The 72,089-nt window shown below is 32.9% G+C and overlaps 3 protein-coding genes across 3 annotated transcripts; all 3 read right to left on the reverse strand.

Moving 5' to 3' along the window:
- Window positions 1-17,198: 17,198 nt before the first annotated feature.
- LOC114325418 (uncharacterized) lies at window positions 17,199-25,364 on the reverse strand. Its single transcript, XM_028273487.2, has 2 exons — window positions 25,257-25,364; window positions 17,199-21,625 (listed from the first exon to the last, which is right to left on the reverse strand). The coding sequence occupies exons 1-2, from the start codon at window positions 25,321-25,323 to the stop codon at window positions 21,192-21,194; spliced, it is 501 nt and encodes a 166-aa protein (XP_028129288.1). The 5' UTR covers window positions 25,324-25,364; the 3' UTR covers window positions 17,199-21,191.
- An 8,524-nt stretch (window positions 25,365-33,888) lies between these two features.
- Window positions 33,889-35,452, reverse strand: LOC114325419 (uncharacterized). The gene is made up of 2 exons (XM_028273489.2): window positions 35,349-35,452; window positions 33,889-34,428 (listed from the first exon to the last, which is right to left on the reverse strand). Exons 1-2 carry the CDS (start codon window positions 35,413-35,415, stop codon window positions 33,998-34,000), a joined length of 498 nt encoding a protein of 165 aa, XP_028129290.1. The 5' UTR covers window positions 35,416-35,452; the 3' UTR covers window positions 33,889-33,997.
- Window positions 35,453-42,467: 7,015 nt separating this feature from the next.
- On the reverse strand, window positions 42,468-44,187 carry LOC114325420 (uncharacterized). Its single transcript, XM_028273490.1, has 2 exons — window positions 44,047-44,187; window positions 42,468-42,970 (listed from the first exon to the last, which is right to left on the reverse strand). Exons 1-2 carry the CDS (start codon window positions 44,111-44,113, stop codon window positions 42,564-42,566), a joined length of 474 nt encoding a protein of 157 aa, XP_028129291.1. The 5' UTR covers window positions 44,114-44,187; the 3' UTR covers window positions 42,468-42,563.
- Between the last annotated feature and the right edge of the window lie 27,902 nt (window positions 44,188-72,089).

Raw genomic sequence — 72,089 nt, forward strand, 5'->3', positions numbered from 1 at the left:
AGCCGAACTGAACCGACTACGCACAAGTCCTGTAGTCAGTACAGTTCGGCTATTCCCATTCCGTTCCGCGGAACCTTAAGTTCATTTTACTGCTACTGCTAGCGTCAATTTCTCGCCCGTGGAGCCGTAGCCTAAGAATCATCGAGCCGGCTGTAGAACTCCTGTACCCTTGGATTGGTAGGCCAGCGTTGTTTGCTTGGGGTCTGATTAATATAATTCTCTAGAGCAGAGGTTCTCAATCTGTGGTACATGTACCACTGGTGGTACATATCATTATTGGCGGTGGTACACAAAACACAGAAAAAAATAAAATAGTAGTACTTAGTAAGTATTGATAACACAATTTAAAAATATAGGTGGTACCAAAAATAATAAAAATAACTGTAGGTGGTACATCACTCAAAAAGGTTGAGAACCGCTGCTCTAGAGCAGAGGTCGGCAACGCGGCGTCCGCGGGCGCCACTGCGCCCTTCAATAAATTTTAGTGCGCCCTTAAACTATTATAATTCAGACAAGAAATTCAAAACGTATTTGTTTTATACGTTTATATTTATATATTTAAAAAGGGTTCAAGGCAGGTTTTGTTTATATTCGATTCAGAGTTGGACTACCATCTCCATATAGAAACCATTTCAGCATCCTTATGCATCATCAGTGAAGATTATGCAGTCACAACTCTGAAGGGAATATAAACATTCTGCCTCTTTTAAGGCAAAACATCGCGATGCAATGAACCCACCTTTTGAGACGCAAATCAGCGACATCTCTCGTATTACGAGGAAAACAACGAAAAGCCCTAGATACAAAGTTTACTACTTTTTAAACAATTATAATAATTGAAATAAAAATATAATAAACAATATTTTAAATCTAAGACTTTATATATTTGTTAGATCAAAAAATAGTTGGCGCCCGCCATGAATTTTTAATTTAGTATTTCACTCTTTACATTAAAAACGTTGCCGACCTCTGCTCTAGAGGATCATTGACAGGTTGCTAAAGTAATATTGTTAGCCTTCAAAAAGATGATTTTTGGCAACTTCCATACTATTTTCTAATCACGCAAATCATAAAATAAAAATATTTCTACCGGAAATCTCATTTTACTTATCTTATTAGCAATTTCCTACACTATAACTAAATAGGCCAGGGTAATAAGACAAAAATATACCCTGTTCATGACACTTCAGCAGCCAGGGTACTGAAGCGTTTTTTCGACAAGTAATACCTATAGGAACAAATTGTAACTATTTCCTGCGTAGGATCTGGCGGCCATTTTTATTTATTAACAATTAACTGTCAAAAAATGACATTTTCCCTTTTTTTTTCAAATCAATGGAAAACAGTGAAACTTATGAGTTTTTTAGTACAAATATCTGTTAGATTATGGAAAAAGCTTTAAAATGACATAGGTATTACAAAGTTTGATATACTCATTTATTGTTAATATAATTGCGAAGAAAGGTCGGAATTGCAAAAAAAAATTATTTTCGCAATAATTGTTGTAAAAATTAGTGTACAGGTTTGAAATTTTTGTCAAATGAGGGTTCTTTGGTGCTTAATATGTGATAAAAATTTCAAAGCGATTCATTCCATTGTTTAAATTTTATTCGAATTGTTTATCTCAGAGAGCATTTTTTTTTGCCATAACATAAGTCAGAAAAAAATGACGTTAGAACCATTCCACAGGTGTCAAATGGAAGAGCATGTGTTATATTTTCAACTTGATTTAAAAAAAGCGAATAAAAAATGCATTTATTAGTAATAAATAATTATGCAAAAGTATCGTAAATCTTTCCTTATAAACATTTTGGATAACTTTTTCCAAAAAAATTAACTTGTTTTAAGTGCACAACTACCAAGTAATGTTATTTATATCATAATTGATAAAAAATTGTAATAAATATATAATTTCTTATATAACAAAATAAAAAGTTTATAAGGAAAGATTTATGATACTTTTGCATAATTATTTATTACTAATAAATACATTTTTTATTCACTTTTTTAAACCAAGTTGAAAACATAGCTCATGCTCTTTCATTTGACACCTGTGGAATGGTTCTAACGTCATTTTTTTCTGACTTATGTTATTGCAAAAAAAATGCTCTCTGGGATAAACAATTTAAATAAAATTTAAACAATTGAATGAATCGCTTTGAAATTTTTATCACATATTAAGCACCAAAAAACCCTTATATGACAAAAATTTTAAAGCTGTACACTAATTTTTACAATAGATATTGCGAAATTATTTTTTTTTGCAATTCCGACCTTTTTTCGCAATTATATTAACAATAAATGAGTATATCAAACTTTGTAATACGTCATTTTAAAGCTTTTTTCATAATCTCCAAAGATATTTGTACTAAGAAAACCATAAGTTTCACTGTTTTCCATTGATTTGAAAAAAAAAAGGGAAAAATGCCATTTTTTGACACTTAATTGTTTATAAATAAAAATGGCCGCCAGATCCTACGCAGGAAATAGTTACAATTTGCTCTTATAGGTATAACCTGTCGAAAAAACGCTTCAGTACCCTGGCTGCTCGAGTGTCATGGGAAAAACCTTATTACCCTGGACTAAAACTAGAGTTTTGCAACCCACTGGTCGCTGGTCCTTCGAGTTTTATATTTTTGTATTTACCAAATAATGTAGAAAGGTAATCATCTGTATATTTGCAAATATTTATTTTCAAAAATTGAACCAGCTATCTCATCCTTTCTCCTACACTAATCATTTCTGCTGGTGTACGTAATAGTATGAATAATATACCAGAAGTTCATGTGATTGGCCCACCGACATTAAAAAGTTATTTTGAGTTAGAGGGAAACATCATCTTTAGAAAATCCACTTCGTTCGACCGCACCGGCATAATTTACCGTCCGAAACAGTTGTAGTCTGTTTTCAGTCCGGATCCTATTCGTATACGAAGAGAAACCGGATGAATAATTGAGTAGATTGTGTTGCAAGCGATGAGGAAAACACAATAAGGATTGTAGAAAAATGAAATATTTAGATGATCCTGCACAGCAATTGCGCCTAAGGCGGTGCTAAATCAAATATTCAACACCTACTTGCAGTGTACGGTCTCTGTTCCAGGGACTTATAAAAATGAATGGATTCCACACGCATACGCGCTGCTTACGTCTTACTGTTTTCCGAATAGTGTTCCTCTGCGTCACATTCAAGAAAATGTAAACATGAAATTGTATCCGGGAATCCTTTTAAATGCAAAGCGTTTCTTTTTTACGATTTCTTGTCGAATTTTGTCTTGTATTAGGTAATATTCTTTTATTGTGGGACTTTTCCCACGCCGAGCCGGTCTCCCATGGGAAAACTTGAGTTTAGAGGCCGAAAAACATAAATTTGTTGTAGTTATAAATTCAATTCACCTGGAAAACAAATATATTCTTCCTACTTTTAAAGAATCCGTAAACAGGATAAGATTTCTCAGGTATTGTATCCGTCGATATACTGCGAAAACCAGATAAATGACAAATTTTAAAATATTGAGTTAAGTATACCAAAATTCTCAGCTTTTTACGCTCTACATACAGGTAAAACCCAATAAATGATACGACTTACCATTCAGTAGATAATTTGTGTAATAAACAAATAAGTTTTTTACCTAACCAACTTTTCATTTTCAAATAAAACAATATATCGCTACTTACTTTCATAAAATCAAAGTTCTGTTGCATGTAAAACCAACTAAGCGCACATATATATTTGCCGGACAACAATATATTTCTACTGCTGTATATCTACCATATTCAGTAAAATGGTGATAAGTGTCTTTAATACAGTTACAGTGTGATTTATTTTGATTTACAGGTAAAACCAGGTAAGTGATCGCGCCTCGATCTTAAATTTAGGTTTAATCAGCTAGGTCTCTTAACTATTTCAAACTAATGATAGAATATTATTTCTGATATATGCATCTTTCACTAGCATATCGAATATCAAACACAACTGGTACGCTTAATTCAAAATAAAGTACTAAACTTTAAAAACGTTTTTTCTCGATTTCGGTATTTCGACATTTATCTGATTTTCGTAGTATACCGCCGATATACTTGTTTTAGTGAGTTCAGCAAATTGGCTTCATCGTAACTTCTGCATAGTTAAAGTAATATGAGACTTGTGATGAAAACAATTGAGCTACATAGAAATGACTTCCTGTTATTTTCTTTATCCAGCAGAATTATTTATGTATTGTCTATTATATTATTATTATTATACATATCATTGTTAAAAGGTAATTTTTTAATAAATATTTATGCAAATGCTTAGATGGAGTAGAAATAGAACAAGTCAGTAAATATCAATAGCTCTGTTCATTCACAGTCATTTGTTTCGAGCTTCTGTCATGTATCACGTAATATTAATATATCTACGTCATACGTTATTGGTATATACCAATACCAATGATACAAACCAAAGACGTATGACGTAGATATATTAATATTATGTAACACATGACAGAAGCTCGAAACAAATGACAATCGATGAAAAGCCCTATACCTAGGTGTAATATTTGAAGAAAACGGAAAACAAGAAATAGATGTAAACTATAGGATACAAAAAGAAATAGACTATATTATGCGATAAACAATGGATTTGTAAATAGACGAGAAATATCAAGAAAAACGAAAATGAGTGTATACAAACCTGTGTATAGACCTGTACTCACATATGGATGCGAATCGTGGATATAGTCAAAAAGGGATAAAAGTAAACTGCAGCCAATAGAAATGAAATATCTAAGAAGAGTAATGGGATTGACAAGAAGGGAGAGAGTTAACAATATAAAAATGAGAGAATAATTAGAAATAGAACCATTAAAATCTTATATAGAAGAAAGACAGGTGGGTTGGTGGGGACACCTTCAAAGAATGAGTGATAATATACATGTTAAAAGAATCTGGATAAGTACGACTAAGTAGAAATATAGAAAGGAAAAAACGTGGTAGACCAAGAAGACAGTGGAATGCAGTAATAATAGATATTTTGGAAAAGAGGGGAACAACATCGAACGATGCCAAAAAATTAACAGGGAACAGAAAGATACGGAAGAAATTTGCGAATAACATAAAAGAATGAAAGGAACAGAAACATATCCCTACACCTAAGGGTAGAAGGGATAAAGATTATACATCGATGGTATAGTGCACAGAAGTGGTAAGTACAACTTTTTTAGAAAATTAAGTGCACATAGTACATTATTTTGACTCAAAGTTTATTGTGCACAAATGTGGTAAGCAAATAATGAAACGTGTAAGAAATACAAGTTGACATAATGTGGTAACTGCTAAATATAAGAAAAATTAAATAAGCCAAATGTTGTATGTGCCCTTACCACAAATGGTTTCTCTTCACTGTTCTAATATTATGATACTTCTGATGATGAATAAATATTTGTATTTATTCTTTTTGTGAATTACACAATTTTTCGTTGATATTTGTTATTTAATTTCATTTAGAAGCTTGTAGTATATACCTGTCAAATGGGTTATGTACAATATAAGAAACTCCACATGTGGTAAGTACATACCTATAACTTTCAAATGGCTGTACTGTAAAATGTTAGTTTTTGCACTTACCACTTCTGTGCACTATACCATCGATATACAGTAACCGCCACCATATTAGACACATAGGAACATTGAGCTATTACTGTCCTGTGCTGAGAGCACGCCAAATAGAATTCTATTTTGCTGACGTCACGAAATCGAATTTCACAATGGGAGAATCGACGGTTGCTAGGCAACGTGACGTCACTTAAATAGAGTTCTATTTTGCGTGCTCCCTTTACTGAACCCTTCACATTTTGCAATGTTTATTTTTATGTCTAGTGACTTTTAGAACGTCAGAAAATGTATAGAAACTGAATATTAACATATAGTCCATGTGGTGAGACCGCTCCCGTCTGGAAAAATTTCTGATTCGGTTTCTTTGTGGATTCCTATTCTAAAATGTCCCCTTTAAACAAATCTGAAGGGTGCCGGGCGGAATTTTTGGGCAGAGATTGTTTAAACAATTTTTTTAAACAAATACAAAAGATCACGTTTTTTTGTTCCGGAACATATATTTTTGAGTTTTGTGGGTCATTCTAAACAAGAAAGGGTTTTTGTAAATTTTCTCAGAAATTGATAGTTTTCGAGTTATAGGCGATTTAAAATCTGAAAAATGCGAAAATACGCATTTTCGAGGCTTAAAAACTCATATTCAGATTAGTATTTTTGAGGTTGCCAGATACTTAATTTGAAGACTATATATTCAGCTTCAAGATTCTGAAGAGTGATCGCGTCTAACTTTAACTTATACCGTTGTTTTTTAATTGTTAAATATGCGTGTTTATCCGATTTTTTTGCCGGTGCGGCGCGCTCCGTTTCAAAAATCTCCTATTTTGCTCCAAAAAATATTTTTTCCAGATTCTTTGGGACATTCTAAATAAAATAAGTTTCTTGACATTTTTCTCAAAAGTTAATAGTTTTAAAGTTATAAGCGATTTAAAATCCGAAAATGCGTTTTTTTGTCATTTTTCGGATTTTAAATCGCTTATAACTTAAAAACTATTAACTTTTGAGAAAAATGGAAAGAAACTTATTTTATTTAGAATATTACAAGGAATCTAGAAAACATATTTTTCGGAGGAAAATAGGAGATTTTTGAAATGGAGCGCGCCGCACCGGCAAAAAAGTCGGATAAACATGCATATTTAACAATTAAAAAACAACGGTATAAATTAAAGTTAGACGCGATCACTCTTCAGAATCTTGAAGCAGAATGTTCATTCTTCAATCTGAGTATCTGGCAACCTCAAAAATACTAATCTAAATATGAGTTTTTAAGCCTCGAAAATGAGTATATTCGCATTTTTCAGATTTTAAATCGCCTATAACTCCAAAACTATCAATTTCTGAGAAAAATTACAAGATACCTTTCTTGTTTCCATAGACGCAAAAAATCTAAAAATATCTGTTCCAGAGCAAAAAAACATGATCTGTTGTATTTGTTTAAAAAAATTGTTTAATCAATTTCTGCCCAAAAATTCCACCCGGCACCCTTCTGATTTGTTTAAAGGGGACATTTTTGAATAGGAATCCACAAAGAAACCGAATCAGAAATTTTTTTCAGACGGGAGCGGTCTCACCACATGGACTAATAGAAAGTTGACAATTAATAGATCAGCTGTATTTGACGCTTAGAGTTGTTATTTTGATAAAACTGTAAATGTTTTAAAGTATTGTAATATTCTTGGTGTTTGAATAAACTTATTTTAAAGCAGAGTTACAGTGCTATTAATTAATGTATTTTTTGTATGGAAAAACAATTATGTTGAATAGTTTCTTGGCAATAACATGACAGAGATGAAAGTCACATCTGAGAACAGACCGGATTAGCCCATAAGCGTGGCAATTAGGTACCTACCCATGTATCTAGTAGCGTGGCTCTTACTGCATACTTTTTATACGTATAACTTAATACACTTAATAAGCACTTTACTGTTTAACATGTAAAACTCGCTTGCTTTGTTTGTATTATTAAGCTAAATTTTAAATCTCCGTGCACATTTTGTAACCCGGATCTACGAAAAGCTTATCACGTAATTCGGTCGCCCGCTTTTTATTTTTCTTTTCTCGATTTACATCTTATTTTTTTCGTCGTCAATGAGCTCCCACTTTATCCTTTTACTGAGAGAAGTGTCTCCGAATACGCTCTAGGGTTTATGTATTTTGCACTTCGTTTAATACTACTCAACACATAGTGTTTTTTACTGTAGGGTGCAAGATATACAAGGAAATTCAAGCTTGCTTTCTAGACTGTAGGAATTAGTGGACATGCTCTTTGAAGCTCTTTGTTTTAGCTAGTTTGAATATAAAAAACTTTAATTTTTAAATGTAATGTTTTTAATGCTCTTCTTCTTCTTTTTCTTCTTCTTCTTCTTCTTCTTGTAATAGGCCTGTGTCCTGTTTCTTCTGTTACAGTCTCTGCTGCGATCCGGAGCTTCAGCTCTCGTACCATAGTTTTTTGGGTCTTCCTATGGGTCGCTTGGTGTTGGGCTTCTGTGTCTTCGCCCGTGTCCATCCGATCTACGTGGTCTCTCTATAATATGTGTCTATAATTTCTTGGTCTTTAGCGTTCTATGATGTAGTGTTCCAGCATGCCAATCGTAGAATATTTCTCTTCAGGTTTTTTTTCCACATTCGTTTTTTCCGTTTTCTTGCTAGGTCGTCATCGTTATTCCATCCAGTATCCGAGGCTACTGTTCCAGTTCTTTGAGCATTGTTTTTTTACGAAGGGTAGGTTGCTAGCCTTGCTCTTCAACCCTCCTCCTCTTCCCGGGCTTGAAACCGGCAGTGATGGTAACTTCTGAGCTACTCGATTCACCCAGCATTACCACCACAGGCGGAGTTTTTTAATGCTTTTGTAGGTAAATGTAAAATGCTTCTTTTTCGTTTGGCTGGGTTGTATAATTCATATAGGGCATTTGGTTTTCGTCCTGTCTTTTCTTCTCCGTCCATTTGTGCTTTAATCTTCTTGATTTTTTTGCTCTGATTTGTGTTTGGAACTTTTTATTTTACGTGTACATCTTGCTCGCTTTCGCTGTAACATGGAGCCATCAGCATGTAATTCCATAAACCGAAATTCAGCCGCCTGTTACCAGAGACTCGAATGCCTTCATGGATCAACATCACATCAACCATTTACTTTGGCCATCGCGATTGCCTGATCTGTCTCTAATAGGTCTGGATCCCGCGTATGAAAAAAAAGTTGATTAATAGCAAGCTGAAAATTTGTTAATAGCTTAAGGGTGTCTAGTCGGATAAACTTTGATATATCGGAACACTGGAACAGGGGCAGTTTTAATTGTGGAACAGGTTAAAAATTTGGAACGGACACACCACGAAAACGGCACATTTATTTTGTCCGACAGAACAGACTTAAACTCTCCGAACAGAGATTAAACTCTCATGCAAAAATCAGACTGCTATTTATCACCTGTCATAATTCCTGTCATTTGACATATTCTACATGTTCCACTCATTAAAACGCCCATTTGGTGATAAATAGCAGTCTGATTTTTGCATGAGAGTTTTAATATCTGTTCGAAGAGTTTAAGTCTGTTCTGTCGGACAAAATACATGTGCCGTTTTCGTGGTCTGACCGTTCCAAATTTTTAACCTGTTCCTCAATTAAAACTTCCCCTGTTCCAGTGTTCCCATATATCAAAGTTTGTCCGACTAGACACCCTTAAGCTATTAACAAATTTTCAGCTTGCTATTAATCAACTTTTTGAAGTTATACTTCTTTACCGGCGATAGAGGGTGATTTTTTTATATGTTAAAACCTATCAGCCCGGCGCATGCGCATTATAACTTTGTTCTGATTGGATGTTCAAATGACATGTCAAAAATTATCCGATATGGTAGCTGTGGTTTGGAGGTAAAGGTAAAGGTAATCAAATGTATAACATATTAGTTTTATTGTTGTGAGGACAGAAACAAAAAACTTTATAATATTGTAGTGACTTTTAAATAGTTTTTAAAAGCAACAGGTACGTAATAATTGTTATGTATCATGGGTATAAACCTACCTATTTGATCTGCCAAAATACATAGTATGTAATACTTTTATTTATATAATTTGATTACCATCAAAATTTCTATCAATATTCACCTAATATATTGTTTTTTTACTCTATGTTTTGTTGTATTTTTTCAATTCTAAATCATTTCAATTCAAAATTAAAATAATTTGATCAATTTTCAAAATATCAAAATATCACAAGTTTAATCCGTTTAGTTAGTCGATCTTCGTAAATAATGACACTTAGTGTCCGTGGCTAAGCGGAGAAGGCGAATGAATTCCAATACCAACCGCTCTTATCAGCGCTGGTTCGAGTCCCAATAGAAACTTTCTTTTTTGTTTTTTTAACACATTTTATGATTGTAAGTATATTTATTATATAATTGTATTTTCAGAAAATACGTATTTAGTTAAAAAAATTTTCGATAATTAATGTTCAGACATCATTTGTGGCTTGTTTAATGTGTTTGTGTGTGTTTTATTCTTTTATTATTTTAATTTTTGGCACTGTTCTAATAAAAATGTTTGAGAAGTAGTAAGTATAAATTAGTTTAATATTTAAACAAAATATAAATAAAAAGTATATTAATTTCGTTTAAATCATATAATAGAAGTATAACTTCTTACGTGCGTACAAAGTACACACACTTTCTTTTTTTTTCATACGCGGGATCCAGACCTATAACTGAACATGTCTGGGATATGACAGGACGCAAGCTCTTGAATTTGCAACACACTGCACGTATTTTAGCAACTTTTCTCACAACGTTGCATTAACCTCGAATGAGATACCTAATAGGATATCGACCACCTCATCTGAACGATGCCCAGGTGAGTCAGTAAGTGTATAAGAAATCGTGGATTCTCAATACATAATTGAACCAAATTCTGCAGGAAGTTAACGAATCACGGTGAAAATTTAATCATTTTACTAGCAAAGAACGATCAAAACTCCACAGAACAAAAAAGCAGAATGCCCCGGAGGAATACCAAATGAATTGATAAAAAACGGATCTGAAAAGCTTTTTTTTTTCTCTGATTCTGGCCTTTAGCCACGTAATTGTATAACTTATTACTAAGTCAGGGGAGTAATGTGTAGTGTGTGTGTTGAGTAAGTGTCTTGTTACTTTGCAAAGTCGACGTCATTGTCTTTGCAAAGAGACGCTAATTGTTTCCGAACGTCTGCGGTCCCTCCGGTGAGTACGGATCCCACAAGGACAGAAACTATTTTCCATTCATTAATTTATAATAAATGAAAAATTTCTGCCCCTGGTAGGAATCTGAAAAGCTATTCCGCATGATACACAAAATGTTTGAGAGAGCACTGAATGGAGGAGACTTACCGGTAGAATGGACTGAAGCATATATGACATCAATATAAAAGAAAGGCAATAGAAAAAACTGCGAAAACTATCGAGGAATCAGCATAATATCATATATAGGCAGACTGTATGGAAAGGAACCCGGTATTGTGGAATAAGAACATCAGCATAAAAACAAAAAGAAGAATATAATATATAGTACCATGACAATAATTATACTAACTTATGAGTGTCAAAATTAAACAATAAATAAGAAAACCAAAAATAAAATAAGAGCGACATAGATGTAATTCTCAAGGATAAGCTGCAGAGTAATAATAAGAGCTAGAATAACATAGAAATTAAGAAAATAACTGGAATGAACTCAGATATAATAGAATACATCGAACAGAAGAGATTAACCTGGTATGGACATGTCAGAAGAGCAGACCAAAATCGTTGGATAAATAGAATATCAGAGTGGAGCCCAAAGGAAGAATAAAGAGAGGCAGACCCCGAAGATCTTTCAGAGATGAAATGAACGAAGCAATGAAAAGAAGAAATCTGCAGGAAGGGGGCTGGCAAAACAGAAAGAACTGGGGAGAACGATTGAGTGAAGGAATAGACTGTGGAAATACCTACAATATTACAAATATAATACATAATACACAACTGTGGAAATCCTTATAGTATATAATATATAGGGTGACAATTTGAAAAGTTGCCACCCCCTATAATTTGGTCCCTATAGAAAATCTAAAAATATACAAAAACACGTCAAATCTATTTGTAAGGGGGGTATTTTGTAGACCAGTTTTCAACTAAATTACATTAACCCTCTAGCGAGGGCGGACACAACCCCCACAATCTTTAATGTAAAGAGCGGGTGAGTGATACCTCATTTTAAAGACCGCCCGACTACCTTTTCAGAAATACAACATACATTATATTTCTTTTCAGTACTTTTGGAAAAATCTAGCGAAACCGTACAGATTTTAAGTATTGAGTTCAGAACTCCAAACCTTTTTTGGGAGTGTTGAACTCCAAATTGAATTTTTTGGGGTATTGGAGTATTTAGAGTATTTTTGGAGAAATCAAGTAAAACCGTAAATATATTAAGTATCGAGTTCAGAACTCCAAAATTTTTTTAGAGTATTGAGTCCAAGATTTTTTTAAAAGTCCTAAAAAGAAACATAAGGTATGTGGTATTTTTGAAAAGGTAATTAAATGACCTTTAAAATGAGGCATCACTCAACCCCCCTTACTATTAAAGATTTTGGGTGTTGTGTCCGCCCCCGCTAGAGGGTTGATGTAATTTAGTTGAAAACTGTTGTACAAAATGTCCCCCTCACAAGTAAATTTGACGTGTTTTTGCATATTTTTATGTTTTCTATAGGGACCAAATTATAGGGGGTGGCAACTTTTCAAATTGACACACTGTATACTATTTGTAAGGGACACTGAATACATGTATGTATACCAAATATTATTAAAATTGGATAAAGATATAGGTGTTTACCAGTTTTTTTCACTTGCTATATTTCGTGTAAAAATTTCTTGAACTATTATTTGGCTCCCTTTGCTATAAACTTTTTTCCAAGACCTCATCTAATTTCAGATAGTGTCTTGTACAACTCGGTAAATCCATACTTTCTCATACATTTTTCTCTCTTACAAAGTTTTTAGGGTCTAGAAAGAGCTTTTCTTGAATATAGGGTCATTTTCCGATTTCAGGTGATTCAAATAAAACGTCTTCCCTTCTAAAGGGCATTCCAACTTCGAAATTTATCATACGACTCGTACGTGTCCTTCTACCTACCTACTATAACCTTTTTCTTGCGAGCATTACAATAAAAACGTTCTTGAGACCCTTAAGGGACATCATAATGTTTCAAGACAGTCTCATAAGTGCAATACATTTTGTTATTGGTGTGTAAATCAAGATTTTCCAGATTATGGAGAATGTAGCCAGTCGATGGGCTAGTAGCCAATGACAGGACGGACGGTATTTTCAGTTGATAATCATAAAAGTTAGTTTGTTCAGGTGATTTGTGGCAAAGAATATCCCGATATTCTAGTTTGTGGTCACTGAAAATTGAATTTGAATTACAAACACGAATTTTATGAAATATACAGAATTAGTCGTAAAAAACTTAACATTGAAGTGAAAACTTATAATTGGTAGATGTATATTTAATTAAAAATTAAATAAAAAGATCCAAATTAACTTCAATGGCTGCTTTTATTCAGAACGAACGTTTTCGGCCTATCAGATCATCTTCAGTGAAATTTGAAGGACTTGTTTATATAACCTCATCACCAAGCAGTGGGTGGGTTGAAATTGAATATTACATACTTAAAAATATTAAAACACACACATTAAATTACCAGTAGGTAGATCAGTCACCGACCGTAGTTACGGTATACGGCAAAATAAACAGTACTGGCATCCGTATGCCTCAAATTTGTATCTGTCAGGCGCCCAAACGCACTGTGTGGTTTCGTACGTGGCGTCGTTATAACGTATGTAAATGTCGTGATAATGTTAGGTGCTTCAGAATGGTTCTCAGTTTTGCAGGAAAGATTATTTTATGGTGGAGTACTGTTTTCGGTCATATGGAAAAGTCACGAAAACGGTCCAAGCTTAAAATCAACAATGGTTTCAGCAGGACGGGACAACCTGTCAAACTACCAGGGAGTCTCTTCGAATACTGCGCGATCATTTTGGGAGTTGTCATTCACCAGAACTAACGACACCAGATGAGTACATAATATGGAGAATGCTGAGGAAGTCAGACAGATCCACCGTCTACCATTTCGGAATTACCGACTATTAGAATTAAAGATTTTTCCTTCCAAAGGCAGTGGTTGATCTAGAAATTTGCCTTGGGAGGGTAAATTTTCCTTAGGAGGGAACTTCCAATGAAAAACCGACTAAAAGACATAAAAAGATAATCTCAGATTACATAAAAGACATACATAATAACTTATAGGCATTAAGGGGTTACATAGGTCTTGCGGGTAAAAAAGTGACTTTTTAAAAAAATTATATCTCTAAAACTAAAAATTATATTTATTTATAATTGGAACATGTAAATGTATAGTACTTGCTCTATTCAACTCTGTTCGATGTATGCTGTTGAGTATGGATAGCTGGCTTAAATTCATAGGTTTAGAAAAAATAATGCATGCATACATGTGCGAAGATCCAGCGGACGAACTTTATTTATTTTCTGCATTTTATTGAAGAAATATAGATTTTTGAATACATACACGACATACAGTAACTTTCATTTTTTTTGTTTCAGGTATGTTCCGTTTTAACATAAGTAATCCTAAGCGGTAAGTGGTAAATAGCAAAGCTTTGATCTATATCTACATATTTGTAGATTTTTGACCCCCCTCCCCCCATGTAACGCACCGTAACGATTTTCTGTACCCCCCTCCCCCTACATAAACGTTACGTAACACCCAAGTGACCAGTTGTTGCGAAAAGTACTAGAAACTTGGTAAAATAACTTTCTTCTTCTTCTTCATGTGCCGTGCTCGATTATCGAACGTTGGCTATCAAATTGGCTATAGTAATTTTGTTAACGGCAGCTCGGAAAAGGGATGCAGAGGATCTGTTATACCATTCTCTCAGGTTTTTAAGCCATGACGTTCTTCTTCGACCTGGCCCTCTTCTTCCGTCTACTTTGCCTTGTATTATTAAATGGATTATATTATATCTCTCTGGGTGTCGCATAACATGGCCAAAATATTCAAGTTTTCGATTTTTAACTGTTCTGACGACTTCTGTGACTTCAAAATAACTTTGTTATTGTGTTAATCGCATTTGGGGCAATAAACTAACAATAAATAATAAACTGACAATAGCAATCTTTTATTACTAATTTTACATTTTACATTTTCCCTACTTGGCCCCATCCTTACATAAATTTTTGGCTTCATCCTTTATTGTTCTTCTCATGCATTCTTATTCTTCTATTTTACCTTTTTTTTTAATAAAATCTTAAAACAAAATAACATATTATTTATTATTTCAACATTTTATTTAAAATAAAATCGTATTCTGAAGAAAAATTAACATTAAAGTCAGAGGTAGCTAGAAACACAGTAGTAGGTATGTAAAAAACAATTCAATAATAATTACAGTTACTGCTCCTCTGTCCATATGTTTGTTAGCCACACATACTCTTTCATCACATACATCCGGAGAGCAGACGAAGTGGGTTCTGGAAGTCTGGAATTAATAAGCCACTTGCATTAACTTCGTCTTTTTCGAGCCGACCGGCATCTTAGATGATGTATCATTGCAGCCCAGCGCACAATGCACAGAAGCTTATTTGCCCTTTTGGCAGCAAGTCGCTGTGGTCGTATTCACCTACTTTCACAACGTTCTTGTGTAGTCTTGCCATGCACGTAATGACTGTGCATAAGCACATTGTTGTGAGATGTGAAATAGATCCCAAAGTTGTACATATTCTTTTCTTTAGCTTGCTTTGTACTGATGGACAAAAGAAATCGTAAGGCATCTGCTTAAACTCTTCTAGTGGAGGCGAGAGATCAGTGGATAACCACACAAGAAGTAGTGAAAACTTGCATGATCCTTTGTCCAATTGGCTAAGTACTATGAGCCTGCTTAGGGTTTGAAAGATTGGGCAGGGTGGCGGCAGAAAACTCGGAAAACAGGTTTTAATGCACTCCTCCAGCAGGATTCGTCCGCGCATTTAATTACTTGCAAGAAATATTGGGATCTACGGACATGAGTGCTGTACCGTACCAGATTAGGTTCTGCTGCACCTTCCAGGCTATCTTCAGGCTTGGGCGTCCAGGTTATACTTTTTAAAGTGTTGAATGGCAAAGTTCTTGACTTTTCGATAACATGGGTTTTCCTATGGCCCCACTGGTATCACGGTGGTAGATTATGTCATCATAAAGAGTTTGAATGTAGAAAGTTTGAATCAGAGAGGTGTTTCAGAAAAAGGTAACACCGTCTCTAGCATAGGTAAAAAACTGAAAAATAATAATTGGGTTTGTTTAGTAAAAATTTTTGCATAACGAATAATATACGATGCTGCCAGTAGTTTGGGCAAAATCGTAAAAAATGTGTAAAACTTTTTGTTCTTCGACCCCATGTATCGTGAAAACGCATGCCGTTACAAAAATTTTTTACTAAGCAAACCCCAATTATTTTTCAGTTTTTCACCTATCCTAGAGATGGTATTACCTTTTTCTGAAACACCCTGTATATATAGGAAGGCACTTATGGAATAAAATTATTTCTGTCCTTGTTTTAAACAAATTTAAAAAACGCTGAGACCCGTAGATTTTTATATATAAAATAAAAATGTGTGTACCATTCGTATTTTTATATATAAATGTGCGCTTTTTAAACATAAATTTAAATGTACAGGGTGATTCATGCAAGCTTACCATAGTCCATATAAGCTTTATTTTTAATGGAACACCCTGTATATTTTTATATGGTTAGAATCTGCTTAACAACCTGATTTCATGGTCTACTATTATGAATAATACAGGGTGATCATTTAAAATTATAATGCATGGAAACTACTTATAGAATAAAATTGTTTGTCATTATTTTAGAAAATTATAAAAACGAAAGGATACGTCAACTTTTAAATTCAACTATGGACTGTTTAAATATAAATCCCAATATATATAGCCCATTATCTTTAATTTTAATTTAACACCCTGTATATTTTTGTGTTTAGAAGCTAGTTAACAACCTTATCTCAAAAATATATTATGTAGGGTGTATTATATGAATAATACAAGCTGAAATTTTGAAATTAGTTCCTGCCAGTTCCATTTTCAATAAAAAATCTATAATAGTTTTCGATATATTGAAAAAAATAGATTTTCATTTTGATAACTTCAAACGGCTATAACTTTTTTTGTGTGCACATTTGTACTAAGGTAAGTTAGGTTCTTCTTCTTCTTCTTCAATTGCAAATCCACTAATGGATGTTAGCGATCACATTTTCCATTAACTCTCTGTTTCTTGCAACGTGTATCAGATATTGTATGTCGTTAATCCCTGTCCATTGCCTTATGTTTCGGAGTCAGGACATTTTCTTGCTTCCTATTCCTATCTTGCCTTCAATTTTACCGTGGATTATAAGTTGAAGGAACTGGTATTTTTCGTTTCGCATGATTAGTTAGGTTCAATCGAACTATTTTTGGTCCCAGAATATGTGATTTCATTTATGACCTGTATTTTTGTTACACCCTGTATATATGTATATTTTCAATACTAGAATAAAACAAATACTATTTTGTTATCGCGCTTTTATTATTACAAATATACAACAGCAAAAGAAATTTTGATGGTCAATTTCATTCCTACAAATTTCGCTTAAAATAAATAATATTAAAAAACTAATCAGTGAATCAAATATGCATACCATAAAATATAAATATTAGTTCTTAACTAATCTGACAATTGTACTCGTTTAAAGCCTTTTCTAACATTTGATACACAAGCTTAATTACAAAATAAAAATATACGTGCAGACTGGGATAGTAAAAATAATGCGCAGTTAGGTCCAGCCCCCACGACGCAACTGCTTTCAAATAACGGTTGAAAACTAGTTGAAAACCAGTTGCGAGTGCAATCGGTTTCAGACCGTAGTTTTAAAACACTTCCGTCGTGGGCGCAGGACTTTAGTTGTGCATATCTAGGGTTGTAGCCAAATGCAAACAAGATGATTTTTTAAGTATTCAGAAGGTACCGTGTTCAGAAGTATTTAGAAACTTACTAAGTTTTCCTCAAAGTTGTATTGTCTTAAACTCCTTGAATCAACAACACTTTTCCTAATTTTACAAAAATTAAATAAACCAAATTTTTACCAATTTGTCTTATCCTACATCAGTAATACAGGATCTTGTGAAACAGAAATACGTAGGAGAATAGGCATGGCCAAAAACGCTATGAGTCGATTATCGAAAATCTGGAAAGATCACTTCTTGTCGAAGAACACCAAAATAAGATTAGTACGAGCCTTAATTTTTCCCATATTTAATTACAGATTCGAAATATGAACAATGAAATCGGACGACAGAAAAAGGATTGACGCCTTTGAAATGTGCTGCTGGAGAAGAATAATTCGGATCTCATGGACGGAACACAGAACAAACCACTCAATCCTCCAAGAGCTTAATATTCAGACTCGACTTTCCTCTATTTGCCTCTCCATCGTCTTAAAATTTTTCGGCCATATTGCAAGAAGAAGTGATAATAATCTTGAGAGACTTATAATTTCGGGAAACGTTGAAGGGCGCAGAAGTAGAGGTCGCTCACCTACTCGATGGACGGATCAAGTACAGAAAGCCAGTGGAAAAACATTCTCTGAATCCATGAGGGAAGCTCAGGACAGAAGCCGATGGAAAGAGATAGTTGCTCGTATTATAGGGAATCACGACACTCAGCAATGAGGAAACGACTGATGAGGAGGAGTCTTAAAATATTATTTGAATTTTTGTTATCTATACTCTTTGCTCCAAATATCAATGGACTAAAAATATAAACGGCTTATAGTAAAACCTTGTAGGGTTTAAAAAACAATTTTGCACAGACTAAAATCAAGGATTTCAATTGTTGAATGAAACCAAAATGGGATTTTACATTTCCTTTATCAACGAATTTAACCTAAATTTGATTGAAAAAAACACAAAGATCGTAAAATTGGAAACTAGTCTTGTGATTCTTAATCAATAGACTCCGTACATCAGCTATGGTGAAGCAGATGATCATAATATGTAGACTTTTGAATGAGTATTTTGTTACCTTTAGTAGTGTCAAAACACAGAAACTCTTATGAGGAAAAGCAACTGAACAATATGAATATATATGAAAGGAAATATATCAATGGAAGACAGCCATTGAAACAAGCGAATTGTTGAATGGCGAGTAAGAGCAAATAAAAGAAGTAGAGACAGACCTGAAATCAGATGAACTGATGACATCAAGCGATTGATTGGCCCCGAACGGATGCAAAAGAAACGAACAGAAATTAATGGACAGCTGTTATTGATGATGATGAACATGATGAAACCTAAACATGATATAGTAAGTTGATTTGGTATGTGCATTTAAGAATCGTTTAAATGGTCTAAACTTCTTGCATCCACATCCGGAGTGAGACTGAACAATGTCTTGGATATAAGTACAAAGATCATGAAAATAATATAAAGAACAAAAGTATGTATATATAGCATAACTATTCATATTTTATTGATCGCTTGTAGATAAATAAATATTGTAAAATCTAGCTTACGAGGTGGGTTGCTAAACACTTTTTCCGATACCACACGCCTGGTTAGAAGTCATTGAGAAGATAGAATAGACATAGAAATAATACTGGATACCAGACAAAACTATTTCTTCAAATAGGGGTAATTGTCAATAGTGCAGAACTTTGATGTTGTTAACAAAATATGAAAAACTGAGATGGTCGTCAACATCAACAGTGAATAAGGTAATAGCAGATTTAACAAAACACAACATAAACTCGTCTCGAATAAAATAAAACAGCAACTTTTGCAAACTTTGTGAAGACTCACATGCTTTGAAACAGATTAAGTTTTGTTTTTCGAGTCCCATCAAGGAAACGGTCGTGTTGTGTTTATTAATATCGCTTTACTAGCCTGATTAAAAAAAGAATTCGTACAAAGAAATTGTCGAATTGTTTGACACCAACTGGATAGAAATTGAAAGAAAATTAAAAACATAATTTCATAACGTCAGCGTAAAAAAAAGAACCATAAAAAAATGAAGAACACTGGCACAGGACATAATTTAACACCCAAGTGGTTTGGTTAAAATGCAATGAGTTGGAAATATACCCTTTTCCAAAGGAATTCAGTATCGACCAAACACATCTAAAAAGAGAAAGTCTTCTTCTCTAAAGGTGTTGGTTGGTTATTGAAGAGAAAACTGTAATTTGACTTCCTCGTGACGGTCAATGGAAAAGGGCCGAAAACAAAAACAAAATTCGAACACAATGTAGTCCGCTTAACGAAAACAAGTAGTGTTTTCGTTTTGTTTTAGTTTTGTTTTTGTTTTTTGAGTTGTAGAGAACACAAACAAAACATACACTCAACTGTCCGTCTAGTAGTCTAGTAGAACCGTAAAAAGGTAGCATAAAACAGTAACATTTTAAGTGGCGTTTAGACGGAGCGATAAATGCGAGCAATTTATTGTGACGATAAATTGCTATGGTTTATTGATTTTTTTAAAGCTGTTTAGACGCTGCAATATATTGTCGCGATTGAATATAAACTGAAACAACTCGATCGTTACAATAAATTGATGCAATCCGATACCAACTCCAATCCAACTCCAATTCCGATAAATCGCTGCGATGTACCGTTTACACACAACGATAGATTGAAATAACTCGATCGATATCGATAAATTGCTCCGATTTATCGCGGTGTCTAAACGCTGCCTTTTAGATGTGCGTTTAAACGATCTTAATGTCCGACTGGTATTATTTGAAAATAATGACGTGATTTCGAAGTCAGTTAAGTATGGTATAATGCCCCAATAATTTTGAAAAATAACGCCCTAGGGTATTAAATTTAACTACTTAAATACTGCCAAGTTGGCAAATACCAACCTAAGTAAAACTATGGTTACCACAATTACGTTACGACTATTGCTAAGTAAATGTACTTATTTGAAAACTAATTAATTAAAAATTCATTTAAATTTTTGGCATGTAAATAATAATTTAGTCGGACATTAAACGTTGAAGGCACCACGGGTATGATAGATAATAACGCTTTCGGTCAACATATATTCCTCGTGCCAAAGGTCCTCGGTATATACACCATTGACCTCAAGCGTTATTATCCTTATAATACCTTTGGTACCTTAATAACTATTAGAACTTTTAATAAAATATTAAGAACATTATTTATTTCTTTTTAAAAACGGATACTATTATATCTTGTTTTTAAGCTTATGTCTTGTAATATATACGTATTGGTCTACGTTTAAAAAAAATTGTTAGTTATAGAGTTTAACTGAGTTTAAACTACTTTTTGGAAATAGGAACAAATATATGATAAATATGAGTACTAGAGAAGACAAAAACATTTATAATTATTATAATCATTTGAATTTAATACGAAATATGTAATAATTATTCTTCTTAGAAAAGAGTTAAAATCTTCATGATTGCAGTTGATTAATTTTTAAATAATTTTCATTTTAAGCGAAATATTTCGTAGAAAAATGTAATATTTTAATCAGATCAGGTTTTACCCTTTAAAACCAATTGTTGGTCGGCACGTGTCCCCGTTACAGTCCTCAACAGCTGCCAAGCTGACATTCTCAATATTTTCCAATATACAGTTTTGATCTTCAAGTTCATTCTCGATGCACTCTGTATTCCCACATATGTCAATAAGAAGGTTGACGATGTTGGTAAGATTAGTAGTTTGGACGTCGAGTATAACGCCAATGTTAACTTCTTTTTTGATGAGTACAGAAAGGCGTTCTTCTAACTTGCATAGTGTTTGTGTTTGGTTGGCAACTTCGACACTGACATTTTTGACAATGGTTACTTCTATGGAATTCAGTGTGACATTAGCATTGTTCAAATTGGTGTTTTGTTCTTTTATTTTGGCAAGGATATTGTCCAAGGATTGTTTGCAAGCACATGTTGTTGTTGTGTTGGTGGCTTCCAAGAATGCTGTAAGAAATTGAAAGATGTGTAAGCAAAGCAAATAATACTTGATATATATAATTTGTATAACAATGAAGAGATATTAGAAATAAAATTAAACGATTTAGCTTCAAGAATATAAATATGGATGGTTTTCTATTGTGTTTCTAACTAGTGCATCCTTTAATATTCTCGAACATATTTTTTGATGTCTTTTTAGTGATAATCATATTTATGTTAATATATAACGACAATCAAGATAAATACAGAGTGTGTTTTATGTATGGAAACCCTCAATTATGTCGAAAACGGCTTCCACGATTTTTATAGATATTGGTGGGTAGGGGTTGTCTAATGCAGCCGATATTATAGTGATAAATGCATTGTTGTCAGAACTTCTGATTTTCTGGAAATCTAATGAACTTTCTTATTTCAAATGGAACACCTTGTATATTTTTTGCGTTTTTAAGTCCTTAAGAAATACTGATTATTTTGCATGTTATATTTCCTATACCTAAATGCCATAATTTCGGAGTTATTGCTACATTTATTTAAAAAATAAATTAAACAGATTATAAAAATAATTTTTTTCGGCCCGGGTAAACATTATTTTACGTTCTTTGAAACATTGGGAACAAAAAAGGTCGTTTGTAATTTTTCTTTAAAGATAATCGTTTTCGAGTTGTAAACAATTTAAAACTGAAAAAATCGAATAATGACGATTTTCAAGGTTCAAAAATACAAGTAAAAAATATAATTTTTGAAATTACAACAAGAGGTCGTAAAAAAGGGTTTCTTGGTGAAACGGTCGTAAAAAAAGAGGTTCTTGGTGAAACATCTGAAATAAAGGTAAATGGAGTTCCCATTAACAACAAGATATGTGGATGACACTCTCATCGTAGCCGAAAATATTCAATATGATCAGAGACTGATGACCAGAATAGTAGAGTATGGAAAATAATACGGTCTAACAATGAACATCAAGAAGACAAAATTTATGAAAATATCGAAAACTCAAAAGAAATATCGAGAATGTTTTAATGCACCAAAACCAGTGTAGAAGAATGGGCAAACATGCATATCTTGGAAGTCATGAACTCCACAAATTATTACTTCCAGGAAATTAACATCAGAACAGAAAACGTTAGAGCAAATTTCAACAATTGTTAGGTTGGTGTTAGAGCTAAGAGTTAGGTTGGTGATGTGCTACGTCATCACGACTTTGTTTTATGGAACGGAAGCTTGTACTTTGAATGCGACATCAATGAAAAATCTGGAATCATTCGAGTTGTGGGTGTATGTAGCCCAGTAAATGGCCGCTTTGGAGTGTAATTTTCAGGGTCAACTACGAATTGCATGAAAATTTGGATTTAGGTTCTACTTACCCTACTCTTCAAAGTTGAACTTATGCCGATGGTTGCTTTTACTTGGGGGTGACAGTCACCCCTTCTCGGGGTGAAAAACGCGCGTTTAAAATAAGGCCGGAAATGGATAGACTGACCAATTTTAATTAACTTTGTTTCTATAGAGGTTTTATGTAAGTCAATACTTTCCAAGTTATTTGCGATTGAAAATGTTTATTTTCGACAAAAAAGCCACGTTTACAGGCGGTTTTTCGCAAAATATTTTATCAAAACATATCGAAATATTCTTAGCAAAAATGTAGCGTATAAAAAACGAAAAAAAAAAATGGTATATTAATGAACTCTAGAAACCGTAAAAAAACAAGGCTGTGGCTCATGAGAAATACGTTCTTATTATTCAAATTCCAAATCTAATATTTCAACGTGAAATAACCAAAAAATTAAGCAATTTTCGCCAAAAACTTACTGACATTTTTTGTTAGTGTTTAAAAAAATCTTTATTTTATTTTTTATAAAAGTTTCTAGCATCAAAACTAAACGAGTTATGCTCAAAATAAAGTTGTTTTTTGCCCCTTTTTTGGCAAAAGAAAAATCATGAAAATATCCCTCTATTTTAATATCCCTCTAATAAAATTAATCGTTACGGTTTTAAGATTTATGTATGTATGTGCATTGTTTATACGATATGTAAGTTTGACCGGTGCTTATTTTTGAAAAAAAAATGTTTTAAAGTAAAAAAAATCTAAAAATTTTGGACAAATGGTTTTTTGTTTTTAAAAAAAAACTTTAAAAGTATTAGTGATATGAAAAATCTCAGAGAAAAAAAATGTAGGTTTTGCTTTTATAAATATGCTAGTTTATTTTGTTTTTCTGTAAGACAAACATTGTTTAAGATGTGGCTGTTCAAAGTTTGCTTACAAAGTACTTCATTTTTTGTTTATTTCACATTGAAATATTTGATTTGGAATTTGACGAATAAAATCGTATTTTTATGAGCTACAACTTTGCTTTTACTGGATCTATAGACTTCATGAAAACACAACTTTTTTAGTCTTTTTTTCTATGCTACATTTTTGCTAAAAATATATTTTTTTAATAAAATAATTAGTTTTTGAGTTATTTGCGAAAAACCGCCTTAAAAGTGTTTTTTTTTTGGCGAAATATAAAAATTTTTCGTCCCAAATAACTCGAAAAATATTGACTCACTAAAAAACTCTGTAGAACAAAAGTTGCTTAGAAAAACGCGCGTTTTTTCACTCCCGAGAAGGGGTGACTGTCACCTCCTAAGTAAAAGCAATCAACGGCACAAGTTCAACTTTGAAGTGGAGGGTAAATAGTACCTAAAGCCAAATTTTCATGCAATTCGGAGTTGCCCCTGAAAATTACACGGTATCGCCGTATTTCCCGTTCATTTACTGGGCTAATGGTAGAATTCTGAAAATATTGTGGACAGAACACTTCACAAATAAAGAGGTTTTGAGACGGATAGAAAGAAATGGAAATCTTAAATATAATGGAAACAAGAAAATTGGAGTATTACTTGAAGAATAAGATAATAACGACTCCATCTGGAGTATTTGAAGTGATTTTATTAATTGAATAATTACTTGATGCCTGAAATTCTCACAAGATTATGGAAGAAATGATTCTCTATCTATCTTAGAGTCTTAATCTATCAATCTTTGGACATAGTCCGACCCCGGCCCTTCTCTTTTCCACTGGTTTCTATCCAGCGCTGTGGTCATTCATCTGGATCCGGCATGATTTTTGAGGTCGTCACTCCATCTCATCTGAGGCTCTTCCTTCCTCTTCCTCTCTTGTGCTCCTATAGTCGCCAGAAGATCGTCTACTTGTTCCATGTTTCATCTGCTTGTCGGATGGTGTGACCTGCAAATTTCCATTTGAGTTTTGCCACCTCTTCCTTAACGTCTTTCACTTTGGTTACACCTCTGATCCAGACGTTTCTGTTGCGATCTTTAAGTTTGATATTCAGCATCTGTCTTTCCTTCGATCTTTGTGCTTTTGCCACTTTATAAATAAAAGCTAAAGTGGCTAAAGGAAGAAATGATTAGAATTCACAATAATTGTATGGCAACTCCTGCTAGATTTGTTCTCATACGTACTTCATATTTACTATGAACCTTATTTTGAATTTTATTTGTTTATGATCTATTATTTTATATAAATTATGAAAATCAAAGACTTTCAAGTTGTATAAGATGATGATAATGTCTTCTTTAATCAAAGTTAAAAAATAAGAGATCTAAAGTTAAACAAAGCGTACAGTAACTTACATGCGAGATTCACTGCTGTGGCAGATGCGTAGGCAACAATGCAAACAAAGAATACCAAGTACTTCATTTTTGCTGTTCTTGATTACTGAAGTATGGCTCGACGACTGTGGCATATATTTACTTTCCTTAGTATTTATACAAAATCTTTATTTGAATACGGGATTATTTTGTTATTTTTACCAGCTATGCATTTGATGTTTACGCTTATATGTTTTTGTACGGGTTATGTTTTGGTGGTTATTTTTAAATTATGTATAAAATAAATAACAAGTAGGAAGAACATCTTAAATTAACAGAGATATTAAAACAATAAGGATTACGTGTAAAAAAATTTTCGCCGAAAATCTTGAAGATATTGTAGACAAAGAATTAACCGACATCGAATATGATGGACTGGAAAATTTAGCAGGATATAATAATATTTTTCATAAACTGGAATAGCCAGAGGCACCTATTTCGGCACAGTCAAAATAATATTCTTTGGTGTCTCATTTAAATTAGGGAGTTGTATCAAAACCCTCTCCAGAATTGATGCTGCAAATGGAAGAACATGAAAAAATATTTCAGACTGTCAATTTTGATAACCTGATTTAAAAATTTCTAAAAACATTAATCGGTATAAGTTATTCAGCTCCTTATCCGATTAAAACCCAAACCTGATTTTTTCCTACACAAATATATTTTCGTATAAGAAAATTAAACAATGATCTATGTAATGCTACCCTTACAAGGAAATATTATAAAATTAAAAAAATAGAAATATTATAGCGAATTAAATTATTTCTAAATAGTAAATCTATGTTATAATTAAAATACCTTTCCCCCCAAATCTTTAATGAATTGTAATAAAAAAGTGCTTTAGTGTTTTCTTATTATTAAGTAAAATGTATAGATAAATATTATATTCATCTTTAGATTTGAGTAGCCCTTAAGAGGTATGATCATTATATATAATTAATGAAAAAGAGATCTTGATGTGATAAAATATAATAATTGATGGGCTTCTACTCACTACAATCTCAACTGTGGGGCTACAACTCATTACAATTTAATTGCCAACTTTATTTCAATCTAATTACAGGTATTATACTGTATAATATAAAATAATAGAAATGTATCTTGCCTAATAATAAAAAATCATGTTTGATTTACATTTGTCATTTGTCATTTGATTTACATTGATTTACATTTAGTGCAGTCACTGAAGGTGGATTTGAGCTATTACCTCCGATTTCGTTGAACCTCCATCGATTTTTATGAAAATTGATGAGTAGAGGATACCCCAGGGAACAAAGGTGACATAGTGCCAATTTAATCTTTTTACATTTTAGGGGTGAAATACACCCCTGTTTTAAAATTATTTTTTATTTTTCTGAAAGTGGCAGTCACCGAAGGTTTTCACCTCCGATTTCGTTGAACCTCCATTGATTCTCATGAAAATTGGTGAGGTGAGCAGTTAGAGGATACCTCAAGAAACAAAACTGATATGGTATCACCTTGCGCTTTTTGCATTTTAAGAATGAAATCCAGCCCTGTTCTAAAATTATTTTTTATATTTCTAAAAGTGAAGTCAGCGAAGGTTTATGTCCATGAACCTAGCAGAGCAAGGTTAGCAGAATGGAATCAGACCAAGTGCATAATTAGGTGCTAATTAGGTGCTAATTAAGTACCCCAATCGCGAATTTAGTGCTCCTTTTTTTTTAAATTATGACGTGTTCTGCCAGGTACATATGAACTCAGCAGAGCACAACCATAAAAAACATCAAATCGAAAAGTGACCAAGCTTATAATTAAGTACTAATTAGGTGCTAATTTAGTACCCCAATCTCGAATTTAGTGCTCCTTTTTTTTAAATTATGACGTGTTCTGCCAGGTACATATGAACTCAGCAGAGCACAACCATAAAAAACATCAAATCGAAAAGTGACCAAGCTTATAATTAAGTACTAATTAGGTGCTAATTTAGTACCCTAAATTAGCACGTAAATTTAAGATAGGTATGTTTGGACTTTTTTGATTTTTTGAGGTAGTACTCTAATGACTTCATATGTACCCGGCAGAACATGGCTTAAAGGAAAGAAAAAATGGAGCATTTAATTCGCGATTGGGGTACTAAATTAGCACCTAATTAGTACTTAATTATAAGCTTGGTCATTTTTCGATTTGACGTTTATTAAAGTTGTACTCTACTGAGTACATATGTACCTGGCAGAACGCGTCATAATTTTTAAAAAAAAGAAGCACTAAATTCGCGATTGGGGTACTAAATTAGCACCTAATTAGTGCTAAATTATAAGCTTGGTGACTTTTCGATTTGATGTTTTTTATGGTTGTGCTCTGCTGAGTTGATATGTACCTGGCAGAACATGTCATAACTTAAAAAATAAAGGAGCACTAAATTCGCGATTGGGGTACTACATAAGCACCTAATTAGTACTCAAATGTGAGATAGGCCAGCAACTCTATTGATGATGTTTTCAACGGCTTGACTTTGTACTGACCTCGCATGAACTTGAATGCAGTACGCGTCAAAATTTGGAAAAAAAACTGAGCATGAAATTCGTTATTAGGGCACTTAATTAGCACCTAATTAGCACCTAAATTTAAGATAGGTATGTTTGGATTTTTTTGATTTTTTAAGGTAGTACTCTAATGACTTCATATGTACCTGGCAGAACATGTCATAACTTAAAAAATAAAGGAGCACTAAATTCGCGATTGGGGTACTAAATTAGCACCTAATTAGTACTTAATTATAAGCTTGGTCACTTTTCGATTTGATGTTTTTTATGGTCGTGTTCTGCTGAGTTCATATGTACCTGGCAGAACACGTCATAATTAAAAAAAAGGAGCACTAAATTCGCGATTGGGGTACTTAATTAGCATCTAATTAGCACCTAATTATGCACTTGGTCTGATTCCATTCTGCTAACCTTGCTCTGCTAGGTTCATGGACATCGAAGGTTTTCACCTCCGGTTTCGTTGAAGCTCCATTGATTCTCATGAAAATTATTGACTAGTTAGAGGATACCTCAAGAAATAAAAGTCGGGTAAGAATCACCAATAACTCACAAATAAAAACAGTTAGGTATGCATATATCACAATATAATAGCATTTCATTACAATGCTAATATACAGGGTGCTCCATTTGAGATAACTCAAAAAATACTCATTTAGTTTCGACCAACCCTGTATACTAAAATGAAACATTTAACTATATTAATAATTTTTAACAATGGTAGACTAGCTATATTAAAAATCATTTGACCATAAATAGATTTTTTTATATCTAAAAATTTTTTTTTGAAAAAGCTTACTATTTTTGAGTTATTTATGAAAGACCGCTTGAAAACATGCATTTTTTTCACAAAAAATCAAAATTTTTGTTATTTAATCACGCATCAACAACTATTGATTTATATAACAAACTTTATATAACAAATTTTACTTAGAATTGATCTCTCTATCGATTTCTGGAGATATTTTTAATAAAATAATTTCCACCCCGAGAAGGGCTGGCATCTTCCTCCAGGGAAAAAGCGCAAGTTGACACCATGCCACCTTTGTGAGGTATGAGGGGGGGTGGGGGCAACAGTGCATATCCGACGTCGTATGATGTTCACGAATATTAAAAAATACCCTGTTTTAGAATTAAAAAGAATTAGTTTATACATATTACCTTTATCGCATACTTTTCATTTCGTTTTGATAATACTGCCAGCAGTTTTGTACAGAATCACAAACAATAAAACATTGATCTATGTCTTTAAACAAACGCTTCTATACAGAACAACGTCTGGAAGTAATAAATATTAAACTATTCATTTATTTACTGAATACTCTGTGTGAAACAATTCTACAAGAATGAATAGAAATAAAATATTCTATTCTATTTAGTTAGTAAATACATTGTATTTATACTTAATAAAAGAAATGGCATTGAAATCAAAACAAGATAAGTATTTATATGAAGATTTATATGATGCAGTTAAGAAAGCATAGGAACTCCGATAAAAGTGTTGTCTCTTGTTCCAATAAAGCTAATTAGTTGTACAGTGAATTGAGAGAAAAAAGTAATAGGATCTTAATGAGCTACATAGTAATACTGATTTGGATACGTTCGTAAATAAACTTTGAGAGCTAGCTTTAAAAAATCCAGAAATAATATGGAATATAAAAAAACACTAAAAACGGGGGGGGGTCATAAGTTGCAATTGCGACGTCGGTATGAGGGGGTGGGGGTCAACTGTAAACGACGCTTTACGACGGAAGGTGGGAGGATATTAAAACTCCAAATTTTTTACGACGTAGTTTATGGATGTTCCCAAAATAGTGTCGCGCCCGGTTGAATAGCATTTAAAAAACAAAGAGTTTTTCGATATTGTATTGCAAAAATCTCTTCGGGATTTCATCAATCGATGTTCATAGAATATCTACATCCCTTGGTATGATTGAAATTTTCTGTTTTTCACATAGTTTTTGAGGGTTAAAAATGGCCGATTTTGCAATTTTTAAATTTTCCATTGCTTATATGTCAAAAACTATCAACTTTAGTGAAAAGTCACCAGAGACCTTTTCTGTTTGAAATGATCCAATAATCCTAACAAAACTTTGTTCGATGCAAAAAAAGTAATTTTAGGAACAAAACAAAAAAATAACGTCTAAAAAGTTTTTAACCCTCTTTTGGACCTGGCAACAATATAAATTTGTTAAAAGGATTCCTTTTTAAGTAAGATTGTGAATCCGAATCAGAATATTTTTCCTAGAGGATGAGCAGTGGTTTTCTGCACTCATTCTATATCATTTTAAAGAAAACTGTGATTTTTAGACATAATAACCCTAAAAAAAACTTTGTTCGATAATAATTTTAGGAACAAAACAAAAAAATAACGTTTAAAAAGTTTTTAACCCACTTTTGGACCTGGCAACATGTAAATTTGCTAAAAGGGTTCCTTTTTGAGTAATATTGTGCAAAAAATCCGAATCAGAATATTTTTCCTAAATTTAGTCGAGGAAATGAAGCATTTTAGCTCGCAATTTTGTCGTCCAGCATGGATTTACTTGAAATTTTCACAGAAGGTAGGGAATAGTCCAAGGATAATTTTCTATATCATGCTGCTGTACGCTAAAACCTTGAGGGTAGTTGCCACCCCATCTCGGGGTTGGGAATTTTTTATTACATTTTATCCATGTAAATCGATGTAAAAAGTAATTTTAAGAAAAAAATGTTTTTTACATTTTCTTCGTAAAACTAATATTTTTCGAGTTATTCGTGGTTGAAAGTAACAGTTTTTCTACGGAAAAATCGATTCTTTTAGAGCAGTGGTGCTCAGACTTATACTGCGTGGGATCTACCACATAAACTTCAAGCTTCCAACGATCGACTGATAGTAAAAAAACAATTTTGAAAATGAAACACTTTATTGCACATTTCTATTTGATAAAAAATTGTAACTACAGGGAGTCGTAATTAAAATCATGTTTTTCATCTTAATTTTATTTGGATGTTGATGCATGGCACTGCGTATCATCCACAAGTTTTTCATATTATGATGGTACGTAATTACCGAGGACCAAAAATGCAAGCATCAGTTAGCCGATTACGATTACTTTGATTTTACGACCTTAATTTGGGGAAATGCAGATTGACACAAGTATGTTGATCCAAAAATGCTGTGAACTGCAGAGCTACTTGCCTCAAAGACGGATATTTGTCTGGCGATATAAAGGCAAAAAAAATTTGTATTGGTCGCTCTGGATTGAAGATATATATCCGACATTATTTTAAGTACCTCATTTTGCACGGAAATTAGCTGATTGAATCTAATTGAAAGTAATGGAGATTTCAGTGGCAATTCTTTTCATCTCTTCACAAGAAAATTGATTAGACATAAATATTACAATATCTGTGTTTCTTAAAATCAGCGAAGTGTATCAAACTTACTACGAACTGCTTGCAGCTCAGTCTCCTGAGTAACTCCTGGAACCTATCTAAAAAGTTTTCCACTGCTCAACCACCTCACATCTGTATGCAAAAGTAAATCAGAGTCGCTAGCTTTCAATTGCGCTTTAAAAAGACGTCATTGCAAGCTTCGCGCCCTGATTGAATTCACAATTTTTGTTGTCATCTTCATGACGTCTTTCATATTTAAAATTTTGGAACACAAAACTTGCTGGTGAATGATGCAATGAAATGAAAAAACGATGGAAAGTCATCGTTAGCTCGACACAGTGCTAACACAGTAACACATCCATTGTTAACTCCAGTCATGGATGGTGCACCATCTGTTGTAATACACACTAGTTTGTAAATCGGTAGCTCCTATTATTTTACAAAATTAAAAAACAAAACGTCGTATATATCTTCTCCGCAAATTTTTTCTTTCAGGGGCGTTGTTAACAATTCTTCTTTAGCCAACATATCAGAAAATACCATCCGAATAAAAATACACAACTGGGCGGTATCATTAATATCGGTTGAGTCGTCAAATTGCAAAGAAAAGTATATTATACACTTCATAGTATCACTTTTAACTTTGCTTTCCAAGTCTTTCCCATGATTTAGATACGTCTATAGAGCGTTTCACGTTAAGTATTGAACATTGCGGAGATAGCCGCATGCTAGTAACCGTTGGACGTTACAACGGGACTTCTTTGATAGCAGACATACTTAATCTCTTTTCCATTTGTATTTTTCCGTGAATCGCGATCGACTTCAAAAACTTTGGCGATCGAACGGTCGATCGCGATCGACTCTTTGAGCACCACTGTTTTAGAGGGTTTTTTGAGAATAAGTCGAAAAGTATGCATTTAATAAAAAAAACTGTAGATATCAAAATTGTATCTTTTAGTAACACTACTGTTTTAGAAACTGTTTTTCTATAATATTTTTACGACCAATATAAACCGAGATACAGCATGTTAAAGGTTAGCTTTTTCGTCAAATGCATAATTTAAAATATTCAAAGCCAAATAACGGGAAAACTTTGCATTTTTCCATGATAACTTACATGATTTTTGTAGCTCATAAAAAAACAAAGAGATTCGTTCCTTCTTCAATCTACTAGTTATAACACAAAAAGAGATATGGTAGGTAAAAATAGTTTGTTTTTTTGGTGCATGCTCAAATCAGTGGATTCAACTTGAAATAACAGAGAAACGGTCGATTTTAGGTGTATAATGCTACTATGCTACCAATACCTTTTATTGTGCTTGAAAAGTCCTTTCAAATAAGCAATATTAAATGTCAATTACATTCAAACTAAGCGAGATATGCTGCAAAAAATTGATGACTAACGAATTTTAAGAAAAAAATTGAGAAGTATATTTAACCCATCATTCACAAGAATTTAAATGCATCGTTTTCCTTCTACAATACATTTCACTACAGTGTTATTTTTATGTTCAAAAAGTTGAGCGGGTTTAAAATGAATGGTTTTTGAAAAAATTAAGATCAAATTATAGAGCGCATATTTAAATTTTCTTAAAAATCTTCTTTTCTCCATGTAACTTGAAAATAATAAGAGATACTGTTATAAAAAATAAAATCAAAATATTCATCTAGAAGAAACCTACATTTTTGTATGGCATCTTTTTTTTGGAATCTTTTATCATTTTCGAGTTACATGGAGAAATAGGAAGATTTTTAAGAAAATTTAAAAATGCGCTCAATAATTTGATCTTATTTTTTTCAAAAACGATTCATTTTAAACCCGCCCAACTTTTTGTACATAAAAAAGAAAACTATAGTAAAATGTATTGTAGAAGGAAAACGATGCATTTAAATTCTTGTGCATGAGGGGTTAAATATACTTCTCATTTTTTTCTTAAAATACGTTAGTCATCAAATTTTTTACAGTTTATCTCGCATAGTTTGAATGTAATCGACATTTATTATTGCTTAATTTATAGGTCTTTTCAAGCACCACAAAAGTTATTGGTACCATTATGCACCTAAAATCGACCCTTTCTCTGTTATTTCAAGTTAACTACACTGATTTGAGCATGCACCAAGAAAACAAGTTTTTTTCACTTACCATATCTCTTTTTGTGTTATAATTACAATATTCATAAAGGAAAAAATCTCTTTGTTATTTTATAAGCTACAAAAATGTTTTATATGGTTTTTTTTAGTTGGATGCATAGTTTTTAAGGTATTCGCAAAAAACCGTTTGAAAAGGTGTTATGTTTCAATGAAAATGGCCAATTTTCAACCAGGAATAACTCAAAAAGTACTGAGTTTTCGAAAAAAAATTATAGAACAGTTTTTGCTTAGTATTAGGTTCTCTAGCAACTTCCGTAGTTATTTAAGCAAAAAATTTTCCACCCCCGAGAAGGGGTGGGAACCGCCCCCAAAACAAAAGTACACATCGGCATACTGTAGACTTTGTTTCTTGTGCTATTCCCTACTTACTGTGAAAATATCACGTAAATCGATATAGTAGGATGGAATTCGGAGCCACATACCCTCATTGACTGCCCTAAGAGGATCGGCAGTGGCTTTCTGCACTAATTCTATATCATTTTAAAGAAAGAAAAGTGTTATTTTTAGACATAAATACAATAAAAATATATATTGCATTATTTACATTAATTATTGTTTATAGACCTGAAAAACTAAAACAAATCTACTTTTTTTGTGGAAATATGTTTATTGCAGTTCTATTTATAACAAAAGACAGAGTATCAGATTTTGTAATACATCTTCATTATTGTGTTCGCTTTGAGGTTTCATGCTTCTTTACGCTGGCACACCGACAGATGCCGTGGAGCAGCTGCTGTTAACACAGTCATTAAGAGCCGTCAGAGCAACATTCTTAACGTTAGCTAAGATGCATGTCTGTTCGTCGACCTTCTGTTCCAAACACTCCATATCTCTGCAACATTTTTCCAAGTCACCTACCACATCTGTCAGGTTACAAATTTGTGCTTGAAGAACAACTGTGATATTTTTTTCTGTGGCTACTAAGTTGTCGAGGTTTTCTTCCACTTTGCAGAGTTCGTCAAGTTGATACGTCACCTCAGTTGTTACATTTTTTTCGAGTATCACTGTTAAATTGTTTAGAGTGCGGTTGACTGAATTCAAATTTTGATTAAGCTGTAGTGTTCTGTTCCATATTTCCTCTAAACATTTTCTGCACGCACATGGGTCTACGTATACTGATTGGAAAGCTGAAATATAAACGCAAAATAAAAATGTGTGATAGTTACTTTCATTAAATTAAAACTTAGTAGGACAAATACAGAGTATTTGGAATGTTCGTTTAAAGATGGAGTAACTACAAATAAAGTGATATCTTCGGATGGTGAGATGATTGTGAAAAGTGAGAGTTTTAAATACCTAGGATCGGTATAACAGAGCCATGGGGAAATCGATGGAGATGCATTCAATAGAATTAGGGTTGGATGGATGAAATGGAAGGAAGCGAGCGGTGTGTTGTGTGTAAGAAAAATTCCAATGAAGCTGAAAGAAAATTCTATAAAGCAGCCATAAGACCGGGTGTGATGTACTAAACTGAATATTGGGAAGGTAAAAAGAAAGGAGAACAATTATAATATGTAATATACATATCAGGGGAAGTCTAGGTGTGGCACCAATTGATGCCAAAATGAGAGAACATAGGTTGAGATGGTTTGGTCATGTTCAACGTCGAGACGTTAATCACCCAATACAAAGAATTGCAGACCTCCGAGTTCTTGGAAGAAGTAGGAGAGGAAGACCAAAGAAGACCTGGGGGCAGATGCTTAGTCAACACGTGTCTGTAACGAAGATTAATATTGGTATGACACAGGATAGAAACTCACAGAAAAATGCAGTTAGGGAAGCCGATTCCACATAGGGATGATATTAAAATACTAGCCGGAACAAATTGGAAATAAATTGCTCAGGATAGACACCGATGGAAGGAGTTGGGGTTGGGAGAGGCCTATGTCCAGACGTGGACGATAGAAGGCTAAGAAGAAGAAGAATAAACTTATGGAGAAATGCAATTATGGAAGCCGAACCTACATAGGAATAATGGCAGTGAGAATGATGATGATTTTCATTAAATTGATATTTTTCTAGATAGTCATTTTTAGTAACTACTTACGCTGAAAATTAAGGGCCGAAGCTGAAATATATGCAACACAGCAAGCGAACAGTACAAAACACTTCATGATGGATACTGCTGTATTGTTGTTGGTAAACTGTAAATTTAATTTTGTTAACAAAGATATTTATATAAAAATTATATTTGAATAAGGGATTATGATATATAGATATTTTTATTTATTATTATAATTTATTTATTTAATGTGGTTAGTCCATGTGAAAATATTTATGTATCCCAACATGTTTTACTTCCGCAAATATTTTTAGAATCTCTAGCTAAATCTGGAGTTCAGATGATCAGTTTAAAAATATTTGTGTACGCATGATAATCAGTTTTATTTTTATTTTTTTTTTCATCATCATTCTCTATGCTTTTATCCCTATGGTGGATCGGCTTCCCTAACTGCATTTTTCTGTAAGTTTCTATCTTGTGTGATACCAATATCAATCTTCTTTACCGACATGTCTTGCCTAAGCATCTGCCCCCAGGTCTGCTTTGACATGATCAAATCATCTTAACCAATCCTCTCTCTTAATTTGAGATCAATTGGTGTCACCCTTAGACTTTTCGTAATATACTCATTCTTATATTTATCGTATTTTGTCACTCCACCCATCCATCTAAGTATTCTCATTTCCGCCACATGCATTCGATGTTCCCTTTTCTTTGTAACTGCCCAATAATCAGTTCCGTACATCATAGCCGGACTTATGGCTGTTTTGTAGATTTTTCCCTTCAACTTCATTGGAATTTTTCTGCCACACAACAAACTATTCGTTTCCTTCCACTTCATCCACGCAACCCTAATTCTACTGCGTGCATTTCCATCTGCTTCGCCATTACTCTAAAATACTGATCCTAGGCACTTAAAACTATTACTTTTCACAATGATGTCACCATCCAAAAGTATCATTTTATTTCCAGTAACGACGTCAGTATGTGAAAATATTTCTACAACATTATCTGATTTACAAGCTTCTTTAGCTTCACAATCCACCCTTTCGTTACCAATAGTACCGCTGCGACCTTTTACCCACATGAGAATTATTTTTTTTATTTTGCTGATTTACTTGCTACACTAAGATTTTTATTGGACATCCTTCAATCGCTTGAAAAACAGACTTTGAATTTGACATAATACAAACTGTTTGAACTGGATTTAGTGTGCACCATACTATACCCTATTCCACGAATATACACATGTGTTGGATTATTTCGACAACGAATATTTTATTGTGCAAAATATGAAGAACGAAAATAAAAATTGCAAATTACATTGCTGTTTAATGGAATAATTATTAGAGCCATTTACTTTCGTACTTCTTATGTTGCACACTGAAATATTTGTTGTCGCGATAACCCAAAACAGGCGTATGTTGGTGGAATGAACCATAGGCTTTTTTTATCGCCAAAGAGTCGGCGCTGTAAATAGAGAATGTATTCCCTAGTCTAAATTTTTCGACATGATTGATGTGAGAAACAAAAATGCTGCACCTCTTCCATCCTCACATTTGGAGCCATCTGTAAATATTTTTTTCTACGAGCGTGCAAAAATGTCTACTTTCGCGCACGCATTTTAGTTTAGAAAGTTTCACTTTTCCGCACGCGTGTTACTTTTCCGCACGCGGTTTTTACTTTTCCGCACGCGTGTTAATTTAGATATGTTAATATGGCCTAATAGTAATGAAAGTAATGAAAGTAATTATAATACATGCAATAAACTAATACTTAGATATTATTTACTAATTTATTTCAAATATATCTTATTGTGTTCCTGTTTTAATGAAATTAACGCGACAATTCGATGAAATAAAATTATTTTGACATAATATTCGAAAGTCAAATCGGTAGACAATAACAGTCGTTTTGAACCATCGTCCTGGAAACCAAGATCGTCGTCATGCTAACTAATTATATTGAAAGTTTGGTTTTGACAACCTTGTCAAAGAATTAATTTGTGTATGTATTTTCATATTAATTAAATTAACTGATTAAGATTTGGTAATTTTTTAAAGACTTTTAGAAAAATATTGTTCCTAACTCTTGCAGAAAGTCTCTTTTCCGCACTCGACTGCTTGCCGAACTCCCGCTTCGCTTCGTTCGGCAAACTGCAGTCGTGTGCGGAAAAGAATGACTTTCTGCACTTGTTAGGAAAATAACCATAGTTACAATTTTTTCCAAAAACATTCAATGTGATTGTGAGTATGCGGATATTTAAATGAGCGTTTTCTGTATATTCGGGGTATAAATGGTTGGCCGAAATACGATTCTTTGATAACTATATTCATTTATGGGATATTTGGAACAATTTAATATAAAAATTTCATCATGGTTGGTATTAATAAAGCCATCTGCCGAGGGAGGGAGGATGAAGAATTTCTAGTTCACAAGGTAATATAAGCTAGTTTAGGTAAAAGAAATACTCTAATAAAGATTTTTTCATAATTTGTAGGTCGCAATGATATTGGGAATATCTGGTGCCTGTAGAAGAGAAGAATTATATAATATTACTATGAATGACATCCAACAAACCGATGGTTTAATGATTGTAAAAGTACCAATACAAAAACGAACATCCAGCGTACTTTTACAGTCGTTAATAAACCAGACGATAAAATTCCATATTTAGAAATTCTGCAAAAGTATATAAAACTTCGTCCATTACAAGTAAAATCAAATCATTTGTTCTTAAGATACGCCAAAGGAAAATGTTGTGCTCAAGTAATAGGGAAAGGGACAATCGGGGGCTGGCCTTCTCAAATTGCCAAATTCTTAAATTTGCCTAATCCCGAGAACTATACTAGCCATTCGTTCAGGAGGACATCAGCAACGCTTTTGGCTAATAAAGGTGTTGATGTCCTCGGATTAAAGCGTCATGGCGGTTGGCGTTCATCGACAGTGGCAGAAAGCTATGTAGAAGATTCTCTTCAAAATAAAATAGATTTTGCCGAAAAAATATTGCGCAATACTAGTAATAGTACTAATGTATGCGATTCTGCAGGAGTTTCTGTTAGAAGTGAAACCACAGCCCAAACAAGTGAGATTTCATTAAATAATTTAGCAAATTGTACCATAAGTTTCAATATTAATAAATAATTCGTTAGTTTTCTTTTTTCTTTAAAAAAATAAATTTAAATTAAGAGATTTTTTAACTCGACGGTAAGTGAATTACTTACCGTCGAGTTGGAGTACTTACTGTCGAGTTGGATTACTTACCGTCGAGTTGCTAGTAAATGTCACCTACTGACGTAAAATCTGTCACGGTAAACAGTCAAAAATGATCAATCGTGCACAGAAATATATTTATATTATGAAAGAGACTTATGAAATTGGTACATATTATGTACAGTTTTATTAATACCAATTTTTTCCATCTTTTTTGCTAAAATATTTAGGTCAACCAGTTCATAAGCGCCTGATAGATCTATAAATAAACATAATGAAAAACTTATTTGTGTATCTGAAACTAAATGACTCACAGCATCAATTGTTCCTCGTCCTGTGCAAAAACCATATTGCATGCTTGGTAATAGGGACCTACCTATTCCTGTATATATACCTGTATATTCCACAAAATTTCTAATCTAAATTTAATTAATCTTTCGAATGTTGTGGTGACACATGATATTAACGAGATTGAACGGTATGATGATGGAATTTCTGGATCTTTATAAGGTTTAAGTAAAAGGCAAAGCATAATAGTTTTATAGCAATCAGAATATTTTTATTTTCTCCACCAATCATTGAATAATTACAAAATAAAAAATTTAGCAGAATATGGATAATTATAAATTATTTTATAATAGAGCCATCTAACCCAGGAGCTGCTGTGTTCCGATTATTTTTAATCACTAAATCCAGTTCGTTCATTGTGAAAGAAGTAGATAATTCGTCTTCATGATTAAATGGAAATTTGTTATTAAATGATTTTACTACAAAATTACAAGCAGAAGGAGGACCTATTTTGTTTAGCATTTCCTCTATTAATTTTTTTGAAAGACGATTTTTGGGACAATGAAGATTTTTATTATTTGCAGCTTTACGAACTTCCAAATTTCAGTCAGTGGTGTTGTAACGGTGTCGAAGACAGCCATGCATCACCCTATATGTGCGAACTTATCGTTCCCGATATTGCAAGTGTAATGTTTTTTCGTTAAAGAACTGTTGAATTTTACCATCTATGATTGTGATTCTACCATCTATAGCCCGCACTTTACTCTCGCCGAAGTCGATCGAGGTTCAACAAGTACGAGAGTGTAGACGGCCACCTTGTCTAACTTTGCCTAACTTCGTTCTACTTCCGAAATCTGTCGGTCTGGTCAAAGGGATCTTTGTCGGTATCGCACCGCTCTTTGTCGGTATCGCATTTCGAACGAGTGTGTAGAGAGGGTACTTCGGACTTCGGTCAACTTTGGCGAAGTAACTTCGCCGAGAGTGTACAGCCCGTTTTAGTGTCTCAATGTTGTTTACTTGGAGGTTCGCCGACATAGAGCTTAATTGCTTTTGGCGACAGTAAAACTATGGAGTGTTTATTTTATAACCGATAAAAGAGATACGAGGTTCTGAGTTTGGTCAACAAGTCGCAGCTGCGATAGTGATGACGTTGCGGTTATCGCGAGAAAACCTTGGGCTGGAAGAGAGTGAACAGAATTTTGCTTGTTAATCCCTATTTACCAGGAAAGAAATCTCAGCCTTCCGAAGGCGTGATTAGTATTTACTTTAATTTTTTCTATTCGTTGTTGAGATGAGGAGTGGAAATTGGATAATTTTTGATTGGTTCAACCTGACATGGTTGAGTAGGGTAGAATGATGAGAAATCGAATAAGTTTTGGTTTGGAGCTATTCTGAGGGAGAGATTCGACATCAGTTCTGGGGAGTCTAGAGTAGAAGTCAGGTGTGCTTCCGTCGGCTTCGGCGGAGACAATTGAATGGAGATACATACTTAAATGTATTTAGTATTTAGTGCAGTTTAGTTATAAAATGTTCGCGTTTTTCTTATTTTCATGTCGATCTGCAAAGATAAATGGAAGCGGGTTTCCTATTATAGTCCGGGATCCCAGGCACATTTTCTTCATTTTCCCTAATTTTTCCTGAGTAGCTTCGTTTCATTGAGGCGCCCAACAATCTCCTGTACGAAAATTTTCGTTTGTGGTAGCTAACAGGGGTAGCAGGAATAAAGTAGATATGTTAATTTGACGATTCTAAAAATTTTGTTACTAACTGGGTTTTTTTGTTAATTCTCAAGATAATTGTCTCGATCAATAAAAAAAATTTTTTTTGTCCTACAAAATGCAAGATCTTATCAAAGAGTCCCCCTCTTCAACATGTATCATTAACGAGGTCATGAAAAATAATTACTACCATTTGATTTTTTCTGTTGGTTAGTTAAGGGTACCCCGTCAAAATAGCCCCGTCAAAATAGCTCCGACAAAATAGCCCCGACATAATATCCCGCACACAAAATAGCTCCGACAAAATAGCCTGCAGACAAAATAGCCGCGGAATAATAGCCCGCCGACAAAATAGCCCCGACAAAATAGCTCCGACAAAATAGCCCCGAAAAAAAGCTCCCTTCAGAAGTCATCATGAAATAATTACTTAAAAATACAGTTTTTCGGAAATGGTAATTATCCTTTATTCAGATGTTTATCTTAACCACATTAAATAAAAATTGTCTTTTCAGAGAACTCGAGTCCTGTCTTTCCTACCTCTTGGAAGTTTGAACATTTAAGTTAGCGAAAATCAATGTTAATTTATGATATAAACATTTTTTTCTGTTTTCGGGCAACAGTAAAATGCATTTTAAAATAAATAAATTAAATACATTCTTCCTTTTTGTCAAATAATTTAAATTAAAAAAAAAAGTTTTTGGATACCTTGTATAAATAATTATGTAATTGTTTATAAGAGGCTGTTTTAGCCGGGGCTATTTTAGCCGGGGCTGTTTTGACTGGGGCTATTTTGTGTGCGATCTATTTTGTCGGGGCTATTTTGTTTGCGGGCTATTTTGTCGAGGCTCTGTTGCGTTCGGGCTATTTTGACGGGGCTTTTTTGACGGGGCTGTTTTGACCGGGCTATTTTGACGGGTCACGTTAGTTAAGATCTATATAATTGAACACCCACGTTGTCCTACAAATTGTTTGGTCCATTATTCCGGTCCTCCAATTTATTTTTAAGATTATTATTTTCTGCTATTTAGAGCTGAGTTACACTGGTACAAGTAGGCATGCTCACAGCATTGTTTACAGTGCTTTAGCAACGAATATAGACGAGTAGGCCTTTTCATCACATTTTTTTGTGCGCATGACAGTTCTTTTCGGACTAGCTATACATACTTGTTCTTTTGTAGGACATGATTTTATTTGGATGAAAAATACACTTACCTATCACGTGATACCTTTGTCCTACAGTTACTAATAAAAAAATGGTCTTGTGGTATTAACAACTTTTGAACGTAGGACCAGGACAACGTACCACACAAGTTGTATGACAATGGGGGTGTTAACTGATATAATTATTAACTAACCAACAAAAAAAAAATAAGATGGTTAGTAATCATTTTTAATGACCTCGTTAATGATACATGTTGAAAGGGGGGACTCTTTGATAAAACCTTGAATTTTGTAGGACAAAATCTTTTTGTTTTCGGTTGATCGAGATAATTATCTTGAAAATTAACAAAAAACAACCGGTTAGTAATAAATTTTTGAGAATAGTCAAATCAACATACAGTCGGAAAAATGAAAGAATACCCATGAACGAACATATAAAACACGCTGTATTTTCCTGTCACCGTGTCACAAAGAAAATTGCTTAGCGCAAGTACATGTAATAATAATTATTACATGTACTTGCGCTGGCCAATTTTTTGTATGACACGGTGACAGGAAAATACGGCGTGTTTTATATGTTCGTTCATGGGTATTCTTTCATTTTTCCTACTATATTTCATGTCCGCTACGCTTGTTGGCTACCACAAACGCAAATTGTTGTAAGAAAAAAAGTTGGGCGTCTTATCAAAATGAAGCCATTCACGAAAAGTTAGCTTGTTAGTAATAAATGGTGAAAATGGGCCTGTGATCCCGGACTATTATGTTTATCATTAAAAACAAAAAATTTATATTGTGTACTTTATTTGTTATTGACGATGTAGGTGTACAGTTTTTACAAAAGAAATTGTGTTAAGCGAGCATGATTGGTTTACAGTTCATTTTATTGGGGAGCAGCAGGACATGAGTTTCCATTCTTACAATCTTCAACTTTCATAACAACACTTAGAATATTTATAATTTGAGATTGTTGTTGATCGACATCATTATCGACGTCATCGTGTAGATCATGGCAAACTTCTTTGAGATTGTCTATGATGCATTGGAGGGCTTGGCTTCCATCGGCAAGTAAACGATTAATGTAGTTCTTAGTTACAGTTAGTGCTGCTAATTCAGCCGAGATGTCTATTAGCTTATCTTCTTGTCCTTCAAGAAGATCATCGAGTTGTCTAAGCTCTATTTCAAGAACAGAAATATCAATAAGGGTTTGATTTAAAGCTTTCTCTTGCTGGAGGACATCAGCATAAATGGTTTCTAAAGTCTTTTGGCAGTTACAAACATGTTGTTGATCTAAAAATTAAATAATACAGTAGAATCATTTACATACATTTATATTACCAACATAAGATATGCAGATGCCACCGTGAATATGGCAAGCTCTGCTGAACACCTCCAATTACTACTAAACAAAACAAGCAGTTTTTGTGAAACTGAAATATATGTAATAAATATGAATTAAAAATAGAAAATACATGGTAATAACTAAGAAAGCAAATATACAAACAGACATACATGTGAAAAATGTACCACTGGAAATGGTTCATAAATACAAATACATAGGAACCTGGATTTCAGACAATAATGAACAAACAACGTAAACAAGGGCCAGGATAGAAACGGCAAGAAATGCGTTTGTAAAAATGAAAACAATTCTCTACAACAAAGACCTTAGCTTAGCACTGAGAGTAATAGCTCTGAGATGCTACGTGTTTTCAATACTGCACTGCAATATCGACTTGAAATCTCGACATTGAAGCAAGACTACATAAATAAGCTACAGTTATTTGAGATGTAAATACTGTTACAGGGGCATGCTTAGAATAGCATTGACACAGAAGAAAACGAACACGGAAGTTTTGCGAGAAATGGGTAAAGAGTACGAAATAATAAACACAATAAAAATAAGAAGGTTACAATATCTGGGACACGTAATGAGGGGACAGCGATAAGAAATGCTAAGACTGATAATACAATGAAAGATAAGAGGAGGAAGGAGCATAGGAAGAAGGAGAGTGTCATGGTTGAAGAATTTAAGGGACTGGTTTAGATGCAGTTCTATAGAACTCTTTAGAGCAGCGGTGGATAGAGTAAAGATAGTGATGATGATATCCATCCCCCAAGTGGCACTTAAAGAAGAAGAAGAATGTACATAATCGGCTAAAAGCCGTTTTACCTGCGATATCACCATATTCTTGGAACAAATTATATATATTTATAAAAAAAAACTTTGTGGTACTTCTTCGAGTTTTTTGTACTTTGTAATTATATAGGTATTTTACCTGTAAAAAGTTTCATTTTAAAAATTTATTATAATCCAAGAATGTGGTGCAATCGCTGAGATAAATTGGAAAATATAATGCTCTTACTTTTAAGCTGAGATCCAGAAACGTAGGCGAAGATATAAGCAATAAAAAACAAATACAGATACTTCATTTTGTGTGTTCTGGGTGAAGTACTTGGTTGAACTGTAAATGGTCCTTTATTTCAATTGGTATTTATACAAAAAATTGTTTATATGTATTTTTAATACGTTTTATTGTTGTATATTAAAATGTATTTATATACATAATATTTGTTTAAGACAATATCAACAGGAATGATGTAGACTAAGGGATTAAACATTTTATTTTGTTAAATGCTCTAAATATTTTGAAAAGTGAGATTTCGTTTAATTTAAACGAACAGTAAACCTTGTTCATTGTTTCCGGAATCAAATATTTCTTAGTACACAAACAAGTTATATTGGTTAGATATTATATTACATAGGATTAAACCAGAATGGTTGAAATAAGAAATACATTTTACATTTGCTTTGCTCTTTTGATTTCCAATCCGGAAATAGTTCAAAAAGAAATCCAAAATAAACGATGAATGACCAGGTTGTGAATTGCTTTCTTGTGCCGTGTCTAATTTAAGTATTTGTTTATATGGGATTAAGCCACAATTATTGGTGTAATTAAAGTTACATTTTTAATTAACTAATGTTTGACGTAATTCGTGAGCAGTGAGTTACAAGCAGAAAGCTATAAACACAACTTACCAACGATAGCGCTAGTCAGCGACTTCCAGCAAGCGTACGATAGAATAAAGAGGAAGAAATTAAGAGGCGCTTGAGGAATTGGGAGTTAGCAGAAAGTTACTTAATATGATATATCTTAATGAATACAGAAAACAGAGTCAAAATAAAACATCAATCATCTGAAAAATTTATAGTAAACGAAGAAGGCAGGGCGATCCTTTTTCATCATTACTCTTCAACTTATGCCTAGAAAAAATAATGCTAGAAGCGAAAATCAATAGAGAAGGACTCCTATATCAAAAAAGTTTTGGCATTTGCGGATGATGGGGTGTTGTTGGCGAGAGGAAAAAAAGAGCTACAGGAGATATAGATATAGAGAGTACATATAATAGTAAAAGCAGCGATGAATATGGGACTGTATATAAATGAAACTCAAACAAAACACTCAAAAAATTTAATTCGTAATATTGATTAACAGTGATTATTGAATAGCATTTCGTTGTAACAACAATTTAATTTTTTGTTTCAACGAACTTTTAGACATTGACGAATGTATTTGGTTATTGTCACAATGATTGAATAATAATTGTGAAAATAACTAGAGTACATGAATCAATAACACTCAATTTATTCAGCCAATAACTTAGTTTCGTATATTTAATAAATAATGTTAAATCTGGCAGCAACTCATAATCTTGATTTCGTAGATGACAAGCAATTACCATGGTTTATCGTGACAACGTACATATTTCATTAAAACAATGTACAAATGTTGTTAATATAGAGTAATATATGATTATTGCATAGATGTAAACTGATTGTTGTGGCAACGAGTGCATTAATCAATCTATTACTGCGTTTAATAACCACAATCAATGCGTTCATGGTGACAATAAACGTAGTTGTTGAGACAATAAATGTTTTGCTTGACCATTTGAAATGTAACGACTTTTTCAAATTAAACTTATCTTAAACAAGTTTTTAGATATGTAGGGAAATGTGTCGGGTGGGCGGTCGGCCATGTTGGCCGCCATTTTGAATTTGAAAATGTCAAATTCCGTATTTTTGTTTACCTATCGTTGAGCTTAGTTTGAGTTGAATTTCATTCATTTCGGTCAAAATTTGCAAAAATGGGCTCTAAATAACCCCCCTATTTCGGCCCCCCTTTGAGAGGTCTTTTTTTAAAGCTTAGTTTCTCGACAAAATTCTCTTAAACTTACTCGTACCGAATTTCATCAAAATCTGTCCGGTAGTTTTTGCTGGGCGGTGGCGACATACGTACGTACGTACGTACATACTTCCGACATGTTTTTTTTATTTGCTTTTTAGACTCAGGGGGACTCAAAACGTCAAAAAAAAGTGAAATCTGAAAAAATTTTTTTTGCACGAATCCTATAAATTATACTATACTACGTATATAGTACGATAAAGTAAAAATTAAAAAATATAAAAAAAAATTTAAGAAACGCTTTTCTTTAGTTACGAGTGACTAAAATTAAAAATATTATAAAAAAAATCAACTAAAAAGCAAAAAATAAAAAAAAATTGAAAAAATTCTACACATTTGTCAAAGAAAAGCGTGGCGCGTCTTAAGAATGTGTTAGATCTTTTCAATTTTTTTTTATTTTTTGCTTTTTGGTTGATTTTTTTTATAATATTTTTAATTTTAGTCACTCGTAACTAAAGAAACGCGTTTCTTAAAAAAAATTTTCATATTTTTTTACTTTTTACTTTTTAGTCTTACACTTTTCAAACATTAAAATATATCGTCATGTTTCTTAAAATATGTATAAAACATATTATGATGTACTAACATGAAAAGTAGTCAGAATCGGCAAAAAAATTGAAACTTTATTGTTTATTTATTAAGCATAACGTAAAAAATTAACGTAAAAAGTGAAATTATGTATAGTTCATATCATTAGCTACAATCCGTAAAAGTTTCAAGTTTTTACATTGTAAAAACAAGAGAATTTAAGCATTTTCCATTAAAATCGTTTTTTTTTATTTAAACAATTAATATACATAAATGTAGGATACATAATATACATAAATGTGGAAAATGATAAGAGGTCAAAGAGCAGAGATGAAGGAATTGATAGAAGTAAAACATATTGATACAAATACATGGACAACTTACCTAAAAAACCTTTATCAAACAGCTAATCACAAAGAACTGGAAACACCACGATTAGAATCGGATGAGAAAACAGAAATTAAAGAGGAAGATATAAAGAACGCCTTAAAAAAGATGAAAAATCGAAAAGCTCCTGGGAAAGATGGAATAGCTAAGGAACTTTTAAAATACGGAGGAGATAGACTTCACAAAGAACTGAATATCCTTATAAGTAAAATAATAAATACAGGAAGAATTCCAGAAGAATGGAGAACCACTCAAATGATAGCGTTATTTAAGAAAGGTGATAGGGCAGACCCCAGTAACTATAGAGGGATAAATTTACTGAGCACTATACTGAAACTCACAACAAAAATACTTATGGAGAAAATAATGGCGTGCATAAATATATCGGATGAACAACAAGGATTTAGAAGTGGAAGATCATGTAACGATGCAGTTTTTGTGATACGGCAAATAGCGGAGAAATCATTAGAATATAACAAACCAGCCTTTTTCTGTTTCATAGACCTAGAGAAAGCGTTTGATAGAATCCAATTAAAAGATGTGATACACCTTCTATATGAGAAAAATTTACCACTGGATATCATAAAACTGATAGAAAACATATATGTAAGAAATAAAATAGAAATGAAAATCAATGGAATAATAACAGAACCCATAGAAACAAACAGGAATCAGGCAAGGAGATTCACTAAGCCCTCTACTGTTTAACATAATATTGGATGCAATAATAAAACAAGTGAAGAAAAAAAGAGGGTACAAAATGGGCAATAGAGAGATAAAAATACTCTGTTACGCTGATGACACCGTGTTAGTAGCAGAGTGCGAAGACGACCTACAAAGATTATTGCACGAGTTCAATATTAACGCAAAAGAAATGAATATGAAAATATCAGCCCAAAAAACAAAAAGCTTAGTAATTGCCAAAGAACCAATAAGATGCAAATTGGAGTTAGACAATCAAATTATACAACAAGTAATGACTTTCAAATATCTGGGAATTAATCTATCAGCCGACAACAATATCGAAGAAGAGGTAAAAGACCAAATAATTAAAGCCAGTAGAACGACCGGATGCCTAAACGACACAATTTGGAAAAACAAACACCTAAGATTGGAAACAAAGGCCCGAATATATAAGTCAGTTATTAGGCCAGTTATGACTTACACGGCCGAAACAAGACCAGATACAAGCAAAACACGAAGACATCTGGAAACCAACGAAATGAAGATCTTAAGAAGGATTGCTGGAAAAGGACTACAGGATAGGGTAAGAAGTGAGGAAATCAGACGCATATGTGGAGTAGACAATATAAATACCTGGGTAAAGAACAGAAAAGAAGAGTGGAATGAGCACATAAGCAGGATGTCTGAATCAAGGATAGTAAGAATAGCCAGTGACAAGTCACCGTTAGGCAGGAGAAGTATAGGACGCCCAAGGAAAAGATGGAATGACAACTTAGGGGCAGAATGAAAAGCACCGTTGAAGAAAAACAGGCAGTACTGCCTATATAAAAGAAGAAGAAGAATATACATAAAAAAATTTTTTTATTGATTATTCGTGTATTGTTCCCGCGAATCTATATGTCTGCAAATTTTCATTCATTTGCATTGGAGAAAAGGCACTCAAATTAACGTCTAATGATTTGACGCAAACTATTGAACTAAATAAAAGCGTTTAAAAAATAGAGTATTTAGTGCATTCGTTCTATATGAGATAAAGGATGCTTTTAGCTATGTTGTCGGAGGAAAAAAGAAAAAAGTACGTATTGCCTTGAAATCGCCCTATTCAAACTAAGTTTTGAATGTAATGAAGAGCAGCTTCGAGTACCTTGTTTGATTTTAAACTCGAGTAAAGCCATTCGAGAAATTTTGCTATTGACGTTCAATTAAGGACGTTTAATTCAAATAAGAAAATTGCGTTTTCCAGATCGAAAACAGAAAACCATTTGTGTGTACTTTATTTGAACAATGACTTCGATAAGGGATGTATTTAGAGGATCTTAAGGAGCCGAATTTCTATTAAAAAATGTTTTTTTTTTAATTACAGTTTTTATAAAACGTTTATAAATAAATTTTATAAAGATAGTGTTTAGGATTAAAAGAACAGAAAAAAGTTAAAAAGGGTACCCCCTGTTAAGATAGGTAAACTGTCCTCACTGGCAGAATAAAGTTTTTTTTGAATTTTTTTATAAAACAAAGCAATTAAACCTTTTTGTAATCGAAATAGAAAATAGAAAGATAAAAATACAGGTGTATGGCTCGAATTGTTCCTTCGTAACCATGAATTATTGTTCTATCATAATACTAACGAAATCTTGATAGTAGAGGGCCAGCAGATCGAAAGAGTAAAAAAAGTACATTTACCTAGGAACACTTATAACAGAAAATAATGACTTCACTGCAGAAATCAAAGTCAGAATCGAAAAAGCTCATTCTAATTTTATGAAAATTAAAAAGGTCCTATGTAGCAAAGATTTAACATTAGCTCTTAAAGTACGCCTAACAAAATGTTACGTATACAGTGTACTATACTATGGAGTGGAATCATGGACGTTAAATGTAGAGACAATGAGACGACTTAACGCCTGTGAAATGTGGACCTATAGAATAATTATGAGGGTTTCCTGGGTAGATAGAGTTACGAACAACGAAGTACTAAGAAGAATAGGTAAAGAGAAGGAAGTTGAACTTACAATTAAAGAAAGAAAACTACAGTATCTCGGACATGTGATGCGGGGCGAGAAGTATGGCATCCTGCGACTCATAATGCAAGGAAAGATAGATGGCAGAAGAAGCATCGGAAGAAGACGAATTTCATGGCTGAAGAACTTGCGAGAATGGTTTGGATGCAGCTCAAAACAACTATCCATCATATACCATCAGTCTAATGTGCCACATACTCAAAGTATTTCTAAAGATTATTCATCGTAGAATTTACAAAAAGTTGGAACAAGACATTGGACAAACTTAGTTCGGATTTAGAAATGTTCAAGGAACCAGAGAAGCATTATTTGCAGTAAATGTGCTAATACAGAGATGTTTGGATGTAAACCAGGACATCTCATCTATGTCTGCTTTCTAGATTATAACAAGGCATTCGATACGGTGAAACATAATCCGTTAATAAAACTACTGAGAACAAAGAACATCAACACACGGGATATAAGAATAATAAATAATCTGTATTATGAACAAGAAGCTGTCATAAAAATAAATAATTTAAACACCAATAAAATAAAAATCAAACGAGGCGTTAGACAGGGCTGTGTGAAATTGAAAATGGTTATTCATTTTTGTTTTACTTTACTCTGATTGAAGTACGAAGGGAACTATTCTCGTTGGAACTTTACCGCGCTGAGCAGATGGGACGTGAATTATAAATTGTAAAATTCCCTCATCTTCCTTAGTCTCATCCTAACATCCGTTATGGCTTGCAAATTGCAGAAGCCTCGGAGGTGTAACCAGAGAAGATTCCCATTGTTTTTAGTCTGGTGGGATGTAGAGTAACATTATGTTATTTTATATTATGCCATTAGATTGAAAACTTAAGTCTTTTGATAGCAGTTGCCGCTAGGGCATCTATGCCATTTCGTTCGTTGCGATCCGTGACTGCACGCCTGGGTTTGTTTTAGTGGGATCAGGGAGAGCAGCATATGTTCCTCCTGATGAGAGACTAATAAGTTTCGAAACCGGTAGAGGTGCTTGCGGCACTCTCTGATTGGACCAGAATATGGCGCGGCTGTAGTTTCGTGCTGCAATGAAATTGAAAATGGTTATTCATTTTTAATATACGTAAAGAATTATTACACCTCGTCTGTTTACCACCATATTTTAACCTTTTAGTATCATCAAATACAGCTTGCAAAAGTTCATAACACGCATTTCTTATAAAACCGTAGAATCCTATAATTGTTTTTATTAGTTTTTATTCTGATGCACAATAGTCGGTTACAGTTAGTTGCCAAAAATATTTTTGAAAATAAATGTTGAAGCCAAAGTGAAAAAGGCTGTTAAGCACTCAACGAAGATTATAAAATCTATTTATATGTGTTGTTTTTTACTATTTTTCAAAATAAATACACAATATTATTAAATATACATCATAGAGTTAAATATAAATAAACTGATGGTTATAAGCATCTGTTGGGTGAATTCGAGTGAGAAGCAGTTGGAGATAATTTGTCTCCTTCCGAAGGAGGTTAAAGGTTAACAACATTAAAATGTTTACGGTACTATTTGTGAGCTAGTTCAATTAGAAAAGTTGCTATAAAAACAAATATTAAGATACCCGAAGGGGTACAACTATTATGAAATTCTTCGGGGCTTCGATATGTCTGCTACATATATAGAATCTCTCTGTCAACACCCGACGGACCTTTTATAGGTAAGGCTTAAATAAAGTGACACAAAAGTCTCATTGCAAGAGTAAGTTCTGCTGAAGCGGTCTTACTGTGCTAAGATTAAACCTGTATGATCCTAACTGGGGTCATTGAAACCTGTTGGAGGCAGACATAGATTCCCGCGGGGCCACCATTCGACTTGTGTCCTTTGTAGAGGCGCAAGAGTCATCCACCTCTGATTTCTTTTCTGGGCCATATATCTTTTACTTTTGCCTCTTTGTCCGTCTTATTCCCACGACTTTGTGGCAGTACCAGTATGACTGTGTTATTTGCCATTGCTGTAATTCCTATCGTTTGCAAGCTCCCTAGACCATTGCTTATGAAATAGTGTTTATGCAATACACATTTAACGGTTAAATATTGTGATGTGACTATATGGTGCTTTGTGATTACGACTACTCTCTGTGTAGTAAATGCAACCCATGTCTTCTCAGTTCCTCCTCGTGTGCTTATTTGGTTATAACATTTTTCACACCTGTCCTATTGTCTAGTATATCTGTAGGACGTTCCTTTTTAGCCATTTCAACACGACGTATCGCTGATAAGAACTCCCCCACCCAGTTTATCCTAGTCCTACTCATCATATTCCAGACCATGGTCTAGTAGTATGTCTTTGTTGCTGTATTCCGTACTGCTGTATACACCTGTATTCCGTACGTCCAAATTGGCTTGAGTATGGCATTGAACGCTAGTAGTTTATTTCGGAACGACAATTGGGACTTTCTTCCGAGTAACCAATAATATTTTCTATATGTGGTAGCAAGGTGTTTTCTTTTTTTTCCATATAGGTATGAGTTTTCCAGGTGAGTCTCTTGTCCATATGTAAACCTAAGTACATCTACCGTTGGAAAGTAGTATCTACCGTTGCAGTTGGAATAGGGCTGTTTCACATTATAAGAATTTTTACCGTACGATGGTTGAAATTTACATAGTCGCTCGAGCAATCATATGGAATCTTTCTCCCTTCACCGAACGTTTCAAGCGGTAAAAAGGGAAAAATATTCCATATGATTGCTCGTGCCACTATGCAGATTTTAACCATCGCACGATCAAAATTCTTATATGTAATGTGAAACAGCCCTACTTGAGCTTCCTTCTCTCGTACAGTCTAAAACTTGTTTCGATGAAAAAAAGTATTAAACATTAAATATAAATTAAAATACCCATATTAAATATAAATCATTTAGAACGCATATCATGCATCTAGACAATCTAGAGATATTATAAAATTTGCCAGTTTTTTATCGTATAAGGAGATAAGCAATTCTAAAAATAACTTGTACCAGAAAAACAGTTTTGTAAACAATATTGATATAACCACACCTTTAAAAACATAAGATTAAGATTATTTTTACATGTTTTATGGTATAAATATTTGTCGATTGAAAGGAATACTTAATAAGTGCTCTATTTTAAGAAAATATTTTAAATATAAAATTTTCTAGTAATTTTGTAATGTTTTAGCTCCCTAAATTCGGAAATATTTATATTTTTCTTCATGTTGCTTGCATCTCTCTTTCCTGGTATTCCTCTTTAGTTTTTAACATGTAGCTTTCGTTAGTTTTTAACCTCCTATGTAGGTACAGAGTCCATTTACCTACCAGTTTTTGCTCCGGTTTTAGAACCGCTTAGATTGAGATGAAATTTGGCACATGCCTAGCTAACATGTCAAGGTAAAAAAGTGATATTGTGTCGATGTATACTTTTGCCCTAGGGGTGAGTACCACCCCTTCTCGGGGGTTAAAAAACATACGTTCAAGATAAATCCGGAAATGGATAAACTGACTAATTCTAAGCCACTTTTGTTTCCATTTAGTTTTTTTTCGCAAAGTCAATCCTTTACGAGTTATTTGCGAGTGAATATGTTCATTTTTCAACAAAAAACACGTTTCTAGACGGTTTTTCACAAACAAACCTAAAAGCAAGTATTTTAAATATTCTTAGCAAAAACCTAGCTTATAAAAAACTGAAAAAAATGGTGCAGGTATTTGTTTCACGTTGAAATATACGATTTGGAATTTTACGAACAAGAACCTACTTTTCATTAGCTACAACTCTGCTTCTACCAGATCTACAGACTTAATACATACACCGTTTTTTTTTTCATTCTTTTATAAGCTATATCTATTTTTGACAAAAATATTATTCGATAAAATACGTACTTTTTGAGTTATTTGCGAAAACCGTCTAAAACCTTGTTTTTTTTTGTTGAAAAATGAAAATATTCACTCGCATATAACTCGAAAAGTATTGACTTAGTAAATACATTTTATGGAACAAAAAAAGTTGGTTCGAATTAGCAGGTTTATCCATTTCTAGATTTATCTTCAACGTACCTATGTTTTTTTCATCCCGAGATTGGGTGATACCCACGGGGCAAAAGCACATACCTCTTTTTTTCTTTGACATGTTAGCTATGTATATGCCAAATTTCATGTCTATCCAAGCGATTCTATAAAATTCAGAGGTTTTTCAACATTTTCCGTGAGTAAATGGACTAATCTCACTTATATTTACTGTGCGTTCTCTCCTGACCTCTACAGTTGGTAAAGCTGTCTGGTGTTGTAAACCAAAAGCCTAGGTACATTTTATTTACCTCTGCATGAGGTACTAAACTAATTCCCATAAGTGTTCCAATTCCTCGAATTATTTTGTATTGGTTGTTAAGAATATGCTCTTCCTTGTTTTTTAATTCTTATAGTAAACAGTTAAGCTTATAACCAGCTATAAATACTTAATGTGATATTATCACCTTAACCGTCTTTTTGTTCTGCCATTAAATCTTCTTATAATGGTTTTGAATGGGTTTGAGGTCGATCCTATTTTAAGGTTGCAAGACATGGACGGAAAGCCACAACGTTGATCAAATTAGAATCGTTTGAAAGTGGTGTTCCCACCTTATTGTAAGAATATCGTGGGTCTCGTTGTCTTGTAAAAGTCCAACGAAAGTATTCTCAGAACGATGGACATTGAACTGCCAGCTGCTAAACACCATATACCCCAGTCAATGAGAGAAAAAACAGGTTATTACCTCCGAATTCTATCCTACTGCATGGTGAAATTTAGGGAACAGCTTCTACTTACCTCCTAATTTAAAGTCTACCCTATATACACTGGCGCTTTTATCTTGGGGCGGTTTTCACACCTCCTCAAGGGTGGAAAACTTTTGGTTAAAATAACCACGGAAGTGGCTAGAGAACTTAGTACTAAGCAAAAACTGTTCTATAAGTTTTTTTTCGAAAACTCAATACTTTTTGAGTTATTCGTGGTTGAAAATTGGCCATTTTCATTGAAACAACACCTTTTTAAACGGCTTTTTTGCGAATACCTTAAAAATATGCATCTCACTAAGCAAAAACTGTTCTATAAGTTTTTTTTCGAAAACTCAATACTTTTTGAGTTATTCGTGGTTGAAAATTGGCCATTTTCATTGAAACAACACCTTTTTGAACAGCTTTTTTGCGAATACCTTAAAAATATGCTTCTCACTAAAAAAACTAAGTATATAAAACATTTTTGTAGCTTATAAAAAAACAAATAGACTCGTTCCTTTATAAATATTCTAGTGATAATACAAAAGAAATATTCAGCTTGAAATAACAGAGAAACGGTCGATTTTAGGTGTATAATGCTACCAAGCCAATACCTTTTGTAGTGCTTGAAAAGACCTTTAAAATGAGCAATATTAAATGTCGATTACATTCAAACTAAGCGAGATATGCTGTATGTAGAATGTATTTCAAGAAAAAATGAGAAGTTCATTCCCTCATCCACCAGAATTTTGTAAATTTTTATCTAAAAAAACTACATTTTGTATGGTACCTTTTTTCGTATCTCTTATCATTTTCGGGTTACATGGAGAAAAAAGGAAGATTTTTCAGAAAATTTAAAAATGCACTCTATAATTTTGATCTTCTTTTTTTCAAAAACCATTCATGTTAAACCCTTGCAACTGTTTGAACATAAAAACAACATTATAATAAAAGGTATAGTAGAAGGAAAACAATGCATTTAAATTCTGGTGGATGAGTCGTTAAATGTATTTCTCATTTTTTCTTAAAATACATTTGTCATAAATTTTTTTGCAGCATATTTCGCTTAGTTTGATTGAAATCGACATTTGCTATTACTCATTTTAATGGTCTTTTCAAGCACTACAAAAGTTATTGGTAGCATCATACGCCTAAAATCGACCGTTTTTCTGTTATTTCAAGTTAAATACACCGATATGAGCATGCTCCAAAAGACAAACTTCCCCTACCATATTTCTTTTTGTATTATAACTATGTAGAAGATTTATAAAGGAACAATTGTTGTTTTTTGATAATCTACAAAAATGTTTTATTTAGTTATTTTAGTTAGATGCATAGTTTTTATATATTCGGCAAAAACCGTCCGAAAAGGTGTACCTAATTTTTTAATGAAAATTGCAAATTTTCAACCACGAATAACTTAAAAGTATCGAGTTCTAACAAAAAATATAGAGCAGTTTTTGCTTAGAAACAGTTTTTGCTTTCGTTATCCATTTCCGTGATTATTTTGACCAAAAAATTTTCCACCTCCTTGAAGGGGTGGGAACCGCTCCCAAGATAAAAGCGCCATAGGAAATAGGGTAGACTTTGTTTCTCGAACTATTCCCTACTTACTGTGAACATATCAAGTAAATCGATGTAGTAAGATGGAATTCTGAGCCAAATGCCCTCATTGACTGCCCTAATAAAGAGAAGAAAAATTGGAGTGCTTTGAATACATAATAATTAGAGAACCCAAAACTATTTACTTTGCCTTTTCATACACGGAAAAGTTGAAGCAAAAGATGGATAGTGCGTAAAAAGATATCTTGGCTACGCAATATAAGACAATGATGTGATATAATAGCTGAAGCACTGAAGCATTATTTCGCGGAGTTGATACAGAAACTTTTCAAGAACGTATAAACATGATGCTAGCCTAGCCTACGTTTATCACAGATATATCACTAAAAGGAGAAGTATATCTTCTCCACCCCCGTCTATCTGCGGTAGACTCCACTCTAATTAGTTTTTGTTTGAATAGATAAAAATTTTATTAATTTATCTGTAGCTTTTTTTTTCATTGAAAGATTAGGAATAAAATATATTATGTATTATTATTATGTAGTATACATATTATGTATTAACATTTTATCATGGATGGCGCGTTCCTTTTCGCTACGATAAAAATGTTTTACTTTAGAAAATCAAAAACATTGCATGTATAAACTTATAAAAGTATGAAGTAAGCACTTTAAATCTTTAACAACTTTACCGTATCGATTAAAATAAGTTTTGAGAGCTTTCAGCTCAAATATGGCAACATAAAGTTAAGGTACTTACCGGAACTTTCATAAAAATTGTTAAGAAATTTTTTGATGCGGACAACTTCGCTCAAAAATTTAGGACGTTTAAGGTATACTGAACTGTTACATACGGCAAAGACCGTTGTCAGAAGAGCTTTAAATAAAAAATAATGCCTACAAAAATACTTTCGAAGATATTCTAATAGCACAGGCCAACGATGAAAAAACTTTTTTGATAAAATTACCTCTATCTTATGTATTTTAGTGTGCTGAGTACCAAAATCATTTTAAAAATGCTGTATCACCCACCATTCTTTCACAATTTAACATTTAAAATTGCACAATTACCTTTGAAACCAAGATGACTACTAAGGAAAAAAAGCTTGTATTGCATTCAAAAAAGTTGTAACTAAATTTTTAGATAATGTGAAAGACCCTAACTACGAGCTTATAGTATCCATTTTATTAGATACGTTTTTTAAGATATTAGATAAGATTTAAGATTTGGGATGTCTAATGAGCCTAAAAATCCACTTTTTGCATAACCATCTTGACTTTTTCCCTGAAAATTTGGGTAATGTCAGTGAAGAACAAGGCGAACGATTTTACTAGAATACAAAGGTGATGGAGAAACGATACCAGGGACGTTGGAACACCAAGATGATGGGTGATTACTGTTGGTCTCTTAATCGGGAACAACATAGTGCCTCGCATAGGCGAAAAAGCTACTTCAGAAGTTTTACATAAAGAAGAGAAAGAGAATAAATAAAAAAATAAAAAAAAAACGCTTTTCTTTAGTTACGAGTGACTAAAATTAAAAATATTATAAAAAAAATCAACTAAAAAGCAAAAAATAAAAAAAAATTGAAAAAATCTAAAACATTCGACAAAGAAAAGCGTGGCGCGTCTTCATCGATTAAACGGTTTTCGCCCCACGCTTTTCTTTAACGAATGTGTTAGATTTTTTCAATTTTTTTTATTTTTTGCTTTTTAGTTGATTTTTTTTTATAATATTTTTAATTTTAGTCACTCGTAACTAAAGAAAAGCGTTTCTTAAATTTTTTTTATTTGTTTATGTTTTACTTTTTAGTCTTACACTTTTCAAACATTAAAATATATCGCCATGTTTCTTAAAATATGTATAAAACATATGATGTACTAACATGAAAAGTAGTCGGAATCGGCAAAAAATTTGAAACTTTATTATTGTTTATTTATGAAGCGTCACGTAAACAATTAACGTAAAAAGTGAAATTATGTATAGTTCATATCATTAGCTACAATCCGTAAAAGTTTCAAGTTTTTACATTGTAAAGAACAAGAGAATTTAAGCATTTTCCATTAAAATCGTTTTTATTTTATTTAAACAATTAATAAACATAAAAAAATGTTTATTGATTATTCGTGTATTGTTCCCGCGAATGCATATGTCTGCAAATTTTCATTCATTTGCATTGGAGAAAAGGCACTCAAATTAACGTCTAAAGATTTGACGCAAACTATTGAACTAAATAAAAGCGTTTAAAAAGCATTGACTCCTGAAATGGTTGTACAAACCTATACTATTACAAGATAAGAATTAGATAAAAGGTATTATTATAATAATGTATCATTTTAATGTTATGAATAGGATCGTATCCAACTTGGTGTCTATGCATTTTGACGTTGCGACCCTGATAGAAATTGTGGGGACATCTGGTGACTGTCTCAATTTGACTCAAACAAATTTTCCTATTGGGTTGACCAACTATCCCTATATAAACAATGATATTAGTTTTGAAATATACGAAGTGTCTAAATTCAAGCTCAAACCTTATTTTATCAGTTACCGATAAGTCATTTATTTACTTATTTCATTTTAAAACATTATTTTTTAGTTGTTAGTGCAGTCCAATCGCCCGTAATCTCATATTCGCTTCGTTAACAATTAAAAAAAACATGTTTTAGAATAAAACGTGCCAAAAATTTAAGGTATTAGCTTGAATTTAGGTACTTTGTTATTTGAAAAATTATTATTTTTTACTTCTGTTTTTGAACCTTGAAAATCGTCATTTTTCGATTTTTTTCAGCTTTAAATTGTTTATAACTCGGAAACGATTAATTTTAGAGGAAAATTGCAACAGACCTTTTTTTATTCCCAATGATTCAAAGAACCTAAATTAACGCCTACATGACCGAAAAAAAAAATGGTGAATTATAATCTGTTTATTTTTTTTTTAATAAATGTAGGAATAACCCGGAAATTATGGCATTTAGGTATAGGGCACAGGGAATATAACATGAAAAATAATCACTATTTCTTAAGGACTTTGAAACGCAAAAAATATACAGGGTGTTCCATTTGAAAAAGAAAAGTTCATTAGATTTCCAGAAAAACGGAAGATTTGACAACAATGTAGTTACCACTATAATTACTAGGCCGTATTAGAAGACCCTTACCCACCAAAATCTATACAAATTGTTCTAGCGGTTTTCGATAAATTACCGTGTTTCCATACTTTCTCGCTACCCTGTATAAATCAGTTGTAATAACTATAGGTAGGCATACAAGAGTTCCTCCAAAGCTGTTAAGAAGTTCATCAAAATAATCTGTTACGAAACGCAAAAAGCGTAGGGACCGCCCTCGTACAGAGAAAACTCGACAGAGAAATATTAAAACGTGACAAAACCTCACTTAAAATGTATCTTCAAGAACTACAAGTCATCAAAAAGTTTCGGTAGTCGTTCGTCAAGGATTAGGGTACATTCAACATGAAATTCTCGAAGTTCCAACATTTAATATCCCTTCTCCATGCACACCAATATACCGCTTTTGTTGGAAGATATTACCATTCGACCTCTGCTCCATTTATTCCGACGATATTTCGTGACTCATCCGTTCTCACTTTTCCTATTCACGAGCATTTTCTTTGCGCGTTTTAACTTTCAGTCATGATTAATTATATTCTTGTTTTTAACCCTTATATTTATTATAATTAATACCAGCAGCTGTATTTCTTAGTAACTAAAAGAGCGATACGCCCGTCTTAACGGCTCTTCGTGCTATATTCGAGACCAGGAATTTATTATTTCAGTTATTCAGGTAATCGTTAAAATTTACAAAATATTAATTAATTTAAAGAATTAGACGGAAATATAGGCCAGTTACAGTTCACCCAATCTGAATTTCATTTTTTTTCATTTGTTTATTCTTCTTCTTCTTCTTTCTAGCATGATCGATCATGCTAGTAGGCTACTTCCTGTTCGTTGCCATTAAGTCTTCCCGGATGATGAGGTCCAGCATTCTCGCCATCGTTTTGGTGGTCTACCCTGTGGTCTCTTACCTATTGGGTTATTCGTTTTTGCCCTTTTAACGAGTCTGCTGTCCTCCATTCTCTTTATATGTTGGTTCCAATATCTTCGTCTCTGTCTGACCCACCTTCCTATGTCCTGTATTCCACAGTTTTGTCTGATGTCTTCACTTCTTATTCTGTTACGTAGAGTTTTGCCTTGTATACTTCTTAGTGTTATTATTTCAACTGTTCTCTTATCATTTGTAACGTTCTATTGGTGTCTGGTCTTGTTTCTGCCGCATTTGTTATAATAGGTTTTATTGTTGTATATATTTTGACTTTGCTTTCAGTATTTACGTGGGAAATAAAGAACACAAGCATTAACAAATATGTAATTTAATGACTAACTTTGTTACTATAACTAAATTAAGATCTGGTCAAAGTTTTAGCATAAACTTCTTCTATTTAAACCCAGGGCCTATTTTACCACTAAGCCCGTGAGGCACCTGCCTCGGGCCCGCATTTTATTGGGACCCGGAAAGATCACCAAAAAAATTGTATTGCAATAACAAATTTAATTTTCAAAATCCTTTCATTTTACGAAGATGAAATGATAAATGATAACAATAAGAGTTATTTTCTTAAACTACAATAACAGTAGTAGGTAGACTGCTTTGTCTACATCAATAATAATAAATAAAATTGTTAGACACCACTCCAAAGGATTAACAAGAGGCATCTTCACTATTATCCTTAAGTATAAAAATACTACGCATAATATTTACTCAAAATGCACTTTTAAATTTAATACTTAGTTTTATGCCGATTTCTGCAAAAATGAGGTCTTGCTTGCTTGTATCAGTTTTCAGTCCTGTGCTTTTAAGTTCAACTAATCTATTCATTAATCATTAGTCGTTTTATTAAATTCCTTTAAACATTTATATTTCTTAACTAATCGTTTCGTTATTATCATGAGTTACAAACATTTAAGTGACAGTGAAAAACGAAAAAAGCAAAAATTACAAAAAGCACAAAAAGTTGCAATATTATAATTTTTTACACCACACACTAGTGTGATAGTGATAGTGAAAATAAATTATGTGATGAAGGATGGGTTGCAGTTGCAATCAAAGAAAATGACCCCATTGGGGGTTGGCGCAAAATCTTGGTCCAATGATATTTAAATGTATTCATTTTTTTCGAATCCTGAGAAAACTAATAAATATTTTTGAAAAATTTAAACGCAGAATGAAAGATTACATTATTACTGAGGGCAGAAAGTCCCTGAAAACTTTTATAATGTTTATTTTAATAGGTTACAGGGATGAAAAAAAAAAAGAGAAAATTTAGTGTGATTTTTAATTTCAAATATTTCATTCAAAAGAAACTTTTTGTTTACTCTAAGGGACTTTCGGCCCTCGGTAATAATGTAATCTTTCATTGTGCGTTTAAATTTTTCAAAAATATTTATTAGTTGTCTCAGGATTCGAAAAAAATGAATGCATGTAAATAGCATTGGAGCAAGATTTTACGCCTTCCCCCTTAAGCGAATTTGTCCCATTTTTCTAGTCACTTACAAAAATATAATGACGTTGGCAGTAGAAACGTCAACTACCTCTCATCATCTATATGTAACGAATTTATTGTTGTACTGGGAAAACAAGTTCAAAACGTTATAATTATAATAGAAGTAAAAGTGGCAAAATACTTTTCCCTTATCATACTATGCACCCAATATCTCACATATCGATCAATTAACTTTAATAATTTTATTTATTGTTAATAAAAATTTTAATTTCTGGTGCAACTATATTTCTATTAAATAATTAAATAATTAATACATTTTTGAAAAAGTTATTATAATTAGGTATTATTAAATTATATTTTGGAGAGAAAATTGTGTAGTGCCTCGGCCGTGATTTGAAGTAAAATGGGCTTTGTTTAAACCTCTGATTTAATGTCCTATTTAGACTAATTCACGACACACCCGACGAGAACACTGTTACAGTTTAAATGTCACTAATTAGCACATGTACCAAGGATGTTTTCTTTAGTATTAATAAATTTGATAAATAATAAGCGTTTGCGAAACGTGTAGCTTTTGTATTATAAGCTAGACCAGCGTTTCCCAACCGGTGGGTCGCGACCCACTAGTGGGTGGCGGACAGATTTCAGGTGGGTCGCGGCGTGGCTCTTACAGTAGCTGAGTGGCGGACAGAGTACAGAAATAGCGTATCGTCAAATGTGAGGGATGGGTCGCGAATATGAAAAAACATCAGAAAGTGGGTCGCCAGACATAAAAGGTTGGGAAACACTGAGCTAGACACACAAATTACTATATAAAATACGCGAGAGTTGAAAACAAGCGTCCAGCTACGCTGGCTAATAAAGTCACGAAACTATACAAAATACGAGAGGTTTTGCATCCAAACTCTAAACTAACAAATGCGACGACCCGACTTAGTACGTTCTTTAACGGTAAAATATTGCAAAACCTCTAAATTTTAAAGAACCGGTTGAATTGACATGAAATTTGGCATACATATAGCTAATATGTCGAAGAAAAAAAGTGATATTGTGCCGATGTGTGCTATGGCCCTGGGGTCAGTTTCACCCCTTCTCGGGAGGTGAAAAAATATATGTCCAAAATAAGTTCGGAATTCGATAAACTCACTAATTCTAAGCGACTTTTGTTCTATAGAGTTTTTTCACCAAGTCAACACTTTTCGAGTTATTTGCAAGTGAATATGTTCATTTTTCAACAAAATAACCACGTTTTTAGACGGTTTTTCGCAAATAACTCAAAAAGCAAGTATTTTGTAGAAAAAAAATATTCTTAATAAAAATATAACATAAAAAAGTGAAAAAAATGGTGCATATAAGAAGTATGTAGACCTAGTAGAAGCAAAGTTGTAGCTAATGAAAAGTAGGTTCTTATTCGTCAAATTCCAAATCGAATATTTCATCGAGAAATAACCAAAAAACGGAACACTTTTCGGGGAACACTCTATACAACTTTTTTAAAGTGTTTAAAAAAAGGTTTATTTTTGTTTTTTAAAAAAACATATAACATTAAAAGTAAGTAAGTTACGATCAAAATATTATTGGTCCCTTTTATTTTTTGGTAAAAAGAATCGCGAAAAGCACCCCCTAATTAGCATCCCAAATTAAATTTAATCTTTACCGCTTCACAAGTTACTTTCCTTATTTATTATTAATACGATCTGTAAGTTTCATCGGTTCAAAGTGCTTATTTTTGAAAAGGCTGCAGTTAAAATGGATTGAACGAGTCACTAATCCCGTGTGTATGCAAACTTTGAATAGCCATAGCATAACCAATTTTGGTCTAACAGGAAAACAATAAATCCAAAATATCCAGAAAAGCAAAAGGTACATTTTATTAGTCCTTAAGATTTTAGGTATTGCTAATAATTTTTAAGTTATTTTGAAGAAAGGCATTTTTTTCAAAATAAAAATTTTTAAAAATGTTATTTTAAAACCAATTTTTTTTTTCAAAAATAAGCACGTTGAATTGATGAAACTTACAAATCATATAAACACAACATAAATAAAGCAACCTGTGAAGCTGTAGCAATTAATTTTATTTAACTTGTTAATTAGCGGGTGATTTTCCCGATTTTTTTTGCCAAATCAAAAGGGACCAACTGTATTTTGAGCGTAACTTGCTTACATTTGATGCTAGAATCTTTTTTTATAAAAATAGAAATAAAACTTTTTAAACTCTTTAAAAAAGTAAAAAAAAATCTTTTTAAAAAGTTGAAATGAGTTTTTTCCAAAAAGTGCTTAATTTTTTGGTTATTTCGTGTTGAATTATATTTATTTGAAATTTGGCGAATATGAACCTATTTTTCTTTATCTATAACTCTGCCTCTACTAGCTGTAGAGACTTCATGTGTACACCATTTTTTTCGCTTTTTCACGGGCTATATTTTTGCTAAAAATAGTTTTTTTCATATAATACTTACTTTTTGAATTATTTGCGAAAAATTGTATAAAAACGTGTTTGTTTTGTTGAAAAATAAACATAATTCACTCGCAAATAACTCGAAAATATCTGCTTAGTGAAAAAGCTGTATAGAATAAAAGTTTCTTCGAATTAATCAGTTTATCGAATTCCAGACTTATTTTGAACGTATGTTTTTCAACCCCGAGAAGGTGTGAAACTCACCCCTAGGGCAAAAGCACACATCGACACAATATCTTTTTTTTTCTTAGACATGTCTGCTATGCGTATGCCAAATTTCATGTCAATCCAAACGGTTCTTTAAAATTTACAGCAAAAACCGTCAAATAATGTACTAACTGGTCGGTTAATAAATTGATACTGACTACTTAAAATTATAATTGCAATGTCTAGTCAAGCTCAAGGGGTTAGCGGGGACAACCTCGGAATTTCTATAAGTAAGTAGGTAAAGCCACACCTTTTCAATATTTGCTAACAGGGATCTCCGAGATACAAGTTTTCAATGATTAAAAATATCTTGTGAATGCTTTATACTCGGGATTTCTTGGGAATTTGCTCTGGAAAGTTAATCGGTACATTTTATGAAAGTATATACAGTGGGTGATCATATTATTAGAGCCACCTAGTAAAATTCAATGTTTTAAAGGAAGGGTATATAATTGAGCTGTATCATATATTAATGCATTTTTTTCCATTTGGCTGTCTTGTTACACTTTATGAAAGTGTAATAAATAGTCTGACGATAGTGGCAACACGCATGTGTGCCAATGCGTGACTCAGATGCCATTGTTTGTCAGTGCTGCTCAGCCTAACTTGCAACTTGTGTGCCTATTATTTTGTATTCTTGGTGTTTAGAGTTATAATAAACTTTGTGAGTTTTCATTGCTCTCTAGCGATATTCTGACAGTCCTATACTATATTTTGTGAATTTAGTAAAAATTGCGCGTTCGTTACACTAGTGGTACCAGAACATCATAGGAAATCCAAAGACATCCCACCAAGGAAAATAGCAGAAATAAAAACTTTAATATTCAATACTAATCACTCCAACAGAAACATAGCATCCATTTCTAAAGTTTCAAAGGCAACGTAGACCGTATAAAGAAAAAACTTACATACCATTATTAAACAAAAGTAAAATTTTCTGAGGTGGCTCTAATAATATGATCACCCACTGTATTGTGTGCTACCAGTGGCATAGCAAACATTTCTTACAGAAATTTATCCAAAATCATTTCCTTTCTTCCACTCGGTATAAGCCCAAAAGAGAAGTTTGAGTAAACCTTTGCACAATAGTGTAGATACCAAAGAAGAATGATATAAAAAAAATAAAAAGCAAATAGCGAAATCCGTTTATCTAAAATCAACTACCAAAATGTGCATAATTTTTGGTGGTGCAAGTTTATTCAGTTTAAATGTTTCTTTATGGTAAAGTAAAATATGAAACTCTAATTTTAAAAATTTTTTGTGCATTATGGAATTGAGTTACCAAACTCCATAAACTATAATTTTAATTGTCCAAATAAATCTGAAAGACGTTTTAATTTGATTAGTGTAATAAACCCACTTCCATCAAAACTTCTCTAGGAAGTGATTCGGTAACTGAAATGCACTTAAATTTTAATTATAAGATTTTTTAATTGGCTCCAAGGGATTTTTCTCGATTTCGACATTATCATAAAAAGAAGTGAAGGTAATCTGTCTAATGAATGACCAGAGATATTGAGGCGGCAAGTCGAATAAAAAAAGCCTCCCGACAGATCCCGGAAAGAAAAAAGTCGAGGAACTATGATAATTGAACACGTTAATTAGACATCTTAAATGAGTTCTTTGGCTTCGTTATTTGCTTACTGAAATCCAGTTTTGCATTTGGCTGACTTTCAGTTTCTCAACGCTTTCTTGTCTTGTCGATGTGGACTCTCAGACAATTTTGAGAATCGGCAAAGTATGCAAATGAAATGAACCATGTTTAGGGGATGTTTTCGGTATTTATCTTGTTTAAAGATTACAGAGGGAAACGGAATAAACATAGAAAGTTTATAAAAGCGGATTCTACAGCAAAACACATTTTTTGTTTTTTACATTTTGTTTTCATTTTATCCAAGTGGATAGCTATCTTGTCGTCAGAATAACTTAAATAACTAAGCTATTCGTATTGTGAAATATCATGGCAGAATAATTAATTCAAAGGTAAGAAATAATTACAAATACATTATTAAAAGAAGAATGAAATACAGAATTACCATATTATTGGAACTATTGTAGTCTCAGATTTTTTTAATTCCATATATTTTAATGTTACTTTGGGAATGCCCCTGATCGGTAGATTAAGATAGTTTTTAATCACCATGGCTTTAATTTAATTTATTTATTTAATCAGTTAAGCCCATTTGGACGTTTCGGTGTTGGGCTGTATTTTAAATAGTTTTAACTAATATTTTATAAAAAAAAACGACTAAAATCCTTTATAAATGGTATATTTTTAAAAATCCCCAAAAAGGGCTACACCACAGAACTAGTTTTCGACTAGATGACCAATCATCATCAGTGCTTACGTGATCTAACATGCTAACCACCAAAATACAATATTATAAAAATATATGGGTAAAAACCCTTTAAAAGTGATCCATCATGGAAACATAGATGAAATATGTGAACTTAAACATGAGTGTTCAAAATATTCCATGTAATATGCTCTAGGTACCATCTGAGCTCTAAATCGACTTGTTCACATGTTGACTGTATGGTGGCAAGTTGACTTGCCACCATACACCATGCACCATTTAGAGCTCAGATGGTACCTAGAGCATTTTACATGGAATAATTTGAACATCCATGTTTAACTTCACATATTTCATCTATGTTTCCATGACGGATCACTTTTAAAGGGTTTTTGCCCATATATATTTAAAATATTGTATTTTGGTGGTTAGCATGTTAGATCACGTAAGCACTGATGATGATGATTGGTCATCCAATCGAAAAATAGTTCTGTGATGTAGCCCCTTTTAGTGATTTTAAAAAATATACCTTTTATAAAGAATTTTAGTCGTTTTTTGTATTATATGGTATACAGCCAACTACAGGAAAACTTTTTCCTTGTGGATTTTTAATATTTTATTGATATCTTCGTCTGAATTTTTTTTGAACCTTCTCATGGTGTTAACTTCGACAAGTTGTAAAACATTAATTGTGATAAATGTCACATATTTATTTACAAATACTTAAATTTTGTATGTGAGTATTCAAAAATAATCTTCGAATAACACACGATAGTAAGAATAAATCAGAAAATAATGCTCCAGTTTGTTTCTCGAACTTGTTGCCATTCGGCAACAGTTATTTGAGCCCTGCGGGCTCTCGTGTCTATTGCCAGCCAACAAGTTTCCTAAAAATTGTCGCATTATTTTTATAATTAATTTTATTCGCATAGATATTTATAATTTATTCTCACTATCTTGTGATATTAATACCGATTATTTCATTCATAGAGATTCTGACCAATAGAAACCTACAAGATTAAAAATTACAGCGAGAATTTTGGCGTCAAGTATTACTCCAGATGCCCTTCGTTGCTACGCAAAAATGAACATTCAGTGACATTAATGACAATTAATGTTTTACAACTGTCAAATATAACACCATGGACATGTTTAGCAAATATTCAGGCAAAGATATCAATAAAATATTAGTTAAAATGATTTAAAAAACAGTTTTATTCATGAAGTAATCTTACCGAGTTACACTCGAACTCTTGAAAATTACCGATTTGTTTTGCCTTCGTGACACTTCGCCATAATTTCAGTCCCCTTCGGGTAGTGAAATTAAAACTGTCAAAGTGTCAGTCGGGATACAAATCGATATTAGTTGTTTGTATTGTCAATAATTTTTAATAATCTACACTTTTAATTGTACTTTTGTTTTTGTTTTATTTCATACTTTTTATAACTTGCAGCATAAAAATTGTTAAAATTTGGACATTTCTCGGGTTGACAGGTTGAGTTAAAAAATACAGTAAGATCTCTTTTTATGCGGATTATTTTAATGCGATTTTGAAGTTGTGCGGTTTGTATTTCATCAAAAAAAATTTATTATTAACAAATAGTAGGAATGAATATTAACTATTCCCATCCAGATGTCAGTAATCTGAGGGTTTGCAATTCGGGTATTCCCCTTGTGACGTGATGTAGCATGTAGCTATTACATCAATCTGAGTTTCGCATTGAAAGGTATATCCTGTAATTGTTTTGAAATTAAATTGAAATATTTAAGTATTTAACAGTTTAAATGTTGCTGATTTCAAGTGGCGGTATAATAAACAGCACATTTTGATTTCTGGATTGAAACATTTAATTAAGTGTCGTAAAGTTTTATGTTCCATTAGAAGAGATTTTTGCAATCTCAATAACGTTAGTCTGAGTTTTTAATTTCTTCTTTAAGATTTTATGTGGCCCAATGGAGAAAAAAATACCAAAGAAATATAATTTTTGGTGGACAAACGTCCACCATTTTATGTGATTTTAGAGATTTACGGAACGTATCCCTACTTTTTCAATGCAAGTTAAGTCTTTTTTTATGCGATTTTTTTATTTGCGCTTTTCTGTAGAACGTAATATCCACCGCATAAAACGAGACCTTACTGTACTCGATTTTCGGCAGATCCGTTCAATGTAAACATTTTCCACAATATTTATTGCCAAAAAACGAAATAGTTAACAAAATATTTACAAACGAAAATATAAGGTAACAAAAATCCATTTGTTACCAACGAAAATTTGATCTCACGAAAATGAGGAATTCTTGTGTAGTCTAAACAGTAATCGAGTTATTTATTTTTTATGCATCCAACAAAAGACTCGGCTTGTTTTCGGTGCCGTCGTCACGTATCTTTTAGAAAATAACGATATAAACTCGCCAACCCCAAGTCGGTCTTATTTTATTCCTACATCCGAATCCACTTCGCCGAGTGGCAAACATATTAACACCATAAAAAATAAAGACAAGAGCATGATGAGCTTTACGACTTGGCTACGTGATTGTTGAGAGCAGTGTACGTGCTGGTGAGCAACCGAGCAGGATACGTTAAAAAAGTTTCAGAAAATTAACGAAATATAGAGTCTCATAACTAGCGTAATAAATATTAAAATATTAGACTACTTAGTTTTATTGTTTAACGTTTTTTAAGTAAAATATACCTTGGGTTTCGATTCAATTCGAGTCTCTTTTATCCTATTACACATGTTTCTGGGTCTACCCGTCATCAGAGAGACTTGTCAGAAGACTGAACTGAATCAAAACGGCCCGGATGATTGGCTATTATAATGAAATAATACTTGCATTTAGCAATCTCAAGCCATTTGTCAAAAAACATTTTTTTTCTGTTTTTTGACAGTAGATAAATGTATTTTGAATTAAATAAATTACATACTTACCTTCTTCGTGTTGTGCCAATTACTTATATTAAAAAAATGGTTGACAACCTATATAAATAATTGTGTTAATGTTTATATTACTCAATAGAGAATTGAGCAAGCTTTCAAATAAGCTAGTACACGACCCCTATTGTCATTTAAAAAATCATTGCTTACATCATCACGCCCAGATGGATGACGTCACTAGTCAAAAATAATAATTTAGGGCCGGTTGTTCGAATGCCAATCAAGAAGTTGATTATAATCAAGTCCCGATAACAACCATCAAAATAAAAAAATCCGTTGTTCGTACGCCAATCAGTTGATTGTAATCAATTTTCTTGATGGGATTCAAATCGAGACATCAAATACACGTAAAACACCAATCATCCACTGTGATGCGTTGCATACACATCAATCAAGGACTTGATTGCTATCAAAACGGATAGTTGATTTTAATTAAATATTTGATAATGATCAGTTGATTCCATTTTTGATTAGCGTTCGAATAACGGGCCCCTTAAAATAACAATCTACTTGATTGGGGATTTTTCCTTAAAGTCGCGCGCTTACGAAATATCGAATTTGTTCGTTTCATTTGAACTGTACATACTGTATATTTAACTTGGTAGAAAAGCAGTTTAACTGGACTTTACTCAGCGCATCGGAAAATATCCTTTATACTTTTATTCAAATCTGCAATATCGAATGATAAACATTCCTTGTATTCTCGCAAAAAGAAGACATACTGATTCCTCTAAACCGATCGCGCGTCGTGGAAATCCTGTTTGAGAACGGAACACTTGACTACTTAGATGTAAAAAGATTTTCACGTGGTACGTGGTGTTAGCACGGGCAAATCCGATCATCTCCCAACGATTTAGCAAACTATCTCCACCGAAGCTCTGTTCTCTGTGTTGCTGTCACACATTCGTACATTATTTGGAAGATGAAATTGACTTTGTTAACTTGAGCGGGAGAAATTTTGGTGCAAAGTAGTCTTCCTCTTTCTCGCTCTCTCACTATCTCCTTGAATTTTAACATGGAATAAATATACTCAACGAAGTTCTATATGAAAAGCAGCTTTATCTCACGGAGTAATCTGGTTGTTGGTGTATTTCGAAATGAATGTAATTGAAAAGTTTTACTTTTAACATTATAAGGAACCGTTGATTTATTATGATAAAAGAGGTTATTCTTTTATGAATGTATAATATTAATACAGTGATGAGTGTGCTAATACCCGGCAACATAACGGGAAAGACGGAAAACATAATCGTTGTGAAATAAAAAGAGATGAAACTAGTAGAGCTGGTAAATTATCAATAGACATCTATAAAATATTATAGGTATTGATAATTTCCCACCTTTAGACTTATCGGAGTCAAACTGTTATAGGAGACCTGTGATAGTAGCAGTTTGGTTTATCTCTTTTTATTTATATATATCGGGTGTTCTACAGCATCCGCCGTTTCCCGCATCCTATTCGCCATGATTTTCGGTCACGAATATCTTCCTCGTTGAGTTGTCTACTGTTCATTGCTTTCTCTACATCTTGTATCCATGTTCTCTTCGGTCTATCTCTTTTTCTTCTCTAGGGTGGTGCATACTATTTTCTTGGGCCATCTTGTTGGTCCCATTCTCTGGACATGCCCGTACCATATTAATCTTTTTTGTTCTATTCTGTCTATAATATCCTTTTCTACTTCCATTATTTCTTTTATTTCTTCGTTTGGGATATGCTGCAGTTTATATATTCTGCAGCTTCTTCTAAGCGCGTCCATTTCTAAAGCTTGAAGTCTTTTATTTTGTCGGTCTTTTACTTCCCACACTTCCGAGTTGTACAGGACAATTCCTTCCACGATAGTTTGGTAGATTTTTTTCTTTGTCTGATTTTGCAGTCCTGTACTCCACCAAATGCCATTCAGCTGTTTTATAACTTTTCTTCCTTGACTTATTCGATATTCTATATCTTGATCGCATGTGGAGTTTTTGTCAAAAATATAACCTAGATATTTAAATTCATCACATCCTTTTATGTATTCCCCTTCTAATTCTAAGTCTTCAGTATCACCTCCGACTACAAGGCATTCAGTTTTCTCCATGCTCATTTCCAAACCCCATTTTCGGTACTCCTCTTTCAATTTTCTAATCATATAACTGGCGTCATCTTTATCAGCAGCGATCACAACTTGGTCGTCAGCAAATAGCAACGTATACAAATAAGAATCTCCTACTGGTATCCCCATTGTTTGGCATTTCCTAGTCCAATATTTTAACACATGTGTAAGGTAGATTTTAAATAAAGTTGGCGACAGACAGCATCCATGCAGAAGGCCTTTCGAAGTTTCAAAGGTATTTGAAAGTTTCGTTCCAATTTTAATTGCTGTTGTTGCATTAGCATACAGATCTTTTATTGTTTGGATGTATTTTCTATTTAAAGTGGTTTGTTGTAATACCTCAAACATTTTTTCTCTGGGAACGGTATCGTATGCTTTTTTTAAGTCTACAAATACCATGCGAGTTTCTAGATTTCTAGCAGAACGTTTTTCTAGTAGTTGCCTTATGCAGAAAATGTTATCTGTGCATGATCTACCTGCCCTAAATCCACTTTATTCTTCGGAATCTTGCCACTTCTTTTCTATCCGTTTCTTTATTATTCGTCCGTACAGTCTTCCAACTGAGCTGGTCACACTAATGCCTCTGTAATTATTACAATTTTTCCTACCACCCTTTTTGTATATAGGGGTAGTTACGGAGTTTTTCCACTCAGAGGGCACGCCACTAATGCCTGAAAGGCATCCGTTGAATATTTCAACTAAAATTTCTTTTGCCTGTGTCGTGCTGTGCTTAATGAGTTCA

The sequence above is a fragment of the Diabrotica virgifera genome, chromosome 4, assembly GCF_917563875.1.
Source record: "Diabrotica virgifera virgifera chromosome 4, PGI_DIABVI_V3a".
Taxonomy (NCBI): Eukaryota; Metazoa; Arthropoda; class Insecta; order Coleoptera; family Chrysomelidae; genus Diabrotica; species Diabrotica virgifera.

Bases quoted from the DNA above. Each gene is read 5' to 3' on its own strand.
- LOC114325418 (XM_028273487.2), bottom strand. From the start codon at position 25,323: ATGAAGTACTTGGTATTCTTTGTTTGCATTGTTGCCTACGCATCTGCC. The intron at 21,626-25,256 runs GTAAGTTACTGT...AATTTCTTACAG, and splicing joins CACAGCAGTGAATCTCGCAT to CATTCTTGGAAGCCACCAAC.
- LOC114325420 (XM_028273490.1), bottom strand. From the start codon at position 44,113: ATGAAGTATCTGTATTTGTTTTTTATTGCTTATATCTTCGCCTACGTT. The intron at 42,971-44,046 runs GTAAGAGCATTA...TTTAATTTTTAG, and splicing joins TTCTGGATCTCAGCTTAAAA to ATCAACAACATGTTTGTAAC.
- LOC114325419 (XM_028273489.2), bottom strand. From the start codon at position 35,415: ATGAAGTGTTTTGTACTGTTCGCTTGCTGTGTTGCATATATTTCAGCT. The intron at 34,429-35,348 runs GTAAGTAGTTAC...TTTATATTTCAG, and splicing joins TTCGGCCCTTAATTTTCAGC to CTTTCCAATCAGTATACGTA.